General features: G+C 49.8%; 1 protein-coding gene across 1 annotated transcript; it reads left to right on the top strand.

The window, feature by feature from the left end:
- The first annotated feature begins 51,009 nt into the window (after positions 1 to 51,009).
- MAGEF1 (MAGE family member F1) lies at positions 51,010 to 52,592 on the top strand. Its single transcript, XM_034999740.1, has one exon. It carries the CDS (start codon positions 51,272 to 51,274, stop codon positions 52,244 to 52,246), a length of 975 nt encoding a protein of 324 aa, XP_034855631.1. The 5' UTR covers positions 51,010 to 51,271; the 3' UTR covers positions 52,247 to 52,592.
- Positions 52,593 to 71,534: the final 18,942 nt, after the last annotated feature.

Below are 71,534 nucleotides of genomic sequence, written 5' to 3'. Positions count from 1 at the left end.
ATGGCAAGTTTACCTTCTTTTCGATGGCTGAATAATATTCCTCTGTATGTGTGCATACCATATTTTATATATATAATCTCACATTTTATTTATTCATCCATTAATAAACATAGTTCCTTCCATGCCTTGGCTATAGTAAATAATGGTGCAATGAACATGAGAGTGCAGACATCTTTTTGAGCTATTTTTCTCATTTCCTTCAGGTAAATACTCAGAAGTGGAATTGCTGGTAGTTCTCTTTCTAATTTTTTGAGGAACCTCCCTACCGTTCTTAAGGTAGAGTTACTTTTAAAGATGGCAGCCTATCTCTGCTCTAGAGAACCAGCCCTAGAACCTGAAAGGAGTGATCTTGTGCTCTTGGGAGCCAGCACAGTGGTGACAACAAAAATCAGAGGCAAGGTTTTCTTCTCTCCCAAGAAAGATGGAGCTCAAGAGATCCAAGTTCAGGCCACGGTGTCAGCCACCGCTCCCAGCTGGAGTTCCTCCTTCCGGCATTCTTCTGGGTCACACTTTGGAGTGTGTTTCTGTGTGTTTCTTTTCACAGAGAAGACATTTCACTTAACATGCCTGTAAGAAAATAGGACCAAGACTAAACACTCAGAACTTCCCTTCTCCCACATGAGGGAGACGTCCCCGGAAAATGGGCTGGGATGTGTTGCTGGGACCTCCAGAACCCGTCGCCCTGTGGATGCTGGGTGCTATTTATTGTCTTGTCGTTCCCACACCAGCCGGTCGTGCTGCCAGGGGTCCTGCTGGGGAGGTGGGTGGGCTGGCCGGAGGGTCCCACAAGATAGGGTCTGTTTCCTGGCTGAACTAGGGAGAAATGTTTATCCCTCACCTCTGGGCCTCTAATCAATTCCAATTCAAGCCACACAGGCCTAGGAATCCATAGTTTTAATCATTTCAAAAACTAGCCCCACTCTGGGTAAAATCACAATGCGCAAGAAGCTCAATGGAGCTTAAAGGCCACAACCTCATTATCATTTCATTAGACTCACATTTCAGCAAGATGGAAAGAAATGTTCTCACACACCACCCCCTCCCACGGCTCTCCTCTCCTCCCCCAGCCCTGTGGAAGAACTCGGGAGGACAGAGATGGTTCACAACAGCTGTTGGCTCGGAGAGCCACTGGCCCACTCCCGTCATGCACTCTGCCCGAGGAGGAAGCACCGTGCAGCCGCTGGAGACCTCGGTGCAGATCAGCGCAAATGCCTCCCAAATCAAGTTTGCAATCCTTCGAAGTTCAGTAAAAACAACCCCGCTGTCGGTTTGGCTTCTCACAGCTGGAGGGGTCAAGTCATCAACACAGTATAAACCCAGGCCAGCAGAACCTTGTCCTGCCTGGGGCCCCAGACGCCCTCTGGGAAGCAAAGGGTTTGAAAGTGTCTTAAACTTCCCCAGTTTGTTTATTTTCCAATGTTTAATGATATTGTCCATGCAAGGAGCAGAACCCCAGCTCCTGCTAACAATTAAAGAGGTTTTCTAATTTAGGAGAAAATGTGATTTAAAAGGAGAGAGAGCAAGAGCTTGCACAGGAAGTAAGGCAAATAATTCACTTCGAGAACACACATGCAGAGAAGCCTTGAGCTGCAAGGACCCCGGTTGGACGGTGAGCACATGGCACGAGGGCTGTTCGGGGGCGCTGACCCGGCGGGGGCAATCTCACAGCATCCTGGCAAACATCGGCTTCTCTGCTGCACCTCTGGGAGTACCTTACCACCGCAACGTCACTCCCGGTGTCATGATTGTGGCTTGTGTCTGGGACCCACGTGTTTACAGGCCTTACCATCTCGTAAGTCCGGGGGCCGCTTGCCCCCGTCTGCCGTAGGCTCACCCTGTGATGTGCAGGACTCCTTGGGGGCGCCCCACATGTGCTTGTGAAAAGGACGCCATCAAGAGTGGATGCCACGTCTTACCAAATGTTCCCTGTCTCCCCCACCTTTGCTCTCTGACGCCATGCGGCCCATGGTCACTTTCTGCTGGCATGCCCTTCAGAAGGCCGCCTCCCATGCCTGGCATCTTGTCTCAAAGCTCCCCAAAAGGGTGGTGTTGCCCACCTGGTATCCTTGGTGCACTGGAACCTCAGGGGGTCCGGTGCCCTTCCCCTTCTGTCACACCCTGTCACCTGGACACCAAACAAGGCTGCCTTCTCTGAGTCTTACAGGAGCCCCTGTGAACCTCCCCCCTTGGCTGCTTCTGAGGTCTCTCTCTCCGCGGGGCTGAGATGCTGGGGTAGGTAGAGGCAGGGGTGTAGTGAAGTGTACCTCCCTCCATTTCCCTTTCCTTCCCCACACCGCTAATAAATGCCCGTGCCCCAGGCTTCCCCCAGTCCAGCAGACATATCTGAATCCCGCAGCTAGAAATGGTTTAGGCTGGAGTTGGATGTCCTCCTCCATGTTCTCAGACCAGTGGTCCTCAACCTTGGCTGCATATTAGAATCACCCGAGGAGCTTTTTCCAAATCCTATTGCCAAGGCCACACCCCACGCCAAGAAATCAGAATCTCTGCGCGCCTGTAATCTTTATGTCTCCCTAGGCAGTTTCAATGTGTAGCCCAGGTGGAGAACCACTGCCTTAGAGGAATGAAAGGAAGGAGAGGGAGGGAGGGAGGGCAAGGTCAAATCGGGAGTCCTTTTCCTGGGATGGAAGGGAACCAAAGCAAGCCAGACCTGGTGCCCCACCCCGGGACACACACCGAGAAAACCCAGTGAGTCTGTTGCCAAACCTGCCAGTGGCTTGTGCTGCTATTGTCAGTATATCTTTCAGCTGAGTCAGCGTATGGGGAAGTCAAAGGAGACAAGTGCCCGTCAGATCCAGTGGCATCCAAGGCGCCTGGAGGGAGGACGCCTTGTCTGTGGCTGCAGTGGACCCAGAAACCTGCAACTGACAGGGTATGGGGAGAGCTCTGATCTAGCCCCGTGTAAATTCCCAGCCATCCAGGACACCGGCCATCTGCCGGCCAGAGCGGTGTAACCAAGGACCGGCCTGCTTTAGCTAGGTGCACGGCGTTTGTTCGTTCGTCCGTTCATTCATTCATTCATTCATTCATTCATCCATCCATTCATCTGTTTGTTCATTTGTCCATTTGTCTATTCGCTCACTCACATCTGAGCACGTCAGAGCTCTGTGTAAGGACCTCAGATATCATATGCAGCCGAGTGGTTCCCAGGCTTTGTTTTTAGCTGAGGAATGCTGGTTTAAGTGAAACCGTATGGAAGCATAAACAAATACAAGGCGAGTTGTTCTGGTTAAAGCAGGACAAGAGGCCCTGGGCCTGGCCCACTCACCTCCCTTCTCCAGAGGGGGCTTCTCCAGATTCTCCTGATCAAGGAGCAACAGGGTTTGGAAACCTCTCATCTTATGGGAACATTGAGGCACAGAGCAGGATGGTGCCTTGCCCAGAGTCATACAGATTTCATGGAACAAATTTTACTCTGCTAGGTATGGGGGAATACAGAGCTGGATAAGACACAGTCCTTACAAAACGGAGAAGCTTACAGCATAAATTAATACTTCCATCTTGGACCAAATGCCCAGTTTCATCGGTAGACCCATATCCCTCTGTTTTTGGCAGAAAGCCCTTCCCGGGTTCTTCCTCAGTGTGTGGCACTCAACGGGGAGAGGCAGCCTTGTCCTCCAGCCGCTACCAGGTCTGATTCGGATTCAGCTGGGATACACACTGCCAGCACCCACTCCAGCTGTCCAGGTTGTGTTACTTGTTAAATATTTTGAATGTCATGCTTCGATTCCACCATCAAAGTTTCCAAAGAGGAAGAACCAGACAGTAACAGAAAACATCAGTAACTAGATTGAGCAAAACCTGCCTTCTCATGCGATATCTGACACCGGATCCACCCAAAGTCTTTCATAAAAACGGGAGACCTTTTTCTTCATGGGGTGATTTCCACTGGGAACTTTCTGGGCATGGCCTTCTGCAGATGCATCTTGGGCACAGGGTGGCCAGGCTGCCTTCTGAGATGAATTGAAAGGCACCCAGTGCCTCAAGACCAAGATAGTCCTGAGATCAGTCCCTAACCCTTCCACTGGCCAGCAGGGTTCTGTATGTGCCGGACAGGCACCTCTCAGGTCTGGAGGTGTATGTGCAGTGTGTGCTGTCCTCCTAGGAATTGCCCTCAGCTGAAAAGAGCTAACAGTCTTGCCTAATTGATGCCCCTTTCCAGGGGGTACAATGACCCAGCCCCATTACCTCGATGGGGACATCTTTGAAGGACCATCCAAGCTTTAGCATGCCCTATAGGTGTCCCATTACCTCGATGGGGACATCTTTGAAGGACCACCCAAACTTTAGCATGCCCTATAGGTGTCCCATTACCTCGATGGGGACATCTTTGAAGGACCACCCAAGCTTTAGCATGCCCTATGGGAGCAGCTGAGGCTTCTGGGCAGCCCCACTGCCATATAACCTCTTCCTCTGCCCAGTCCTGCTCTCATGACCCCCTTACAGAGGTTCTTCCATGAGCATTCCCCAAGTAATCTTCTGCATTCAGGTCTTCCTCTCAAAGCCTATTTCCAAAGGAACATGACTCTCAAATGACACATCCACAAAATGGGGGCAATAATCTCTACCTTGCAGCGCCATTGTAAGGGTTAAGTGAGCTCATGGTTCACCTGAAATTTCCTCTCTAACATAGTGCCTGGAATATAGTGAATGATCCATACACACTTACTCACTTCCTTCCTCTCTCTACTCTTTCTTCCTCCAAGTGTGTTTATACGTTTTATAATGAGTGTTCTCTCTCCTCTGAGGGAGACATCTGGCTCTATGTTCATTGGCAGAGCAGAAGTGATTGACACATTCCACACCCAGTAAATGTCCAGTCCCTTCTTTGTGTTCAAGTGTTCTGCATAGCTGTGCTCACCCTTCATACCAAAACATAAACACACACACACAAGATTGCAGAATTCTGCAATCTTTGAAGCTTTACAAACACCCAAGGCTTTGTACCATCACCACAACACACACAATCTAAGAATTGCTTATGTAGAGACCTATATAAACAAATGAGACATCCCAGAAAGGAAAGATCATTTCCGGGTGGTGGAATCAAGAGGTCCTCATAAAGGAAGTCACATTTGTCATAGGTTTTGAAGGATGAATAGAAATCCAGCAGGCAAAGAGGGTGGGAGCAGATTTCTAGGCCAAGAGAATGATGTGGCGGTCAACTGTGGAGTTGGGGAAACACAAAGCATGCCCAGGCAAGTCCTACAGTCTTGGCTGAAGACAGAGTTTTGAAGAGGAGGACAAAGGGGAGGATCCATGCCTGGGAAGATAGTTTGGGACCTGATTGGGTGGGGCCTTGAATGCCAAGCCGAGGCTGGAAGTAATGGGGTTCCACTATTTATGAGAGGTGAGAAGAGCTTTCGGAAAACCAGTCGTGGAGAGGACTGAGTGAGAATGACACCAGAGGACAGGAAATCAGTGCAGAGGCTGTGACAACAGACAGGGCTAGTGGGGACATCCCCCACCTGGCAGGGGCATTGGTGGGGCAAGAGGGCAGGAGTCCCAGGGTAGGAGCGCTGACCTCTTTTTTAGATCACCACTACTATTAAAACCTTCAGGGGCGACTGTGCAAATAACTCCTGATCTTTGAATAGGCAACAAGTGAGCTCGCTCCCCAACAATTGTTTGGGGAAGTGAAAGAGGAAACTGACCTCAATATAATGGTGCCTGACTCACTGTTTCTGAGTGACCTTGTGCAGAACTCTCCGAACCTGCTGCCAATTACCTCCTGCATCCACACCTTACCTCATAGGAATGTAGACACCAAAAAGGGAGTCCCATGCATGAAACACCTAGAGAAACTTCCAGAAATAGGACAGACCCAGCCTTATTCCTCATTCCCTTGTTGTAAGGCCTTGGGCAAATGACTTAACACCTTTCTGGGCCTCAGTTTCCTCGTCTATAAAATGATGATAATAACTATCACCACCTATTTGTGGGACTTTTATGAGATCAAATAGCCTAATAAACCTGAAGGTACTTAAAGCTCTTTGGAAGCAGATGCTAAAGACACACAAGGATGTAATTGACGATGCTGTTATGTAATTGCCCCCAGCCCTGTAGCCCTATCTCTCTTTTCCCTGAAGAGTCCAAATGCTGCTCATGGCGTTCTGCTTTTCATGAATAATTCTCAAATGCCTCCTCTTTTTTCGATGTGGGCCTTACACCAAAAGGCTCCACAGATATTGCCTGCCTGAAAGGGACCTTGAGTCAGATCCTGCGAAAGCCAGGAGGAGGGCCTGGCTGAGAGTACTTTGGGGAGGTGGCAAAAGGGAGATGAGTCACCACCACTCAGCAGGGAAGCTGCTGGTGTCTTGGTCAGGGTCAGGGAAAAGCAGGTGACTCAAGGTGGGACTTTCTGGGCACAGAGAAACTATGATCACTCATCCCTCAAACTCCTCCGTCTCTTTGAGTGCATCGACCCAGAGTCCACCCCCGAGTCCATGAAATCTAACGGTGTAGCCAATGTGACTCAGCAACCATGTGACCTAATTTTCCTCATTTGTAAAATGGGTCTGATCATCTCTGAGCTATCTCCCTTACAGGGCTGATGTGAAGAGGGTCCCCTGGGATGAGGATGCAAGGATGCTTGGGGACCATAACGTGTTGTAACAAAGTAAAGGGCAATTTAAGGGGATTTTTCAAGGCTATGTTATAAGATGATTTGTTGCCTCATGGGGGGATGATGGCTAGAGACTATGAGAGAAGCTGTGGGGATCCCAGAATGTCAGTTCCCTCCAGACCCATAGTTCCAAAGTTGGGTAGAAAGTGTCTCTTGAATATGGGTGTCCAAGAGAATCTCTCTTGGTATCCTGATAGAAAGCAATTCCTCAAAAAAAATCCCCAAAACCCCAAACCACAAGACCAGGACAGTATGGGAGTCACCCCATGGGTTGGATGGACTCTCTGGACAGAGGCATGGGGCTGGCCAGGGACAGTGACACCCACTCATCCAGACCACAAAGGAGCATGACTGGGAGATGGCAGTCTCCATCTAATTAGGGAGAGGTCAGAGCTGAGCTACCACGAGGCTGCAAGTCCCCTTCCCAGGGGGGTCTGCCTCAATGGAGAAAGGGAGGTGTCCCCAGCAGCAAAGTGCCCAGTCCTCCCAGGGCAGCAAGCGTCCAGCAGGAATAAGGGCATGACCAGAGGCAGGGCCTGCTTGCTGTCTCTGGCTTGGATCCCCTCCTCACAGGTGGGCTGGGGAGGGAGAGGAAATAGGTTAGTGTTCTCCAGGAGAAGTAGCCTAAAAGGAACCTTTTGGGGCTTCCTCATGGGGGGTAGGACAGGGTTAATGGAGTGGTGACCCCCAAAGTCCCCGAAGCAAAGACAAATTCTCCAATGCACAGAGAAAGTTTGGACCATCAGAGACTCTGTCCCTGCCTCTGACTGTGAAGTGTTCCCCAGCCTCAAGTGATTTCCTAACTCATCAGACTGGAGTTTAAGTATTTAGCTCGACAGCTCCTATCCCTCAGACCAGCTCCCATCACACTCCCAGACTGCCAGCCTGACCCTCTATGTTAAGGACCCTCCACAGCCATGATCTCCTTCCTTGGTGTGGTGGCCATGAGCATGAACTCGGGAATCAGACTGTCTGGGTTCAAATCCCAGGTCTATCACTAACCAGCTATGAGAACTTAGGCAGCTTATTTAACCTTTCTGGGCCTCCACTAACTCATCGGTATTTGGGGATAATAGTAGAACCCACCTCAAACCCTTGTTTTAAGAATTAAATGCATTAAAGGGCTCAGCACAGGGCTTGTCCCCCAGTAAGCACTCTGCGTTGGCTCCTTTTGAAAATTGCCCCCCAGTGCCCTTTCAAGACGGGGCTTCCGATCTAATTTTTGGAAGCCCCTCCTTGCTCTCTGTTCTGCGCCTTCCTCTACAGTGGCACTGTCCCTTGCCATGTTGGTTTCCTCCTGGCTTCGTGGTCACATAGTAGCTTATGTGAGCTCATGGGACAAGCTGGCCCCCATTCATTCTCCTTGGGAACCCTCCATTCTCCACCTGCCTGGGCTTGAGATCCTTCTCTATGAATCTGTGCTCCTCTCATCTTTCAAAACTCTGCTCAAAACTCATGACCTTCCTGAAACATGGCACAGTGTTTTGGAGCATAAGCTCTGGGCTCAACAGACCCGTTCAGCCTATACCAGCCGTATGACCTTGGGCAAGGCACCTAACCTCTCTTTTTTTTTTTTTTTTTTAAAGATTTTATTTATTTATTTGACAGAGAGTTAGCGAGAGCGGGAACACAAGCGGGGAGAGTGGGAAAGGGAGAAACAGGCCTCCCGCAGAGCAGGGAGCCCGACGCGGGGCTCAATCCCAGGACCCTGGGATCACGACCCGAGCCGAAGGCAGACGCTTAACGACTGAGCCACCCAGGCGCCCCGGCACCTAACCTCTCTTAGTCTCAATTTCCTGATCTGTCAGATGGTAGGGGCAACTCCGTCACAGGGTGCAGGAGAGGATAAAGTGAAACAGCCACCCCCCGATGCCTGGTGCAGTGCTGGGGGGCAGTGCTGATACACAGTGGGTGCCTAATACACGTTTGCCTTCTGTCCTCTCCACCCCGCTCTGAGAGTACCTTCTCTTCTCTGTCCTCCAGCCCTCAGCGATTAGCTCACTCTGTGTCTGTTCTCTAGATCACAGCCTATGGAGGGACTAACACCAATTTCAGCAGTCAAGGGCCTTAAATCTAACTTGGCAAGCATTGACTGAGCCCAGGCTGTGTACCAGGCACGGTGCTGGGCACCGGGGATTCAGCATGAAGAAGACAGGGTCTCTATCCTCAAGGAGGGTCGGGTCCAGTGGGGGAGACAGACAAGAAGATGTAAGGATTACACCATATGGAAAGTGCCTGTGTGCCCAGGGTGTTGTTATGTAAGAGGGGGACAGCTAAGTTATGCGGCAAAGAAGACTTCCTAGAGGAGGTGGCATCTAAGTCTTGAAGGACAAGTAGGAATTGGCTAAACTAAGGACAGACGGAAGGTTCATCCAGATGGAGAGAAACAGCCTGTGCAAAGTCCAGGAGGAGTGAGGCCGGGTAGAGGGTTCAGGGACCTCCAAAGGGTTCTGTAATGCTGGATGCAAATGCATGAGGCTCTGAGCTTCTAGCAAGCTCTTCTCTGTTCTCTTTCTCCCCGCAACATCCTATCTCTGGTCAGACCCTTCAGCCCCAGGTCCATCTCCCCCTTTTCCCAGAGGCTTCATGCAACCTAGGCTCTTCCTAAGAGCCTGGGAAGCTGCCAAAGGGAAAACGGAGCGGGGGCGACCCTTCGTGGGTGCTCAGGCTGAGCTGGAAAGGGATCAAGGTCCCCACCCCCTGCTCCCTATGCAAGGACACTGACAAATGGCCAGGGTCAGCCTTGGGTTGTGGTTAGTCCATGGTAACAGCTGCTAGATAGCAAGAAAGAACCTGCTTCCTTAGTCGAAGCCTCTGCACCCCCAGCCCCTCTGCCTCCCCGCTCTGTATTTGGTCCCTTCAGGCCCCTGCTCCTGACAAATCAGTTCCTGCTTATGTGGTCAAAGTGAATGTCCCCTCACTTGCCTGGGTCTTACTACACAGCCAGCAGGCCACAGAAGCTCCCAGCACACCTCACACCTGCTGAGGGACACGCACTCACAGTTACTGCCCGCACACCCTCACACACTCACACACAGACTCTCCCAGCACCTACCACGCATCTGCTCATAGACACACACACTCACACTCAAACACGAGAAGGGCACGGCTCGCCTCCCTCCTTGGGGAGGACTAGTCCCTCAAAAGGTTTTGGGCCTCCAGCCTGGGGATGGACTTCATACCCTGCCCCAGGGAACCCCAGGATCTCTCACTGAGAAGGTACCAAAGGGTTAAGAAAGAACATTTCCAGGGAGTTTGCCTCTTAATCAACACAGTTAATTCTTTTCCTTTTACAAACATAAATTCTTGGCAGTCAGTAACCAAGAAAGAAAGGGGTAAGAAAAAAACCTTAACCCAACATTAGTCAAATCTTTGCCTCTTCCTTTTTTTTTTTTTTCAAGTTAAAACCCAGGGGAATTCAAAGCAATGAGAGAAATCCCAGCCCAGATGGAATGTTTTTGCTAATATACGTCTGCAAGTTATTTAAATGTATGTTTAAGTGTGCATGCGTAGGGGGGGCGGGGAGGGAATATGCTAGCTAGTATGGCGGGGCGGGGGGGTGCGGGTCTATGCATGAGCACGTGTGACTGCAGCAAGCAGCAGAGCAGGGCAGTCTCCAGAGTCTCTGCCTGAACCCTGGCTGTCCCCCCGCCCCAGGAGCACCTGTCTAGACCTGAAGCAGGACAAGACCATCACCCAGGACTGTCCTTGTCCTTCCACCTAGGATCTCCTGGGACAGTAGCCCCCGGATGGCCTGGGGGACACATTCTGCTCGTAATAACCCACCCACCATACCCTTTCTTGCCCTCTTAGCCAGAAGAGCTGGGGCTGGAGTTTCTAATCCCGGAGGAAAGGGACATTTGAGAGGACCAGGCACCCACCACAGAGTTGCCCCCACAATGGCCCTGCTTGGAATGGAAATTGGACTTGGGCTCCATTCCTGGCCTCTTGCTACCCCCTCTCCGAGCTCGCTCATGATCTTCGGAACCCCAGAGTAGTCCCCATCTACTCTGACCCTCACCCTCTCGGAATCCCACCTGGACGACAGGCCTGACTCTCACTCGGACACTCTACCCCAGCAAGGCTCCCCACCTCCTCCCCAAAAGCCCTCCTAGCTGGGTTCAGGGTGTGGGGCGGGGGGCTTCGTAGACCACCCCCTCCGCCCCCACCTGCCCCAGGCTCCCTCTCTTCTACTCCCCTCTGAGCTGACTTTAATTCTGTTCATCTTTTTTCTGAAATTGCTCCTCTGGCCCCCTAATCAGCTGTGTGGGTTCCAACTTCCTGATTTCCAGGGGAAGATTAAGCAGCTTTCTCCATCTAAAGGCTCTTTGGATGCCTGGGCCACCCCACATCCTGGCTAGACCCCCTCGGAGAGGGGCCTGCTCTCACTCTTCTGAGCCCCGGCCCACCCTGAGTCCTGGGCCTTCTACAAGGAACTTCCCATGCCCCTACCCTGCCCTGGCCCCCCAGAGACTCCAGCCCTCCCATCATTCCCCCTCTATGCAGAGGCCTCTCAGCTCCTCCTGCCTGGGCCTAAGGCCTGCAGCCCACCACCTCCTCTCACCAGCTCTTGGGAAAGGAGTGGGGTTGGGGTGGGGGTGGGGGGTGGGACAGTGCTCAGAGGCTGGGATCTGCAGAGAGAAACCTCACTTCGGTAGCCCCCTCCTCCACCAGTTTCTCCTCTGGCTTCTCTGCTCTTCCCACCCACTCTTGACCTCAGAGGCCCTTTCTCTGAGAATGTGGCCATCCACGGTCTCCCTTGGCTGATGAGGGGACAAGACGTACCAGCTTTCAACTCTGCAAATGCGTCACCTACTCTGCTCATCTTCCGGAGCCACCTCAGAATCTGGTGCTCAGCTGAGCCCTGGCAAAATGGAGTCAGGGTCACAGACTGAGTGAGAAGGGGGTCATTGGGAGGGGGGAGAGAGAGAGAGAGTCCAGTGGGAAGTAGAAATGAGTTTTGGATTATGTGTCATTTGAGCTTCTCTGATATGTAACTAGGGGATAGTATAGCTTAGGTCTGACTTTTGACATGGAAGAAATAGTTGCCCAGAAGGGAATCTCTGAGACAGAAAGAGGAAGAGAAGATATTCTGTGGGAAGTGTCCAAGAATGCCACCTTGTCAGGGCTATCTATACCTTCCCTCCGAAATGAGTGGGGTCCTGGGACTTCCACCCATGGACACTGGCTCCGTAAGGCCTGAAGATGCCAGGAGGACGCTTCCGTCAGTCTTCAGAGAGTGCATGAATCCCTTGACACTATGCAAAATCTTGGGAATATGGACATTATTATAAGAAGCACCTCCAGGGATGCCTGGGTGGCTCAGTTGGTTAAGCATCCGCCTTCGGCTTGGGTCATGATCCCGGGGTCCCGGGATAGAGCTCTGCATCTGGGCTCCCTGCTCAGCGGGGAGTCTGCTTCTCCCTCTCCCACTCCCCGTGCTTGTGTTTGTGTTCCCTCTCTCGCTGTGTCTTTCTCTGTCAAATAACATAAAATCTTAAAAAAAAAAAAAAACCCTCCATGGCTTTACTAAGATTCTCAAAACGATCTCTCACCCCACGAGGTGAAAAACCAACGAACTAGAGATTAACATGAAGGTGACACTTGACGCTGGCTAGGGTGACCCAAAGGACTGGGCCAGAGTGGAGCTGGATGTTCCGTGGCTGAACCAGGTGGACTGGATCAGGCTCAGGCAGTGAGTTCGAGGAGCTGACCTTCACTTCTGTGTGAATGTGGAGGGATGGGGGGTGGGGGGGTTCCCAGAGATGTGCTGGGTGCTGGGAGACCCCATCTGAAAGCTGATCTCTGCAGGTGAAATCCAGGGGTGCACGTGACACACTTTTACTGAGCTGAGCTGTCTGTTGGCTTTGCTGTGGGACCAGCAAGTACAGCTGGTACTAAACTGAGCCTTATGTCTTCCTGGGGCTTCGGTGAGAAGTGCACCCAGAACTTTCACAACGCGTACAAAGTTCATCTGTCTCCGAGTAAAAGTAGCGTCCACTCTTCAGGGGGCTGTGAGCGTGTCCAGCACTGATGTGGGCGAGTCAGAGGAATTACAGAAAAAGAGGGGAAGGTCACCAATGCCAGGGGGACAATTTGGAGGGCAAGACAGCTGCTTAGCAAAATCAGCCTCGCCTACCTCTGCGCCGACCAAGCTGTTGGACCTTTCTGGGTCAGAGTTCCCTCTCCCAGGAAAAGACGATGTGGGGCTGCTGGGTCCCTGAGGACACCTTCAGGGCTGCCCCCTTGGAAACTGAAGATGTACCGCCTCCTGTCTCCATCCTGGAGCTCTTGGGTGGGGAGTGGAGTGGAGTGGAGATTGGTCAAGAGCCACAGGGCGCTTTCCCAGCCTTCTCCACCGGGCTTCAAGACCACCCACCCAGGGCCTACACACAGCCCTCGGTTGCCACCCAGCCAATTTCCCGCCAAACAGGCTGCGGGAACAAGACGGTCTCCTCTTTCCTTTTTGACTTGTCCACTTGCTCGCTTGCTTTCATGCTCAGATGGAGCGCATTCAAAGGACAGAGCCGGGCAGCCGGGCCCAGACAGGCACGGAGGGAGCATTCTGGCACCGGGGGGTGCTGGGGGCTACACAGGGCGGCTGGGAGGTGGGGGGGTGCGAACTCTCCTCCAGGCCCTCCGAGAAGGAGAGAACCTTCCTCTGTTCTAGGACTGCACACTGCTGTCCGAGATAACCTCCCAGACTCGCTTCTAGAGCCTGACGTGGCTCTCGAGTGCGTTCTCCTGGCCCATGTGTGCCCGTGTGGTTTATATCCGTCTGTGTCTATAGCTCCATGTGTATAAGTAGAGATGGACGGATGCAAATCAAGGGCTTACGAGGTGGCAGCGAAGCTTTCTGCCTGCTTCTAAGAGGGCGGCTCCCGGGTCTCTCCCTGCAGGTCTCTCCTGCCCCTTCCGCCCGGGACTCCTTTCCCCAGCTCCCCACATCAAGCCATCACGGCCACGTCACCATCTCCTCCCTGGCTTCTCCTCCCCCCAGCCAGGCTGCTGCTATCTCCTCACTTCTTCCTCCACAGCAACTCCGAAATCTGTTCCTTTCTTGGCGTCCGCCCCCCCATTGGCATCCCCCTCCTCGTGTCCCACCTCTTCTGTCTCTTGCCTCTGCTTCTCTTGGCTTTTCACCCTCTCCGACCCCGTGCTTTCTCTGTGCGCTCTTTGTCCATCTGTCTGTCCCTCTCTGCGCTTGCTTTAGGCGCAGCTCTGTCTCTGGGCCACTCCAAATCCCTGTCTGCCTCTCTCTGTTTTGTGTGCTCATCCCTCCATCTCCTGTCTCGTCTCTTAACGAGGAGCTCAGCCAAGAACTCCTCAGGGAAGCGGGGTTTCTAGCCTCCTCCTCCTAACCTCGCTGTCAAGCTGCCTCCTCATCTGGCCGGGGCTGTGAGCAGAACAGAGGCTGCACGGTGGGGGGATGGACCTCCTCGGCCCGTGCGAACCAGTGGGCCATGGGAAGAACAGCCGGCTGGAACCAGTGATGCGGGCAGGCCTGCCTGTTACTAAAACAAGTGGCAGCCCTGGCTCATTTGCATGACGGGTCTCTTTTACATAAATCTGCACGTCAAGCTGGAGGCCCTGGAGCCAGGTAATGCAAAATGATGCAAAATAAATTAATCAGTGTGCCCTGCTGCAGATGTAAGCCAGCCCTGTCTTCCAACTGCCAGAGCAAATCCCGCTGGGCTGGTTTCCTTACAGGGTAGTGGGGTGGAGAGCAGGGCATCGGCAGGATGCTGGCCTACGGTGGGCAGGCAGGGGTCCCCGGGGCTGCGGAGGGCCCAAGGGGCAGCCTGCTGTCCAGCCTGGCTCCAGAGTGGCCCCGAGAGACGCTGATGGCCAGAGAGGGTGGTGAAGCCAGCCAGCGTGGACCACAGCATCATCCAGGCCCTGGATACTCAGACTCCAGAGTCTCATCCAGGGGGGAAAATGGAGGTGCAGGGAGCAGGGGAGGGAGTCTTCCACGGTTACGCAGCTCCTTATGATGGGGTCCAGATCGAAAGCCTGCACTTCAAGCTCTCAGCAAGTAGCCTCCCTGCTCCTTAGCACTGGCTAGAAGTGGGTGAATTTCATCACCTCATTTGAGGGCCTCCAGGGACTTTGAGGGATCAGGGATGAGGTCCGACCTTCTCCACCCAGGCCTGTGGGGGCACTGCCCGGCTCTACCCACCTTGGGGGGCCCTTCAGGCTTCCCTGACCCAGACACGGAGCCCTGCTCCCCTTTAGGAAGAGGCAGCATGTGACAGAGGTGGTGGCCGTTCTCCCTCTATGTTCCCCAGCCTCTGGGAAGTGTGACTTCTTGGCTCCCCTCTGGATTGGGAAATAGTTCCCGAAGCTCCATGGCTTCTGAGAGTCCCCTTCATACGAAAGGGGGATGAAGGGCAGAGTCATGAGCACCAGAGTCGGCCCCATTCCCGGCTCCATTTCTCCCCTGAAGGCAAAGGCGAACTAGCCTGGGGAGCCCAAACACTCCCAAAGACCCCACACCCTCTCCAGACACAACCCGCAGTTGCGTTACAGAAGATCCACGGCAGGTTGCATTTGCACCCACGATGACTGCTTGAGTTCTCCTGTGCCGCAGAAGCTGGCCAGGAGGCCTCCATCCTGCCATCGGCGAGTGCAGACCGACGGCAGGGGCCAGGGCATCCGTAGTTAGAAGCCAGAGCTTTGGAATGAGCCGCATCTCTGCCTCTGTCCTGCTGCTATAATTACCAGCCGTGTGACCCAGGCCAAGGCACCTGGCCTCTCTGAGCCTAGTTTTCTCATCGGTAACATATGGGTGGTATGACTTCCTACCTCCTCGGGTTATTATGAGGATTAAATGAGACAAAGCAAGCAGAGCACCCCACACAGCACCTGGCACAGGGGAAGCATCTCTCTGTAGATGGTAGCCGTTATTACCACTCTTGCAAATACAGCTATGACAACCAGTCCAGCCTGGGGCAGACGAAGAGGGGTGGGAAGCAGAAATAAGTCCACCTGGAGCCTTTCTCCCACTGCCCTTCCTCCTGGGCTCCCCCCCATCTGCTTTCCCTGGGCCCCCACTTCAATCTAGTCTGCACATTTGCACCAGTTTCTAAGACACAAATGTCATGCCACTTCCTGGCTTTAAACCCTTCCTGACTCCCTACCGCTGTTAGGATAAAGCCCAAGCTCCCTGACACGGTTTTACAAGACTCCTGCTTCTCTCTCGAGGCTCGCCTCTCACCCTCTTGTAACCCAAGCTTCAGGCCCATGGTTACACACACACACACACACACACACACACATTTGTGTTCACCTTCAGGCCTCTGCACGGCCGGTCCTGACCCCAGCCACTCACCTCTTCTCCTCTTAGCTTAGAAGTTGCTTCCTCTTGAACACTCCCACTCTCGTGGCTGAGGATGCAAAGAAAAGAGTGTTAAGGGGCTCCTGATCCCCAAAGAATTCGCCTGAGAGGTCCAAACAGTAGGGTTGTCCGAAATCATCTAGTCTGACTTTGTTCTTTGGCAGAGAAGAAACCTGGAATCCCAAGGGAGGGGGCTTCCTCCGGGTCCACACCCCTCCCCCGCCCTTCTCCACACTAGGGCAAATCAGTGACCCCTCCAATCAGTGACTCCTCCTCTGACACCAAGGGCCTCTCATGCTAATTCATTTGCATTTAATCATTTAATCACTTCTCCCAGGGAGAATGAATAAACAGAAAAGACTTGGGGACCCAAAGGAATGAATTCCAGGCCCTGGGAGAGACCAGGAGGGATTACATATTTGGGGCCCAGAGCTATTTAATAGCAACCTGGAGCATCGCCATAGGGGGGCCATCTCCTTCTACCTTTCCATGTGATTCTGGTCTGTCTCATCTGCAAGTGAGCAGGGTCTGCGACCAGGTGAGAACCAGCCAAGGCCACCAGGGCAGCAGCAGCGTGGAAAGCACCCGGGATCTAGACTCACAAGACTTGAGTTCAAGTCCCACCTGCGAGCTGGGCCAATGGGCAAATCACTTAACCCCTGCACCTCAGTCTCCTCAACTGTAAAATGGGGTCATAATAGCTCTCACCAGGCTGTCAGGAGGCTCAGGTGAGGGAGGTGAAAATGCCTCCCCAGCAGTTTGACATTCAACGGGCTTTCTTAATGAGACGGGACAAGCCCAGGAGGTTTCTGATCAGGAACTAGGCATTGATGCCCACGGTAGATTGCTAACTCACCCTCTGCTCCTGTTCACAGTCTGTGCCTAATCTGTTAGGGACTGAAAGGTGTTGGGCTTATAAATATTTGTTCCTTATGGCCAGACTTTCCTGGTTTTATCAGCCTGGCTGATAAGATAATCCTGCCCTGTGGGGTGAGCCCTGGCACCTGGCGTTCTGCATTGCAGGTGACCTCCCAGACCTAACTTTTTAATACCTAGCAAGTCACTACATGGGCTCTCAAATTACAGGCTGGGGCGGGGGGAGGGGCTGTCTAAGGGGGCCTCTGAAATTAATTCTCTTTGTTTCTGAATCTGATGTCTAGAGTTGACCAGAGACTCCAAGTTAACGTCTCTCATGCCAGATGGCGACTGGGTCTCCACTGGCTCCACAAGGCTCAGAACCAAAACGGTGTTGAAAAGACTTGAAGTGAGCACCCTTCGCCTTTAATTCAGCGCGAAATCTCCGTATCTGTTTCAGCCTTTGAAAAGTGAAATCCAGGAAGGCAGCTTCCCCAGGCAGAGAGGAGAGGTGTGCAGAATTAATATTCCATCTCGATTTTTCCTGTGTAATTTAATAAGTTGACTAAGCTTATCAGGGGGACCTGGGCTGCATTCAGCCACTGGGCGAGCCAGACTCCTGCCGCCTCACTTTCCCAGCCAACAAAGCTCACATTAGAGCGGTTGACCTGTCAGGCGAGGTGAGGCAGGGTTAGGGTGAAGAACTGGGACCCGGCTCACCTTGCTCGGTCACATGTTACCATTTGGCAACACGTCCCTCCTCCCTCAAACAGGCTAGCTGGATCCTCGCAGATCCTGAACCTCGCAGATCCTGAACCTCGCAGATCCTGAACCACACCTACCCTCCCAGGCTCTGAGCCTTGCGTCTCAGATGGGCCCACTGCCTTCCACCTCCCCCAGCCTCAGGTGGGATGGACCTGTGCAAGGTATCGACTGGCTAGGTATTAAAAAACAAACAAAAAAAGAACCCCAGACCTCCAGCGGGCCCTCCTCCCCATCTTCCCTCCCACACCCTTTCTCTCCCTCTTCTGCTGGCCTGGAGGGCAACCCCAGAGCTGTTTCTCTCTGGAGCTTCTCTCTCCCTCAAGGAATCTGATTCACAAAAGCAAAATTCTCACGGAAAACTCCAGAATCCCTAGAAAGAAACCCTTGGAACCCAGTGTAGGAAACATTATTTGGGTGTCCACCTCTTTTGGAACATCTACTGAGCTGCTTACCTCCGCAAGAGGTACCTGGGAGGGGGGAGGGTACCAATATAGAATCCCCCCCCCCCCGTAATAACAGAACACTAGAGCAGAGCGAGAAGCGATTTCAGAGATCAACTAATCCAACCCCTCTTTTTTTTACAGAAGGCGAGTCTGAGGTTCGAGGAGGAAAACTGGTCTGTCCAATGAGATCTAACAACTAAGGCAGGGCCCATGGGCTTTCGCTCAGGACTCCCTACCAGGTGCATCTATCGCGTTCCAGTGGTTCAAAGCAGGGGCTCTGGACTCAGATGGACCTGAGTTCACATTTTGGCTCTACGGTGAGATTCAGCAAGTATTTACAGCTTCTTTTTGCCTCCGTTTCATCATTTATAGAAGGGGGATAGGGTAGTAACCACCTTGCAGGGTCGATAAATGAGATGATGTCTGTTAGTGCCTGCCATGTATTACATTAGCACCTAAGCTCCCTGAAGGCAAGGGCTTGATTTCACTTATTGCTGTAACCTCAGAACCTAGAACATGCCCGGCGCAGAGTAGCAGCCCATAAATACGTACGGAGTGGACAAATGCATCATATGCTTCTCACATTATTGCCCAGAGCATTTTCTGGTCCAGCTTCCATCCCTTTTTCTTTTCTTATCCTGGACGCCTTTCTCTGCTCCCTCCTTGTAGCAGTGTGCTCAGGGGCACACCTGCACCCCCCACACACACACCCCTGTGTCCCTCCACCTCCCCACCCCTCCCTACACCGCTCTACTGCTGTCTCGCCTGTGTCTCTTCTCACCTGCAGGGGGAGAAGGGGAACCGTGAGGCTGAATCCAGCCCTTGCTTTCCTACCCAACCCCCATCCCATTCAGTGATCACATTGCTGTCCCTTTATATACCTGAAATCCCGGCCCCCTTCCGTAACATACTTTGTGTGGCCTAACAAGCCAGGGGTGGTTAAAAAAAAAAATTCACCACTATTTTTTTCCTTTCCAAGGAGGGTTGTCACTTATTTTTTGTGTCGTCTGATTCAAAACTGACTGATGCAATCCCCTTCTGCTCTGACAAATAGGGACCCTCAGCAAAGAAGGAAACAGAGCCAGAGCGGGAAGGGAACGGGTCAGAGGCTTTCTGGAGACTTCTGGGGCTCCCGTTGGAGCACGGGCAGCTGGACAGTTCTCATCTATGTTCAGACCTCGAGTTTCAGGAAAACACAAAGACTCAGAGACGCGCCTTCATTTGAGTCACTTGGGTGGGGTTGGTGTTTTTATCTGTGTTATCTTCCCGTTTCTCTCTGCTTCTGAGCTGGAGTGAGCCGAGAGTGGGAATGCCCACTTGCTCCTACCGCTGGGGTCTAGGACGCTGAGGCAAAACACAGAGAAGCCTACAGTTCTTCTCAAATCCAATTCTGTCCCCTCTCCCCCCACCCCTGCCTTTAGGAATTTAATTCATTTTGAATTAGTGATCATCTTGAGGAGGAAAGTGTAAGAAATTGATAGGCTAGATTATAATACAATGTAAATAACTCAACCCTGCAAATTAACATAGGCCCACAAGCCTGGATCTGAAAGAAGCAGACCACAGGCAAGTAAGAATGTGCCTAATAATAGCAAATAATCATGGGGCGCCTGGGTGGCTCAGTTGGTTGGGCGACTGCCTTCGGCTCAGGTCATGATCCCAGGGTCCTGGGATCGAGCCCCGCATCGGGCTCCCTGCTCTGCGGGGAGCCTGCTTCTCCCTCTCCCACTCCCCCTGCTTGTGTTCCCTCTCTCACTGTGTCTCTCTCTGTCAAATAAATAAATAAAATCTTTAAAAAAAAAATAGCAAATAATCATAATGACAAATAAGGCCTCTGGTCTGACAGAGACCAGACTGGTGTGACAGAAAGGCACGTTGTAAAGTGAAATACTCCATCCAGGCAAACTGTAGGGTTTTTTTTTTGTTTGTGGGCCCCCTCCATGTGTATGACCAAAGGACACATGCCATTTACTTTCATCCTCTTTTTAATGACTTAACTGAACAAAAGTCTCAGTTTACTAAGTTAATGGAAATGTTGGCTCTGTGCAGATAAGTAGTCTCCATCCTTTTGAGGATGGCCTCCCTGTTTGTCTGAGCTCAGATCTTATTGGGCACAGTGCCTGATGCCAGGAAGTGTCCACCCCCCCAGCCCCCCCCCCACTCAACCCCCACCCCCACCGCTGCTATTCCCCGGGCCAAGCAGAGAGGCCAGGCAGGGTGGGCCACCTAGTGGGGCTCCAGTGAGCCGAGGCAGGAACTTCTCTTACCACAATTATGAGCCCTTTGAGAGGAAGGGATGTACCTACCCAGTTGAGAATGGACCAAGCACGTCAAGTTCAGCAAATTGACCAAGAGGTCTATTATGGACTAAATTCAGTATGCCTGGGTGGCTCAGTTGGTGAAGCATCTGCCTTCAGCTCAGGTCATGATCCCAGGGTCCTGGGATCAAGCCCCGCGTTGGGTTCCCTGCTCAGTGGAGAGTCTGCCTCTCCCTCCCCCTCTGCCCTTATCCACACCCCGCCCTACCCCTGCTCATGCTCTCTCTCTCTCTCTCTCTCTCTTTTTCTCAAGTAAAGAAATAAAATCTATTATGGACTAAATTCTATGTGCACCCCACCCCCCATTCAGAGGTTGAAATCTAATCCCCAGTGTGATGGTATCAGGAGGTGGGGCCTTTGGAAGGTGACTGAGTCATGAAGATGGAGCCCTCATGAATGGGATTAGTACCCTTAGTAAAGGGGCCCTGGAGAGCTCTCTTGACCCCTTCTACCATATGAAGTCACAGAGAGAAGACAGCCATCTTGGACAAGGAAACAAGATCTCACCAGACACTGAATCAGCTGGGGCTTTGATTTTGGATTTCCCAGCCTCCAGAACTACGAGAAATCACTGTTGCTTAAGCCACCCAGTTTTTGGTATTTTTGTTATAGCAGCTCAAACAGACTAAGACAGAGTCTCAGTGCATTATGGGAGCAAGAAAGAGTGTGAGGTGGGTATGAGGGCTGGAGTGTATAACAGGGAGTCACGGAGCTAGGGAGGTTCTCCCCTTGCCTGGGCCTTGACCCCAAGAAGCTTGCCTCTGCCTGGGCCACAGGAGCCCCATAAAAGCCCTGCCCGCTCATCAGTTCTTCAGTGTCCGCAGCTCTGTTCTGCCCCAGCCATTGGCTCCCACTTGGTCCCATGCTCTCTCCTAGTTCAGCCTTCTAGCCTTGTCCTACCTGGACTTGGCAGCCTGGCTCCACTTCTGCTTCATGACTGTCTTGGAAATCCCATAACCTCAGCCACCAACAATTATCCCCTCAGCACCAAAATCTACCTCAGTCCCTATATCCAACTTAGGTGTCTGGGACACCACAGCGTGCCAGACTCCTGGTGGGGGTGGGGAGGGGGCCTGTGGGGAAGAAAGGGTGGGAGTTAGAGAATAAAAAGACTGGGTCAAAATGGGCAAGGAGGAGAACAGTTTGGGTGACTGTTAGGAAGAGAGTTAAAAATACACTCCTCCGGTGCGTAGTGTGAGTGGGCTGGGTTCTTTAAAGGGCTCCTGGCAGCGAGATTGAAACATTAAATTGATTTCCAACACCCTTTGGCATAAGCAGAGAGCCCCCGCTGTGAACCCCAATGATGTGGCCTCAGTCTGATTCTTTTGGCTTTTAGGTGTGACCTCTAAGGAATGACAGAAGGGAATGGTTTTTTGAGCTGAGAAAAATGTATTCAAAGTCCATGCAGCATTGCTAAAGCTCTTTTTTTGTTAGCTCTGTCTCTGCTCCAAGAAGGTCTTCTTTTTTACTTCTGGAGGTCTTAACACTCACAGCAATCACCTGGCTTTTCCTGGTCTGGGAGTTGTGTCCGTCTCCTTACAAAGGGCCTTGCTTCCACTTCATACACCCTCCATTTCAACTCTCAGTCCTTGTCAGCAGAGGATAGACATGTAGGAAACAATCAGATCTATGAACCAAGCTATCAGTATTTGCCTTCCTGCCTCGTCATGGCTCACAGGCTCTGACGCAGAAGTGATGCTGTACGAGTCTTTACCTGGTTACCCCGCTCACCTCCCCAGAAAGTGCACAGTGCTGGTCACTCATGTTGATCCAAACAGAAAACATCCCTTTGACGTCACTCCAGCTTTGCCTCATCTTTCTCCACCCAACCTTGGAAAATCTTTTATTCGGCTTTAAAAAAATTGGTGATAACCTGAATAGGGACACAGATAGCATATTTATCAGATGTTCAGATGATACAAAATGGAATCACTAAATAGGGTAAAAGAGTAAGGTTCCACGTCCACCTTCGTAGCTTGAAACAAGGAACTGAGTTCAACACGATGACATGTACCAGCGGTCAACGTAAAGACCCACTCTTGGGTTCAAGAAAACAAGACGGCTGTAGAATTTCAGAATTTGGAAGTTGGAGCTAACAGAGCTCCACATGCATTGCAAGCTCAATAGGAGTCAAGGGTGTAATGTGACTCTCAAAAAACCTAAAGCAAGTTCAGGCTGCATCCCTGGAAATGTAAAGCACAAAAGAAGGAGGTGATGATGCTGTTCTCCTTGGCTCTGCTGGACCACCCCTGATGTGTTGTGTTTCCTTCTAACACCACTCTAGGATGAACGCTGACAAACTCTTGTGCATCAGAGGAGTAGAAACAGGAAGATAAAGAATCTAGAAATTGTAACAAACAAGGACTATGAAAGAACTAAGGAAGTGTAACCCCAAAGAGGGAAAAGATTTAAGGGGTTATGAAAGCTGTTTTCAAGGACTTTAAGGACCAATCTGTACACAAGAGATAAAGTTTCTCTGCCCCTAACTCTAGAAGACAAAAGTAGGTCCATGAGAATAAGTTCCAGGGAGCTAAATTCTGGTCCAGCCCGAGGAAGAACTTTCTCTCCTAACCATGAGAATCGTCCAAAGCTAGAATAGTGTGCCGGATGAATGAATGATTCCCCATGACTAGAGGTATTCCGTCAGAAGCTGGAGGATCACAGATGAGGGATGCTGCAGAGAGAATTGTTGTATTCGCCAGGGGAGTAGATCAGATCCTTTCAATTCACAGCTACTCTGGTTCTGGGGGTTGCTATTATAATTTATACTATCCCCTACAGGAAAATGGTGAATTCCCTCTGTTAACACAATAAAGCTGATGAATTTTGGAAACATCTCCCAGTTCTTTTCAGACTCAGTTTTAAAATTTCAGATAAAGAGCACAGACTCTGGAGACAACTGCCTCTGGGTTCAAACCTGGCTCTGTTACTTACTAGCTGTGTGACCTTGGGCACGACACTTAACTTCTCTGGGCCTCAATTTCCTCATTCATGAAATAGGGATACCTGCCTCATAGGAACATCATGAGGAGTAAATAAAGCCGTATTTGAGAGGCACTCAGAACACTGCCTGCATATAGTAAGTACTGTAAGTGTGTCTTTTTAAAAAAAAGTAATACAAAATGGCTGAAAACAAAAAACAGGAGTGGTCTCAAATTTAACAAATGGTTCAAGGATGTCCTCCTCCTTTACGGACTCATCATGAGCAGCTCCAGCTATAAAATAGCCAAGAGCCCAGAGGTGGCAAAAAAAAAAAAAGAATACAAAAATCACAGTCTCCCTAAGCTCTCAGGGGGGAAGAAAAGCTTCCTGCTATTGGCTTACGGTAACCTCTGAAAAGGCCTGTGTGTTTAATGACGCCAGCTTATCCCTACCTCCCCCCACTCCTCTCCCCTGGAGTTGCTAGGAGGCCAGGGGTGTGCTGCATTGTAATAAAGCAGTGCCTGGGGACAGTGGGGGCCAGGGCACATCAGATATACAGGGTCTGTCCGCGGGAGCTTAATATCCTCTTACTGGAATAACTATTGTCCCAGCTTCTCGACAAATACCAACCATCATTAATAAAAGGACTAATAAAAGCATTTATTGCGCTCAAGCAATGGCCTTGCTTCTTCTAGCTCCAGGGCCTTGGCAGAGGCTGCTGTTGAGGATGAGGGCTGGAAGAGCGAGACTCCCACTGCAGCCAGGGGATCAGCCCCTGCCCCCGGCCGCCACCCAGCCCTGACCCCGCACCCTTTCCACGGGGTGGGCGGCCAGAGCAGGGAGAGACCGGAACAGGAAGAGCATGCCTCACGGAGGCATCGGACTCCTGGGTCCTTTTTGATGGCAAATACGGGGTGGCGATGCTTAAAGAAAAGATTCTGACCATGACATTCTTTCAAGAAGCTTAAAGCACATCGTCTCGAGAGATTATTAACCCCATTGTACGGAGAGGAAAACAAAGGCACAGAGGGAGTTAGGGGCTCGCACAGCCGTATGATGTTTGGGCCTCCTTGCCAGAACTAAGGCTAGAATCCAATAGTCCTGACTCCCAAATCCAGGGGCATTCTGAAATTTCAAAAGGATGAGGCTCTCTGTGTGTGCGTCCAGCCTCTGAAGGGGGATCTGTGAATGCTGTGAGCATCATCACTGCTTCTCTAAATTATTATTGTTGTTATTATAATAAGTAGTGGGTAGAGTTGAGTGGGCGGTGGATACCAGATAATTACTAAGACCCCAAAATTAAAGTGTTGAGTCTTTACTTTTCCACGGCTGCTCAAAGATGAAAATGAAAGCTGGCCTCCAGGGATCCCTGGGAAGAGCCCTAACCTTGAGATAGAGTGAGTCCAGGAGGGGAAGGCCATGGAGAAAGGCCAGGCCCAAAGGTCTAGGAAGCCAGCCTTGGAGACCCTGGGATTATTGACTGTGGATGCACAGCCGCACAGGAGGCCGAGAAGGCACAGTCAGACCAACCTGGGTTCAAATCCTGACTCTGCCACTCTTTTGCTGCGTGACCACGGGAGAGTTACCTAACCTCTCTGAACTTCAGGTACCTCATCCTTAAAATGGGGATAATAAGCATCTCTACTCCCTAGGGATGTTATAAGTAAGGGTTAGAGGATAGACTGCAGAACTAAAAGCAGGGGGAGGTTCTTTCCCCCTCCGAGCCCAGAGCTTTGCCCGTGCAGAGGACCACTAACTGTGGGCCCATGCAGGACTCTCCTGACATCAGGAGAGTCTTTTTCTCAGGACTACCCAGGTTCAGTGGAGAATAACTCTGGCTTCAGTTTCCCCCTGTTTGAGACAGGGCCACAAAATCTCTGCCCTCAGCTCCTCCCTGCCCCTGAGGGTTGTCAGATGGATGGAGGAGATACCACCCTGGGAGGAGAGGTGGGAGTTAATAACAGCACCCTGGGTCTCTGTTATGATTGTCATTATTCGGGCTCTGTCCAGTAAGCAGCGGGGACCCAGGTGACTCACTGTCTGCATGCCACAGCCCTGGGCTGCCTGTTGGGACTTGCCTGCCTGCCAGGATGCCTCCACCTAAGAGGCCTCCACCTCTTTCCCAGCTCCTGATGGCAGCTCAGGGTCCTCCATCTCGGGATGGGAAGGCAGCGTGGGGGGAACCTTCGGGAATAGAGTGCCCAGCTCAGAGGGGCAGGGACTCCTGCGCCATTGGCTGCAGCCCTGCCTGCCATCAGCAGTCACAGAATGAGCCTAGGGTATGGACGGGTGGTAGGAACAGGGGCCCCTAAAGGTGGCAAGGTTCAAACCCACCGCTCCTAGAGAGATCTCCTGATCCCTTTGCAGTAGCCCCAGGGATGGCAGGGACCAGGGAGAGAGGGGTTCAAGAGAGAGAGCGTTCAGGCCTGGGTCTGACCCTGTGACAGCCCTCCTGGGAGGGGTGGGGACGTGATAGGAGGAGGGGCAAGTCCCTGTCCACCTCCAGGGGACCTGCTCAGAACAACAGAGATCTGGCTGAAGGAGCTGTCTAGGAGCTAGGAGTCATCAGAGGAAGGTTCTTAAAAGCTGTAACCCAAGTACTTGGGTCCTAAAATCTCAACAATTGCTGGGGTAGGGAAAGGGAACTGGGGTGCTTCTGACAGCCACAAAGCAACCCCCCCCCCCCGGCAAGCACTCTATAAATGTGAACTGAACATCTGTGACTCGCCCGCACACACCCCTGCAGTTTCATGGTGAAGATGCAGCTAATCATAGCTGGTGTTTTGGGGAGAAAGAGGGAGTTTGCCACAAGCTCCATGCCAGACTATCTCCCTCCCGCTCCAGAATATTAAAGAAGGTATGACTGGCCAGGAGTTGGGACAAGGAGCAGTTTCTGTCTCCCGGAGGATTGGCACTGCCTGTGGGAAGAGCAGACCCCCCAGAAGTCCATGAAGGTCAGGGTTGATCCCCTGGTTTCTGATCAGAGATCACACCAGGAAGACCAGAGCTGGAGCCCCTAAGTTCTATTGGTGATGTTGGCTTTGGTTTTGGTTTGGTTTTAAAGCTGGAAGGGACCCAATTATAGGACATCTAGTTATATCCCTCACTTTTTTTTTTTTTTTAATTTTCATTATTTGAGAGAGAGAGCACGGGCGTATACACACACAAGCAGGGAGAGGAGCAGAGGGGAAGGGAGAAAGAATCTCAAGCAGACTCCCCGCTGAGCATGGAGCCCGACTTAGAACTCAGTCCCATGACCCTGAGATCATGACCTGCGAAATCAAGAGTTGGACATTCAACCAACTGAGCCACCCAGGCACCCCTAGTTAGATTTCTTACTCTTTATATGAGAAAACTGAAATCTTGAAAGGCTGAAATGACTTGTCCAAAGTATCTGGGGTCTTAGAGGCAGAGCTTAGAGGTAGCCCTGACTCCAGAGTCAGTATTTTTTCTCTGGACTCACCTAGGTCCATTTTGAGTCCCTGAGAAACAACAACAGCTACCATTCGCTAAGCATCCAATATATGCCAGTTACTAGATTAGGTGGTTTGTGTACCTTACATCAGGCTAGGAATACAGGTGAAGGCTTTAAACATCAGATATATGGTTCACTTGGATCAACTGTAGATTTTCTTCCAGGTCTGAGGCACAATGATTCTGTGGCACATGTTTTCAAATTCATAGCTTTCAGGCTGCACTGCTTTATCAACTGATTTGAGTATCTTCTAAATGCCATCGCTCCCCTGGGTCCTCGGAATCCAGGGATAAAATTGGACAGGGTCTCTGACAGTACACTAGACTCAATGATTTACTAAAGTTATAGACAAAGGGTCAGGAACACAGACAAAAGTTATCCTGGGAAGATGGAGGAGGCTTCCGGGTACATTTAGGCAGGGTTTTGAAGGGTGAGTAGGAGTTTGCTAGGTAGGGCTGTGGATGGAAGAGATGATGTGCATGTAGAGAAAATAGTGTGTGGAAGAGCTATAGAGTAAAAGTGCTATGTGTGTTTGGAAAAAACCAATAGTTTGAGACAGAAAGAGGAGGATGGGAAATGATACTACAGAGGTGAGTTGAGGCCAGCCTGAGGAAAGCCTTAATGCCTGGCTAAGGAGGGCACCACTCAAGAGTTTTAGCTTTGGATGTCTGCTTTGGAAAGACTCTGGGAATTCTCATTCCTAACTTATGTATATATATTTTACCTCTGATTTGACCTGTTTCCCCCTCCCCCCCCACATTGGCCTGGGCACCTGTGAATATGTTTGTCATTATTCGGGCTCTGCACATGGAGTGCTAATTAGACCCTCCGGGGAGTCCGACACCAACCCCCAGCTGTGGTCACAACCCCCGGCTCTTCACCTCTGCACAGGAACTTTCTCGGTATTGCTCTGGTGTTCCCCCCGGTTACTGGATGTTAGTAGAGTCTTTATCCCTTGGCATTCTGCTTGGTCAGGCTTGGTCAGATGGCCCATTCAGTGGGGCATGTGTGGAATCCCCAGCTGGCCCACGGAACCACAAATACCCCTTTTCTGTCCCTGTTCTGGTCCCAGCTCTTGGCCTACCTCAAACCAAGCTCTGCCCCCATCAAAACTACCCACCCCACCTCCCACCCCAGGGTGTTTTCAATCTTCCTTTTAGAGCAACGTGCCTTCCTGGCTTTCTTCCTGGTTGGCTTTTCAATGCACCCTACCCTGGGTGCCTGGACACCATGGCAGGCTTAGTTCTTCCGAAGTCGAGAGGAGACCCTCACCCCCACATACATTTTCATTTTAAATTCAGATAATCATCCCAAAGGAAGCTTCCTGAAAGAGAGGACAGAGGATTCATTTTGAACACTGGCTGTGTGACCTTTGACAAATCATTTCACTTCTCTGAGCTCCTGTTTCCTCATCTGTAAAATGGGGACATCAGCCCTCACTGCACAGGGATTAAAAGAGATAACATGCAAGGTGCCAATCAAGGAAGGGCTAAGTTCAGCTGAGAGACCCAAGCAGGAAGGGACACATTCCTTTGCTTCCTTTTAGAACGGTACCTTTAGCTTCTAGGACTGGGGGCGGGGAACAAACAAACCTAAACAAAAGGGAATGCATTCAATCAGGGCTTTAAGCTGTTGCAAATGACTCAGTAGTGAAATGGGATGGAGCCCACCCTTTGAAAGGCTCCCCGGGCCTCTGCCAACCAGAGGAAGATGGGTCCTTCCTGTTCCAAAGGGAAGGAAGAACCCAAGCCAAAGCCATCCTCCAAAGCTAGGCAGACAGGTGGCTCTCGGGCTGACCTTTGCCAGGCCCGGTAAGCAAGATAGTTTCATTGTTCCGCCCGGCTGCAGAGCTGGTTGGTGGAGTTGGCTTAGAGAAGGATATTTTGTATTTGGCTTTTGGAATGACTAATGAATGAGCTGTCTCCACTGCTGGAGAATTATGCCACTTAAGCAAAACCCAGCCCGGCTGGTCGGCTCAGAGATAGCTAATAGGAAATGCCTGTCAGAACACTGACGTTTCAAAGCCAAATATATTCTCACTGTGTTCTCTGTTTGCTAAGTTTACTTTATGCAAAATATAACTCAGCTGAAAATATGTAGATGGCAGAAAGCTTGCTCCTTCCCTCTGGAAGAAATGGTGTCGACAAAGAGGAGAGCAACTCCTGGATAACCCTACTGGTCCTGTCAGGCTGAAGAACTGGCCAGGCTCTTGGCTTGCCCAAAGAGCCCAGACCTCTACTTGATGGAAAGTCTGCGCCACTAATGGGCCCATAGCAACTGTAGTCCTCAAAATAGAGGCAAGTGTCCTCCCACTGGGCTTCCAGACCATGGGAATGGAGGGAGTGTGAGCCACATGGGCGCCAACTGCCATCTTGTGAGGTTGCGAAGGCCAACAAGGACCCACGGGGCACCTTTGAATTTTTGCCCTGAAGTGCTCTTACCCGCCAATGCCCGCTCCCAGAGGTGAGGTGCCGAGTCCTCCAACCAAGAAGCAACTGAGAAAAATCAGCAAACTCCAGAACCCCAAACTGGGTGGCAGTGCCTTGGGAACAGAGTTGGTGCTGAGGCAACCGGATCTATGGGCAGAGCACGGGATGGGGAGTCAAGGTATTTCTGCCTCTTCTCCCTGTGTGACCCTGTAGGACACGCTTCCTCTCTCCTGGCCTTGGCTTCACCATGTATACATGGAGAAATGGGACCAGCTCAGCAATTCCTAGGGTGACATTGACCTCACACTGTCTATTATACATGATAGAATAGAGGCAGGAGTGTGGGAACAGGACCCACTTCTCAGTTCCCCGACCCTCTCCCTCTCTCAAGATTGTCATGGGTTGCCATGAGGAGTTGGGTATAAAGACAGGATTATCTTTATAAATAGAGACACCTAAGATTTCTCAATACCTAAAGTGGGAAAGAGTCCTTGAGGCCATGATCAGGGACATTAGTGTGTGGAGAGACCTCACTGAGGAGGAGCAAAGAGGTACGGACTCCTACGGCCTCTAACCTGGGAACACTCTACTCCATAGGGCCACAGCCGCCAAGCCACTTGGTGGCAGCTCAGCCCCTCTTCCCAAACAGCCTCCCCAGATAAGGGGTCTGGCCTGCCTCGGGGAAGGCATTTGTATTGACTCCTTTGGGATCAAAGCGAGAGCTGCGCCTGAAGAACCTTGGCCTTCCCAGAAGGACCCAGAGAACAGGGAGCACGGAGCACCTGCCGTGTGTTAGGCAGGGTGAGGATGCAGATAGGAATCAGACACAGCTTTGCTTTCCAAGAGCTCTTTCATTGCAAGATGGGCCTCTCTAGGGGAAACAAGGAATGCCGTAGGGTTAATCCCATGACTCGGACTTGAAGAACATCAGAGAGGCTCAGCTTGGGCAAGCTGCTGAGAGGCTCTGAGCCTGGGTCCTCATCTGTAGTGATGACCTACCCGAGCTGACCAGAGGCAATATAAATGCCCACCGTACCCCCTGCCACATTCGAATCACTCCATAAAAAGGAGTTACTATTTTTTTTGCCATGGCTTAGAGGAGAGCTTCTCAGGAGAATGGGTTCCAGGTGAGCAGAGACTCATCCATCCCTGTAGCCCCGGGAGCCAAGCCTGAGGTGTCTGGACCTCCCAGCTAGTTCTTCCTAGGCTGTCAGCAGTTCCTCCATTTACCCCAGTTTGCCACACAAACAGTACCCTTTTCTTGGTGTGCAAAGAACCCTGGAAAGCCCTGCCTTACATCCTCAGAGCAGGCTTCAGAGCCTAGGAGGCCTTTGGTGAGGTGGGGAGAGGGGAGGGGGATCTGCTGTGGTGCAATCTCGTAGAACAGCAAAAACCAGGCACAAACGGCAGCGGGTGTGGGAGGAGGAGGCAGCTGGGAGGTCTCAGTGCCCCATACCACGTCTTGCACGTGGGCCCAAAGCACAGATTGTTCGCTGAGTGGGTGATTCTTCTCTAGGTGGGGCAGAGTCCAAGTTGGCAGATGTTGAGGAAAAAAAGGCTGGATGATATCCCACCAGGTGAGGCAAGAGAGGTGGCCGGACAAGGGTCGGGAGGCAGGACCCGGGCTTGTGGGGACATGCTGAGATTTAGGGCCCTCCTTTGGGGAGGCTGAGGGAGGCAGGGTGCAGGAGTCAATGCAGGGGGACTCAGGCAGGCATTGAATGGCAGATGGGGCAGAATCAGCATTCAGCCGGTCACCAGGGAGCCGGGAGCCCCCAAGAAAGCCCTGAGCCAGGCTCCGCTGAGGACAGGGACTGGCCCCAGAATGTGGGGTCCCAGAGCAACAGGGAAGGCTTGTCAGTGGTGGATAGAAGCGGGGAGCTCCACGATGCCCAGGAAGCCAAGCAGAAGAGTTTGGACTCAGTCAAACCACCCTGGAAAGCCATGAGGTGTCGGAGCAGCTTCTCCTAGCCCGTCGAGGTGGCGGGTGGTGAGAATCACACAGGGATCACTGCACACAGGCAAGGGCAGAGTTTGGGCTGTGGAGGAAGCAAGGCCAAAGGAATTGGCTTGCCTGCCAGGTTGGCCAGCGGAGCCAAGCGCAGCGGCCAGAGGGCCAAGCCAACGTGCCGTGGTCCAGGTTGAGCTGGAAGGCTGGTCCGTTAGGCAGGTGGGATAGGCAGCAGGAGCCCAGAGGCTGAAAGGCAGGGGCAACCTGGTTTTGGGCAGCGGGGCCTCAGCTAGAAGTGGGGTGCAGCGAGGAGAGGAAAGCACCATCCGCCAGCTTTTGCAAGAGTAGTAAAGAGCAGGAGCTTTGGACTCCAACAGCCCTGGTTTGCATCCCCGCTCCCTCACCTGCGTGGACATGCAACATGGGAGGCAGCACTTACCGTCTCTCTGTTTCCTTTCAAGCGCTTCATAGGGCTGAAGATTAAATAAGGTCCTTTGTGGGGCTTGTGGCATATACAGATGCCCACAAAATTGTACCTGTTCTAACTATGATTGTTAGCTCCTGAGCTTGTCGGCTTCCCAGAAAATGGAGAGGGATTTAGAGGCTTGATGGGTAGAATGCCCCAGAAGCCCTGCCCGCCCCAGGAGGAAGGGCAATGAAGGAAAATCACAAAGGTTCCAACCTCAGATAAGCCCCTGCTCAGAGGCCCGTCTACCTCTGCCTATCTGTGAATCCCCTAGCAAGTGATGCAATCTCTTCAAAACTGAGTTTCCTCAGGCATAACATGGAGTTGCTAGTATCTATCTTTTGAGGTTTTTATGACAATTAAAGGAGATTATGTGAAGTGTCCGACCCAGTAGGTGCTTAATAAATGGCTACTCTAGGGCGCCTGGGTGGCTCAGTTGGTTAAGCGACTGCCTTCAGCTCAGGTCATGATCCTGGAGTCCCGGGATCGAGTCCCGCATTGGGCTCCCTGCTCAGCGGGGGGTCTGCTTCTCCGTCTGACCCTCTTCCCTCTCGTGCTCTCTGTCTCTCATCCTCTCTCTCAAATAAATAAATAAAATCTTAAATAAATAAATAAATAAATAAATGGCTACTCTATAGACAAGGCTGATATGTGAGGGAGGTAAGGAAGGATGGGATCCGGGGGCATATCGGGGCCCAGGACTCACCCCCTGTACCCCAGATCTTGGGTCTATCACGGCAGAAAACCTTCCCCCCCCCGCAGACTTAGAAGCGTCCAGAGCTGTGGGAGCTCCACAAGAACGGCCCTGCTAAGGCGCCCGCATGCTCTGATAGGCTCCCAGCCGCCCGGACAGGATTGGCTCAGGAACCAGGTAAGCCACGTCCGACGGTGGAGGGTAGCAGCAGCTCCAGCTGGGCAGGACCCAAAAACAGAAAATAAGGGAAGGGCTGGTGGAAGAAAGAGGCCTTTTCTATTGACTCAGAAAGTAAGTAAGTATATTGCTTACTTTCTATGGACTAAGTTCCATAGACACCGCGGCGAACAAAACAGCTGTGGTCTCTGTACCCACGAAACTGAGCCCAGTAGGGGAGCAATGAAAGGAGCCCGAGGAAGACCTTGCAGAGGCTCCATGCTGGCTGGGATGGAGCACGGAGGAAATGAGGTGTGGGGCCTGCGCAGAGAGCTAGCCCTGATCTGTGGGAAGGGAGGAAAGCCGGGGTGGTGGCCCAGGATACAGGCTATGCCGTGGTGGAATGGACACGGGTGTGCATCAGACAGACAGACGCCGCCCGACCGCTTAGCAGCTAAGGTGCTCCAGACAAATTAGCATTCTGGGTCTTCAGTTCCCTTCTCTGTAAGATGAGAATAATAGTACCTGCCTCGCAGGGTTTGGGGTGACCATTAAATTAGGTGACACGTCGAAATCCTGGCTCTCAGTAAGTGTTCAATAATTGGGGCTGTTGTTAATAAGAGCATTAATAACACGGTGAACCTAGGAGAGACTTTGCAGGAATAAATGACAAGCCTTGGTGACTGAGTGCGGGGAAAGAGTTCAGCTAACATTTGGACAACTGCCACGTGATTGAGTATCTTCTGGGGTTGGAACTGAAATTCCCTGCTGGGAAAGAAGGCTTGGACTGAGGTGGAGTGGGGAGTCCAGTCCCAGCAAAGGAAATGCTGAAGTCGCCTCAAGTCAGGATATACAGTGCAGTTCAGGAGAAAAACACTTGAGTTCTGTCTCTGGGTTAAACGTTTCCACCTTCATTTTCTCCTAGATTCCCTCAGACAGCAGTTGGGAGGGATCCCCTGTAGGACCCCAGAGCCAGGGCCAGCGTTGGACTCCACGTGGTCCTTGGGCCAGGTGAAACTCTGGGAGAAAGGTCCTGGACCCAAAGGGGAGAACAGAGCAAAACCGGCTGCTCAGTGAACGTCTTTCCGTTCACAGACGGAACAAAAACCTCAGTAAACACGTTACCTTTTTTTTTCCTTTTTAAGCTGAGGTCCCATTGTAAGACAAGGGCTTACAGGACAGGGCCCCAGACAGGAACAAAAGAAACACTCCCACCAACTCTCCTGCCAGGAATGGGCTGAAATTCCTGGAGAAGTCTTTGAGCCAAAACTCTCAGGGAGAAGACCCAGAAGACTGCCCATCAGGTGAGAAAATGTAGGCAAAATATAACGGGCAAAATCCTGAACCAGAAAATCCTCTGGCAAGCCTGCATCCAGCTGTGTCTTAATGAGGCAAACTCCCAAGAAGTTTTTCCTTTAATCTGGCATTTGAAACGAAATGCCCCCACCTCACCCACCCCACCCTTCTGTGTTGCCATGACTACGGGAGTTCTCAAAACACGAAAGAACTACCTCAGCACTTCCCTCTAAAACAAAAGAAAATTATTCCAGGTTCCTGGGCAGAGAACTCCAAGGAATGGGACCTGTTACCGCGGAGCAGGTTCCTCGGAGTTGCTGGCCAGGAACGAGGAACCTCTGGGGACAGGGCCTTCAGAAGAGCAGGGAAGGAAACTAGGGTTGACGGCCCCAGTGCTCGCCTCAGCTCCCCCGAGGGGTACTCTGCCCGCAGTGCTGCTCCCTCCCCTCAGCTGGACCTCATTTGCCCCTGCAATGAAGCACATTAAAAGAAAACACATCCTCTCTCCAGATGGGAAGGGCAGGAGTTTGGAGGGGAGCAGGTCCCGGCTCAGGAGACCCCACGGTGGCAGCAGAGGGGGTCTTCTTCTGCTCTCTGCGCCGGTTTGCTCCCGGAACAGGTGAAGTGAGGCCAACCTGTGGCGTGACGAGGGAGCCCCTGCAAATCTCCCGTGAAAGCAAAGGTCCTGCTAATGAGGGCCCATCTAAACCTTCTCCTGAATCCAGAAAGGAAAGCCCACGAGGTGACAGCTGGACAGCCAGACTGCTCCCTCCCCTGCCTGAGCTCCAGGGGGAAAAAACAGGGCACTGCCCTGACACCTCCCTCTTTCTCAACCACCACATCCAATTCTTCATCACCTCTTGAGCCTACTTCCTACAAGTTTCTCAGAATCCATCCACCTCTTTTTCTCTCCCCTGCCACTGTCTTGGTTCAGGCCTCGCCGTCTCTAGTCCAAAGTGATGCCTCTAGATCAGCTGCACGCCAGGGGCTGAGTGGCCATTTTAAAACCCCAATCTAATCACATCACCTCCTGCCTAAACTCTTTAGCGAGCCCCTTGCCTTTGGGTTAAATTTCCAAATTGCTCAGAAGGCCATAGAAGGCCTTTCCTGACGGACAACTCTCACAGCCCTCCTTGGCCGTGCCAGAGCTTTAAAGAATGCATTTCCCCAACTCGTAGCCTCTCCCCCACCTCTGGGACTTCACAAACAGTTCTCTGCTAGGGGATGCCTTCCCCAAGCCAGGGTGTGCAATGTCTTCTGCTTGCCTCTCAGATGCACTCCCTGCCCGGCTCCATGCCCCAGAGACTGCCCTGTCGGATCACATCCACAAACCCCAGTGCTCTCGGGCTTCTGGTTAGGTTTGGCCAATAGGGAGCACCAGCAGAGAGTCAAGGATAGGAAAGAGTGAGGATAGGGTATGTGATCCCTCCCTGTGAGGTTGTATCAGGCTGGCTGGTCCCAGATGGGAGGTCACTCCTATCGAGGTGGCCTGTACTTACACCACTTTCCTCCCAGAGTCCAGAAGCATCCCCCCCCCCCCCCCCCCCCCCCCCCCCCCCCCCGCCCCCTGCCGCTGGCTACCCACACCTTTGCAAATAACCCCTCTGTACACAAACCTTCCTCACATTATCCCAACTTGTGTCTTCCTTCCCTGTTGGGATCCTAATATGTTTTGTCTTTGCTAAATCATAACCTTCCCTTGGGACTAAGCACAGTCGACACCCCCCCCCCCAGGTAGGCTTCCCTTTTCTCCCCAGTCTGGGTCGGACCTGGGTTCCCAGAGCCTCCATATATTCCTTTGTCACCACTCTTTCTGCACTTTGCTGCGAAAGTCAGTCCTCTGTCCTAAATCTGAGTTTCTGGAGGGTGGGGACCATGTGTTGTGGCTCATTCCTGCACCCCAGTATCTGGCACAAAGCAAGAGCTCAGAAAATATTTGCTGAATGAAGGAAAGAACCAGCAGCTCCGAGTGAGACCCTGCCAAAGATGCATAAGAAACACAGAGCAGCATCCCTTTTCAGGTTGCCTAATCTAGGAGCTGGTATCTCGGGGCCAGAGTCAGATTCCAGACCAAAGGGCCTAAAGAAAGGCTGTTATTTACAAAACACCCACCTCCAGGGCCTGGAACCCATGTCAGTGAGTATGGGGAAGGATTGAGAAACATGTGCTGGTTCCTATTTCAACAGCTGTGCTTCCTCGGGGGGGAAAAAAAAAGAGTGGCCAGCCTCCCACAGCCCCCGGGGAGACAATGGAAGTGTCCATCCTTGAGCTGGGAACCCTCTGATCCTAGTGTCAACCCCTGGAAAGCTCACATCAATTTACTGAAATAAATTATTAAAAGCCCAGTGGCTGTTCTGAAGGACCCAGCTCCACTCTCCCTAGAACACAACCGAATCACTCAGTCCTTCATTCACTCCACAGAGTTTATTAGTGGTCTGCTCGGTGCCAGACACTTCCCTTGGATTTACTCTGCTGAGCTTCTACCCAAAGGAGAAAAGTCATTTTTTTCTTCCAGTCTGAGTCCCTGCTGAGCCCTGTAAGAGGCCTGGCAAGGCCAGAGAATGGGCTTCCAGGTAGAAAGGCCCTGGGCACCTGGACAGATCAAGGGAGATGGGGCCGATCTAGTGGGTGGAAGGCAGAAGAGTGACCTGGTATCGTGAGAGGGTTCTAGGCTCTCTGGCCTGGCCTCCCCACTTTTCCAGATAGGTGACCTGCAGCAACTTACCTCATGTCTCTGTGACTCAGTTTCCTCCTATGCAAAATGGTGGCCATTGTAGGAACAGAGCTATTCACAGAGCTATTGTGAAAATTAGATAAAACAAAACACCCTCCAGGAGGCTGCCTAGAGTGGCGAGGCCCAATCCCAGCACACCCGATACTCCCTGCTTACCGTGAATATTTTACAGCAAACGAGGCCACCTTTACTGTTCTGAAATGAAAGTTAGAGATAATAGAACCCACCTACACACATAATTTTTAAAAGAATCAATATACTACTATAACTATAGGATACAGAACTAAAGGGAAATAATTTAGACTAAAATAATACATTTTAATCTGTAAATGTTTGAGTGTAACTACACTAGAAGATGGAAGACAATTATACCCACTTATCATGAATGCATTTGAATTTAAGAGAAGTAAAAAATATTGACTGGAACATTATGGGTACTCCTTTAGATTTGATGTTCTGAAACAAGACTAAGTAAGTACTATATATTCATACAGATCTGTATGAACGCAGATGAACAGAGGTGTGCTCTTTTGGCAACTCAAATACCATGAGCATTTTGCTGTTGGTATTGTGCTTTCCTGAAAGGGCGAACAACTCCCGGTAAACCTAAAACACAGTATTCTCTGATTTATATGACGTTCGCATTTTGAAAAAGTCAGTGTATATTAAAACTGCAAAAAGTAATTTGTGTTTACATGCAAAATGGAATTACACTCTAGGCTCAGACCAATGGAAGGAGATTTTCTACCTACATGAATGTCTGGTGGAGCATTCAAGGGTCATCTGAAGTGCAGGACAAATCTTCACTGTACAAAACGGGCCCACCTAAGGCAAGAAGCTTGATTCCCTCTGCCCTCCCCGAGTAGTACACTGTCAACAAATCCAACAGAAATACAGCATGCATTTCTAAAATGCCTCTAGGGGGCCGCGCTGACTCCACGGAGGATCACTGGGCCAGAGTTTATAGGGTTATCGGACTGATAAGGAACAAAGAATGATAGCCATACAACCTCCAGGAACACAAACCAGACAGACAGCATTAGGTAAGTGGGTGAGCACATCGCACTCTGGCCCCAGTCTTTTGTTGTGTCCTGTTTGTTTGGCTGGGGTTGTAGGCTAAGGTCATTCCCCAGTGCATGGGGGACAAGGTCTCTCTTGGGTGTAAAGAAGAAATCAGCACCCAAATAGGCAGATCTATGTCACCCGGACTTCCAGGTAGAGGAAAAGTCTCAGCAAACTGCCAGACACTTGTATTTTCCTCCCTCTAGACAACTATTGGACCTCTTCGGAAAGTGTATCATCAGCACTCTATAAACAACCACTGGTTTGCTCACCTATGGCTCCATGGTGAATCAACACTACAGAGTATTTCCCAGTGTTGGGACATTATGCTTCTCGACTGCACGTACCTTAGGGAAGAAAAAAAGCCACACTTGTAGCAGTCAAGGCAGTTAGGTGAGAGGCCATGTGTCCACTCCATTCCTTCCTGCATAGTCTTGATGGTCCAGAAGGCCTTACCGGAATCCAAGGTCCCATTTCTCACAAAAAAGATGCAATCATGTCAACCCTCCCAGGAAGAGGCAGCTCCCCAGACAGGAAACTAAATTCAGATGGTGGCACCAGGCAGAAGGGGAACTCTCATCTGCTTCTTGGCTTCCTTCTTTTGGTGGATCCATGTGAACATTCAAAGGGGCAGCTGTCCAGGCTTCTGCCCCGAGGCCAGGGCTGCTGTGGTGGGCCTCACCACGCGGAGGCAGCCCCCTCAAGAGGAGGAGGCAGGCCCTGCGCTCTCATGACCAAGTCCTATCTTGTCAGTGAGATTATATGAAGTCATGTTACTCTCTGTTTATTTCTCTTTTGTTATCGCCAACTTGCAATAAAGGCTGGTCTGAAGGATCCAGCCTGGTCTATGGCTGCCCTGTGTGTGTATGTGTATATTAGAGGTGGGGACACAACTAGTTGTCAGTGAGGAGTGAGAAACCCCAAGGGAAAATTCCAGGCACCTCTCTCCACAGAGATTCTCCTTCACTGCTAAGCTCGGAGGAGTTGATTTTAATTCATTAGGAAAGGCAGTGACTCCTTCCCACTGGGTCTGGTGGAACCAGGGAGAGACCTAGAAGGAGACTCAAGCCCATGGGCTAAGCCCACAGTAAGGTTTTCAAAACTGGAGCATGAGAGGAGATGAAGGCTGATCTCATAGCAAAGAGACTCGATGTTAAGGCATCCCATGGGCCGTATCGAGCACACTTGTATCTGTTTCACCAGGTAACAGAGTAGGTCCACCAGCAGTTGGTGGGGGTGAGCCTGCCTTTGGGAGAGGGTGGCTCCAGCCCTGGATACAATGGATCCACTGAAGCTGGGAATCAATCCGGCTTGACATGTGTCACCCACATGTGTTTTGGGGGACAGAGAAGGGCCCAAGAGAAAAAAGGAACAGGTAAGCAAATAAACAAAATAGAAATCAACCTCAAGGTATCTTCTCAAGATTCGTTTCTCATCGCCTCCTACTCTCCTCAGGAGTCAAAACCATGGTGGTCCCAGGAAGCCCCTAGAGGCGGGAGGCATCAGGGAGGAGACTGGGACGGCTCTGTTTTTTTGAAGAGAAATTGCCAACATCATTTCCAAACGTGCAGAGGAACGTGACTTTCCGGGCGACGGAGTCGTGAGAATTGGAGCTGCTCTCTTCAGCAGGCAGCAGCCTCCAGAACATCCCTAACATCTCCACAAGCTGGCCTTTTCTGCTCCATAGCAAACCCCACCCCCCCTCAACTTGAGGCACATTTTGGGAAAGAGCCAGAATGGGAGACCACTAGGTGTGAATACAGATCTCACAAAGCCAGTGCACTCAGCCAGGGGTTCTCAACCCCACTTGCAAGTGAGGATCACCTGCAGAGCTTTTAAACACACCCAGGCCTGGGCCCCACCACCCGAGATGCTGATTTAATTGGTCTGGGGTAGGACCCAGGCGTGGCTATGCTTTAAAAGCTCTCCAGGTGATTTGAATGTGCTGTCAGACTTGGGAACCACTACATTATACAACAGGAGAGGCCCTCAGGCCCTCACTCGGATCCCAGTTACTCTTAATTTATATACACTTCTGACAATCCAGTTGTCTGGTTTCCTAGCTGGTAGAAAATGAAAAGCAGCATATTTAGAAGGGGAGAGAAAGGCTGCTAATGAAACAACACTAAAAGCAGCAAGACATAACAAATGAGAGTCTGATCACAAGTGTAAAGATAGAAAGCCTATAAAAAGCAAACATAGCACTCAACCCCTTCCCTCTCCAGCATATCCTATTTACAGTAAGGGCCTCAGGGGATCATGGGATGGCGGGGGCTGGGAAAGACAAGTGATGTGCGTCGACTGTGACATGTTGGCATATGTTGACAGTTGCTACACACATTACTTCATTGAATTCTCATCACAGCCCTAGGAGATAAGTATTATGACCCCATTTTACAGATGAAGAAATGGAGACTTGCTCAAAGTTGCCCAAGCATGGAGATGCAATGCTGGAATTTGAATGTCAAATGTTGGTCAGTTTAGCTCAAAAGCCCACATATGTTGGAAAGCGCAGTATGTGCCTGTTTAGTATGATAACTGATATTTCTAATGATGACCCAAAGCCTAGAGCTGGATTACCCTCAGTATCCAGCTGTTCAAGTTGTTCATTTTAGGAATAGTTATACACACACACACACACACACACACAAATATATGCTTTTTAACAGTGATGAAAGAACAGGGTATCCATTTGGGAAATAAATAAATAAAGAATACAAGTTATTTCCCAGCTCACACCATTCATCAAAATTAATACCAGATGGATAAAGATGGAAATGAAACCATAAAGATACTAGAAGAAAATAATAAGTGAATATTTTATAATCTTAAGATGAGGAAGAACTTTCTAAATATGTCAACAAGAGCAGAAACCATAGAGGAAAAGATTGATAGATTTGACTACATAAAAAATTAAAAACTTCTGTACATCAAAACCCACCATAAATTGAAAAAATATTCAACCTCACTAGCATTCAAAGAAAGCAAATTAAAACAACAATGAGAGAACTTTTTTCTCTTTTGCTGATCAGATTGGCAATGATTAAAAAGAATGATAATACTGAGAGTTGGCATGGGTGAGGGGAAATCAGCACTTATACATTGTTGGAGGGAGTGTAAATTGGTACAATCTTTCTAGAAGGCATTTTGGCAAGATGTATGAAAAAAGCCTAAGAAGGCACATACTTTTTGACCCAGTAATTCCATGTATAAAATTTATCCAAGGGAAAGAATTGATCCACTTAAACACAAAGGCATACATAAAATCTGTGCAAGGATTTTATTCACTGAGGCACTCCATGGAATTTGAAAAATTGGAAGCAACCTAGATGTTTAATAAAAATGAATTTGTCAAATAAAGTATTTTAGATACATAAGAAGCAATACCATGCAGCTACCAAAAAGGATGCTATATACACAAATAGGCCAATGGGACAGAAACATATATGAAAATTTGATATATGCTAAATATTAAATCAGTGAGGCAAAGACAGACTTTTTAATAAATGGTGTTTCGCTAACTGGAAAAAAGATAGAGACTGGGCCAGTTTTTTTACACAGTACCCCAGGATAAGCATCAGCTGGATCCAAGACTTAAATGCACAAAATAAAACCATAAAATTACCAGAAGATTGAATCACTATGTTGTACACCTGAAAATAATGTAACATTGTGTGTCACCTATACTCAAATTTTTAAAAATTATTTTTAAAAATTACTAGAATAATAGAACTCCTTTATAATCTTAGGGTGAAGGCTTTAAAAAATTTTTTTTTAAGATTTTATCCATTTATTTGACAGAGAGAGACACAGCGAGAGAGGGAACACAAGCAGGGGGAGTGGGAGAGGGAGAAGCAGGCTTCCTGCAGAGCAGGGAGCCCGATGCGGGGCTTGATCCCAGGACCCTGGGATCATGACTTGAGCCGCAGGCAGGCGCTTAACGACTGAGCCACCCAGGCGCCCCAAAGACCTTTTTAATTGATTAAAAATCCAGAAATCATGAAATAAAAGACTGATAAGTACAGCTGTATAAAAGTCTTAAAATTCCTGTATGATAAAAGCACCATAATTAAAAAAAAAAAAGTATATGACTAACTGGAGGAAAAGAAATCACAACTCATTTCACAAAGGGTCAATCACTATAATATATAATTTATTTCTGTAAATCAAGGAAACCAATAACCAAATAGAAAAAATACCTGTTTTCAGGGAAAAAAAAAACAAAAAAAAAACAGATGGCTTTTAAGCACATGAAAGAATGTTCAACTTCGTTAATAAGAAGAAAGTGTAAATTGTAGTGGCAATGATATACCCATTTTTCACCTATCAGATTTGTACATATCCAAAATACACCAACGGGAGGATGTTGTAGGGAAACACGCGTCCTCATACAATGCTGTAGGAATACAAAATGGTATACTCCTATGAAGTCCAATTTGACATTTTCTATTAATGCTATTTATATATTTACCCCTTGACTCATCAATTTCACCTTCAGAATTTTTCCTGCAAATATATTAGCACACATACAAAAATTACAATTTGCATGTATTATAGCATTGTTTGTAATACTGAAAGTTTGAAAATAACCACAATGCCCAACTATATGAAATTGGTTAGATATTATGGTCCATCTACACCATGTTATACCAGGAAACTCTCTATATAGTGATAAGAAAAAGTCTCCACTGTATACTATTAGGTTTTGGTTTTGGTTTTTTTTTAGGTGCCTAATAATGTATATAGTGTGCTAACTTCTGTGTAAGAAAGGATGGGGCATACATAATTGCATTTGCTTGTATTTTCAAAAAAGAACATTATAACTATTAAAAGCGGTGACCTGTGGGAGGGGAAATCAGAAAACCAGGTGAAATAGAGGATGGGGATTAAAGAGTGCACTTGTTAGTGGTGAGCACCAGGTAATGTATGGAATTGTTGAATCACTATATTGTACACCTGAAAGTAATAAAACCCTGTCTGTTTAAAAAAAAAGAAAGAAAGAAAACCAGGTGAAGCAGGACATGCATGGAAGCAAGAATTCTCAATGTCTACTTTTTTTTTTAAGATTTTATTTATTTATTTGACAGAGAGCACAAGCCGGGGCATCAGCAGGCAGAGGGAGAAGCAGACTTTCCACCTAGTGGGGAGCCTGACGAGGGGCTCCATCCCAGGACCCTGGGATCATGACCCAAGCTGAAGGCAGACACCCAACCGACTGAGCCACCCAGGCACCCCACAATATCTACTTTTTTATATTGTTTTGATTTTTGAACTATTTTTAAACTAAGGTATTGTCTATCTTATTTTTTATTAAAAAAAATTTTTCCGTTAAGTAATCTCTCTGCCCAACGTGGGCCCGAGATCATGCTCTAGCGACTGAACAAGGCAGGCAGCCCAAGTATTGTCTATTTTAAAAATAAACTTCATTTAATCTATGATGGTTCAGATTCATTTGTGTTGACATGAGAGATTTTCAAAACGGATTTAGTGCATAAAGTAGATCACAGAAATATATATAGAAGAATTTTGTCTTTTTAAAAAAATCATATCTATATGGCCATTTTCTTATATATATCGGGAAAAAGGAAAACCTAGAAAGATACATTCTAAAATATTAATAGTGGTTATCTCCAGTTAGGAGGATTTAGGGTTATTTAATTTTAATTATTTTTCTTTTTATCTATATTTTTTAACTTTTGTACAATGACCATGTTTTATTTCTATAATCACAAAATAAAGACTTGCCTTAAACAAGACTCAAGGGAAAATAAATAACCCAGGAAAAATGTGCAAAATGACCAAAAATTTAACATCCTGAATATTTAAAGAATTCTCTCAAAAAAATAAAAAAGAGTGCTGTGGAAAAAATTCAAATGAGGAACCACAGGACAAAGAAATGTTTGTATACTTATACAATGTATTATTAGAAAGCAATAAAGTAATACTGAACACTGCCAAATGACAAGGATAATCATTATATAGTAAGAAGGAAGGTTGGCAAACAGTGTTATTTTCATAAAAATATATTTATACTAGACTTACAGACTTTACTGGGTGCATGTATTTGGGTACAGATATAAATATGTGCATAGAATAAAATCTGTAAGGATAGGTTCTGAAAGGTAAATAGGTATGATGTCTGAATGGTAGGAAGACAGGTGCTTACTTTTTTTCTTAACTTCCATTTATCTGCAATGAAATGGTTATTTGTATAATATAAAATAAAAGGAAATACTATTTGTAATATTGCCTTGTGAAAGATTTAGCCACAAGTGAGTTCATCACGTTGTATGTAATAAAGAAAAACTTAAAACAACTTAAGTACGTAAAAATAGGCTTTAAAGGTAACAGGGAGGGGTGCCCGGGTGGCTCAGTCAGTTGAGCATCGGCCTTCAGCTCAGGTCATGCTCCAGGGGTCCTGGGATGGAGCCCCGCATCGGGCTCCCTGCTCAGTGGGGAGCCTGCTTCTCCTTCTCCCTCTGCCTCTCCCCCTGCTCATTCTCTCCTCTCTCAATCTCTACCTCTGTGTCTCAAATGAATAAATAAAATTTAAAAAAAAAGACAAATTCTAAACTATCTGAAAAATGTTACCCCTCCAAAAGGAGAGGGGCAGTTAAAGCTGCAAACCTGCCGGGCTGGGAGGTGGTTGGTGGGCAGTGTGGTGGGTGACGTGACCAGCGCACGAAGGTCATCTGCGAGGGGCCGCTCCTGGCCCAGGCCCTCCTTTGGCTGCTTCTGCTACCGCCTCCTAATCGCTGAGCCCCTCAAGAGGAAGGACAGGCTTGTGGGGGGAGGTGGGCTCTCTCGGATGGCCCCCCTCCAGAAAGGCCACGGCAGAGAGGCGGGCTCTGAGGCCCCGGGCAGCCCCCTGGGCCCTTCATGTCTCCTGAGAGTTAACCACAACATTCTCTTCACTGGACTCCTGCCCTCAGTCCCTGCCCTGTCCAATCTATCTTCCAAGCCCCTGCCACCCTTCTGAAAATATAGCTAATTATTTTATTCCTGGAACCAAAACATTTTATCCCAAGTCAGTAATTCTCAAACTTTCCCGCTGAAGTACACCAACAGCAGACAAAAGCAATGCCTTCAGCGCCCCCAGGGGACCGCGCAGCCCAAAGCCCCTGCCAGCACACCCAAGCGCTCTTTGAAGGCTTCTGTTTCCTCTTAAAAACTCATGAGAATGGCACATTCTATTCCATGATGTATCTGAATCTCCTTTAATATGAAGATGCTTAAAATTATTCACCTCAAGGAGAATTGGCCCTCCTGGAAGAGATACTGTGTTGTTTTTTGTTTTGTTTTGTTTTGTTTTAATTATTTATTTATTTGACGAGAGAGACACAGCGAGAGAGGGAACACAAGCAGGGGGAGTGGGAGAGGGAGAAGCAGACTCCCCGTCGAGCAGGGAGCCCGATGCGGGGCTCGATCCCAGGACCCTGGGATCATGACCTGAGCCGAAGGCAGACGCCCAACCGACTGAGCCACCCAGGCACCCCAAGAGATACTGTGTTTATCTGGAGGCTCAGGGGTCCTCCTTGGAGAAGTACCTGTAGCCTAAAATCCAGACTCCCGACAGGCAAGGCCCCTGACAATTCGGCCCTCGCCCGCCTTTCTGCCTCCTTCCCACTGCTCCGGCGCACGCTCCCCAGTCACTGGGCCACCTGCACTCCCGTCATCTCCCGATATTCCAGCTTCTTCCCGGCCTCTGTGCTCCTCAGACGCTTGCTTCCCGTGCACCCCACTCTGCGCGCTGACAGCACCCCCAAAGGCCTCAAGGGGACGCGAACACCACCTTCCACATTGAACTCTGACGGCCCTTGCCCGGTGTGCTCCTGACAGATACAACGGGGCAGATCACGCGATGCCCTGAAAACAGCCTGTGCTTTGGAACCTCCAGCTCTTGACACGAGACGAAGCACCTAATTCCTCTTCGATCTCATTTGTAAAATGGGGGAATAATCGCGCTTCTCTGGCAGGGCTGTTACAGGGATAAAATCCCATCCGGACAACAATGTAGGACCCAGCACATGCTCCCTTCCCCTCCTCCCAACTCCTCCAGCATGCTATTTGCATCACTCGTGGGAAGAACATACGTTTACGCAGTCATTCTTTTGTATAATGGTTTCTTCCCCCCCCCCCCCCCCAGATAGATCAATGGCTCCCAATGTCCCAAAGAAGCTTCTTGTATTACCCCCCTGATCTCACGGCTTGAAAGATTTGGGTTATGAAACCAAACACATTTATGGAATAGCAGCCGGCTTGTCTAAGTTCTCTATCCTATTAAGCTTTTTTGAATACAGAGAGCGGTCCCAGCCTTTCCTCTCCTGCCTAACTTTAGGGACCGGGACTTGGGAGCCACCCACGGAGACCATAAACACCTTGAGACTACGGCTCCGTCTTCACACTTCTCACGGCACCTTACTCAGCGCCTCGCACTTAGAACACACCTAGTAACTGCTTGTGGCATAAACAAGAAGTTTCACACAGATGACGGCGGGGTGTGGGTAGCCCTCGAAATTAGCCGGTTGGTGTGCAGAAAGGGGTCATTGTTATGGGAGGCAGAGCTGGAGGCGAGCCCTTCTCCCCCCGGCCCCCCAGAGCAGCACCCCCAATTATACCAGCTGGCCTCCAACTTCAGTGTGTGAGCCGATTAAAAAGCGCCCTCTCTTCAGTGTCTGGAAACTCCTGCAAGGAAAGTTTGCTGCCCAAAGTTGGCTTTTGACTAGAGTCTTAATAAGAGGCCTCAGCAGGCTACGGCTAGAGAGACAATGTCACTTAGAGGAGCAGCTTGCAGCGGCAGTTAGGAGAAGAGTTATTTTAATGAATACATTTCCTTTCAATTGTATGGGAATATCAAGATCCCATTAGAATAGGGAAGCAATTAGAACTAATAAAGATGAATGCACAGGGCTCCGTGCGTGCGGAATAACAAGCAGCCAACAAAGGGACTCCGGAGAGCCTCCTCTAATCCAAACGAACCGGCGGCCCGCCGAGGGGAAGCGGCTCTGTTCAGCTGCTCAAAGCCCGTGGGTCCCGCGCATTCTGATCACGGCCAGCGAATGGCGTGAGTTGGGCCTCGGGGCTGGGGGCTGAGGGCCCCCGCCTGGGTCCTGGCCTGGCCCCTCAGGGAGAGAGATGGGCTGTTGGCAGTCCCTTGGCGACGGCCATTCAGACCAGGGCCCTGGCTCGCAGCCAGCCTCACGCCTGCCCCTCGCACTGGGTCTCATTGTGTCCAGGTGGCAAATGCCTTCTCGCCAACTCTCCTTCGAGGTTTAGAGAGGGGGTGGGACGGTGGAGGAGGGAGAAGGGGGCCCTGTGCACGCCATCCCCCACCCCCCCACCCACCCCCTGCATCTCTCTCCTCCCCCCGCTGGCCAGGCTCTGCTCCTCCTCTGCGTTGGGTGTTAGGTTACAGATACTGGTGGGTCACAGGCAGCCTAACACAGAAGCACTGTTGCTTGCACAATTGCTCTTCAAACAGTAACAAACAATTTTCATTACCCAAGTCAGGTCGAATCATCCGCCCAGCCATCCTGCCTCAATCCCAGCCGCTCCTCCAGGACCCACGGCTTCACGCTCTGCCCGTTCCGCTGTAACAGAATTGAGCTCCTTTTTCCCCCACCCTGGCCCAGGAATACGGGACAAAGCTCTTCCTCTGATCCCTTCTTTGAGCCGGATCGGCTTGCATGGCTGTCAAAACTGTCGGCAGAAATAGCAAAGGCACAAGCACCTGTGCAGACTGGGACTCACTCAAATCTGGGGTGACATGTTACTCAGCATCTCTGTGAAGAAGGCACTCAAGAGTTTGGAGGCCTCTAGTGCCAAGTTGAGAAGGAATCCAACAAGATAACCCTGGCTCCCCACCAAAGCGTTCGCTGGCCTTAGAAGGAGTGTCAGGACTTGACATTTCTTTATTTAATCTTTTTTTGGCCAGACGGTTTTTTCAACCAGGAATGTGTAAACTCGTTCCAAAACGTCTGCATGAGAGACGAGTCACCCTCATTACTGAGATTTTTTCTACCACTTATCTTTTAAAAAAAAAAAAAAAAAGTCTGTAACATTTTATATTTCTTAATGTAGAGCACTTTAAAAGTACGTTTACATTTATAATCTTACTTAACCTCAAAATAATTCTGTGGGGACAGGCCAAGCAAGGAGGCCTACAGATGAGGAAACAGTAGCCCAAAGAGGTTGAGTGTCCTGGGCAAGGTCACCAAATGAGTGGGTGAGGAGGGACACCAGAGCTCAGGACTTCTGACCTAGTTCAGGGCTTTGTTCTGGGACACACCTCTTCTACACCCACAGAGTGCTGGACATTTCCAGGATAATTCATCGTGCAATTCTGCCTTTCCAGTGTAACTCCCTTAACCCTTTCTGCAGACTAAAAGGGGCTAAGCACTGTGGGCTTTCAAAGACTACTCTGGGCTATGAAAGATCCTCCCTCAGGAAGGTTTCAAGCAATAGTCATCAAAGTGTTTGTTTTGCTGCTTCGCTCCTCAGACAAAGAGGTATGCATTGCCTCCCTTCTAATAGCTTAAGTAAGGGTTGTTTCCAAAGTCTGCTGGTCCTGTATAAGGTAGGCAGGATCAGAACGGTAAAAATGATGGTCTAGGTCCCTTCCGGTAGACCACTGTAGCATCCAGGGATTGGCAAATCGTAAAAACAAAGCCATTCACCTTTTATGCCCCCCCCCCCCTTATACCCAAAGGCCTATTCATTTAGTATTTTAAAAATCTTTTAAAAATAATTTTGAGGTATAATTTATATATTGTGAGATGCATAGATATTAAGGGTACAGTTTGACATGTTTTGACGAATACCTACACCCAAATCAAGACACAGAACATTTCCAGCACTCCCAGAAAGTTCCTGCATACCCCTTTCCAGTCAACCCCACTCCAGACCGCCACTGTTCTAATTTCTATCACCACAGATTAGTTTAACCTGTCTTGAACATCCAATTAAATGGAATCCTATTGTATGTAATCTTCTGTATCTTTCTTCTTTCACTCAACATAATGTCCGCCAGACTCATCCATGTTGTATCAGTAGTTCCTTTTTTTTTGATGTGTAGTATTACATTATTCATTCAGTTTCTAAAATCCAGTCATATTACTGCAAATTTGTCCCTCAAAATTCTTTCCATTCAGTCTATCTCTTGTATGCTCATTCCCATGCATCTATCTCCTGCATATCTTCTTGACAATGCTTGGATTGAGAGAATACGTAAATGAATTCTTTTATCTCTAGCACGTCCTTCTAGGTAGGAGTGGTTCTCTCTACCTTCAGGAGAAACAGATAACCAGGCAGTCCAGCATGAGTATGTGAAGACAGTCATGAGTACAGTCTTCAGAAGAGAGAGCTCTAGGTTCTCGTCTCCAGTCCAGCTCTTAACAGATGATTGGTTTGAGGCAGGTGATTTCTGTGACTATTTCCCCATTGGTAAAATGAGGGTAAAAATACCTTAATAGGGATTTGTGAGGATGAAATTATATTGTACACAGGATGTTTGGCACTATGAAAACTAGTAACAGCCTCAAGCTAGACCGTAATAAACATCCTTCTGCTTCATTCACACACTTGCAGTTTTTCTAAGTCAGATACTTATGGGTATACATTTTCAGAGGTTTTTAAAGTGAAGAGCTCATGATTACATCTAGAAAAATCTGACTGTCGGATATTTACTTAAAATAAATGTTATTTCCTGTCGAAAAAAAAAAAGCCTTTCGTCATTTATTCAGTGACAATTATATACTGAGTGCTGACTCTGAGGGGTTCTTCAAGAGTTAAAGACATAGCCTTAGCTTTTAGGATGTTTGGTTTGGGAGGGTAATAAGATAAGCACAAAAATAATTATAATACAAAGCAGAGTATGGCCAATAATAATAATTAACATCTATTAATATCGTGGTTAAGAGCATGGTCTTTTGAGTCATACTAGAGGGTTCAAATCTCAGTCATGTGATGTTGAGGAAGTTACTTAACCTCTTTCTGTGTTACTTCACTTATAAAATGGGGATAATAATACCACTTATCTAGCAGGGCTGTTAGGACTAGATGAGTTAATGCATGTAAACACTTAGCACAGTATCAGCACATTAAAAATATACAATAAAGTAACAGCTAACATTTATTGAACACTCAATATGTGCTGAGCACTGCGTTAAATACTTTATATGCATTACTTCATAATCCCCATAATGTTGTTACTGCTATTATATCCATTTTACTGAAAAGGTAACTGAGGGGCAGGGAATTTAGGTAACTTGCCCAAGATTACATAGCTAGCAAATAGCAAATGCCATAGGAAAGACAGATCTATAAAATGGGGATGATGATAACAGTACCTCAGTGAGAATTAAACACACTAATATTTGAAAAGTGGTTAGAACAGAGCCTAGGATATAATAAGGGCTATATAAGTGGATGCTAAATAAATGTAAATTGCTATGGTGATTCAGAGATGGCAGTAAATAACTTCCATGCATGGAGATTAAGGAAGGCTTTGGAATAGTGACATTTAAGCTGAGCCCTGAAATAAAAGAGAGAAAGCGAGAGAGAGAGAAAGGGAGGGAGGGAGGGAGGAAGGAAGGGAAGAAGGGAGGGAGGGAGGAAAAAGGAGGGTGGTAGGGAAAGTGAGGAGAGAGGAAAGAACTGGGGGTATGCAAAAAGATAAAAAGTAATGGGAGTAGTTACGTTTGATTAGGTCAAAGAATCTCCCCTTTCCTCCAATCAGTCAATATTTCTGCCAGCTGTATTTTCCTCTCACCCCTGTAGAATCTGCTATCCTTGCCACCTCATCCTACATTTTACAGTATTTGTGGAGAGCCTGTAGGTGCCAGGCACTGTTCTAGGCGCTGGGGATACACCAATGAACAAGACAAACCAAGTCTCAGTTCCTATTCTGCACTATAAAAAGACTCCAAGCTGGATTCCTAGCTTTTGGTCGTCCCTACTTCCAAACCATCCTCCACATTGCCACCAGAGAGACTGTAAAGATAGAGATCTGGTCCGGACACTCCCTTGCTTAAACTCCCAGTAGTAGCTTCCCATCATGTTTAGAATAAATTTCAATCTCCCTAGTATCCTGTGCAAAGTTCTTCCCTGATTGGCCCTCACAGCCCTATCTCCCAGCCTTCACCTCCCTGCACTCTGCACTTGAGCCAGTAAAAACACTCAAAATCCCAGACGCACACACTTAAAATAAGCATTTGCTGAAAAGACGTGGCTAGAACGCCATCCCTATTTCAACCTTGTCCATGGAAACATTTTCCATTCTGCATGCCCTGGACGAGAAAGCCCTGATCACCTTCCCCCAGCTCTGAAGCCTAAAAGGCAGCGCTGAAGGCACACTTCCCACCGCCCCTGCGTGCAAACCCAAACCCGTAGGGAGCCGGAAGGGGCGGGGCTTCGCGCGGCCCCGGGGCCACCATCTTGGCTGAGCTGGCCGGAAGTGCTCCGGCGAACCGGCGCGCGGGCGCACACTGAGGCTGCGCCGGGGCGGCGCACAGGTCTGCGGCGCACAGGTCTTCGGCGCCGGCGGCGTTGCGGCAAGGGTCCCGAGTCTTCTGCAGTGCAGCCCGGCATCCCGAAAGCCCTCTCTGACCTCTCCCCTGGTCCTCCTCCCGCTGCCGCAGGCTCTGTCTCCCCCCTCCGCCGGGGTTTGCGCAGCGGCTTGCACACCCCTTGGCCCGTGTACGCGCTCTGCACCTGCCTGCCCGAAACATGTTGCTGAAACCCGAGAACGGGGCTCTCCCCATCCCTCGGGCCGAGGGGGAGAAGGATGGCGGCCGTGACGGTGAGACCCAGGCCCTGACCGCCTCTCAGAAAGAGGTCCCGAGCCCCCTCCTGCAAGAGACCCCCATGGAGGATCTTGGCGCCCGGAGGGAGGAGGGGGCTGCGGACTCAACCATCACCCCAAAAGGCGCAAGGACCTTGGCAGCCAAAGCCTTGGCCCGGCGCAGGGCCTACCGCCGTCTGGATCGGACGGTGGCCGAGCTGGTGCAGTTCCTACTGGTGAAGGACAAGAAGAAGAGTCCCATCACTCGCACCGAGATGGTGAAATACGTAATCGGAGACTTGAAGGATCTGTTCCCTGAGATCATCGCAAGGGCCGCAGAGCATCTGCGGTATGTCTTTGGTTTCGAGCTGAAACAGTTTGGCCGCAAGCACCACACTTACATCCTGATCAACAAACTAAAAGCTCTGGAGGAGGAGGAGGAGGAGGAGGAGGATCTGGGAGGAGATGGCCCCAGATTGGGTCTCTTAATAATGATCTTGGGCCTTATCTACATGAAAGGTAATAGTGCCAGGGAGACACAGGTCTGGGAGATGCTACGTCGTTTGGGGGTACGCCCCTCAAAGTATCACTTCCTCTTCGGGTACCCGAAGAGGCTGATTATGGAAGATTTTGTGCAGCAGCGATACCTCAATTACAGGCAGGTGCCTCACACCGATCCGCCGGAATGTGAATTCTCTTGGGGTCCCCGGAGCAACCTGGAAATCAGCAAGATGAAAGTCCTGGGGTTCGTGGCCAAACTCCATAAGAAAGAACCCCAGCACTGGCCAGTGCAGTACCGTGAGGCCCTGGCAGACGAGGCTGACAGGGCCAGAGCCAAGGCCAGAGCTGAGGCCAGTATGAGAGCTAGGGCTAGGGCCAGGGCCAGGGCCAGTGATAGGGCTGGTATCTGCCCGTGGTGAGGGCTGGTGGAAAGGTGGCCAGCGGGGTCCTCGTGGTTATGAAAAAGCTACTGTCGGAGTCATAAGCAGTATCGTTGGGGGTAGGTCGTTAATTAGAAGTTGTATTTGTGTAACTAGGATTTAGGTTTTGTATCTTGCTATGTTTTGTTATATTTTACATACTGTTAAATTGGTATTTATAAATGAGATTGGTCTACTTTTTCCTGTAGGATTTTGTTGTCGTTTGGCTGGTTTTGTAAAATGGATCGAAAACTTTACATTTTTGTTTTGTGATCTTGAACAAATGACGCAGCATTGTAATGCTGTACATTAATGGTTTCAAGGAACTCAGCAGTGTGATCATCTGGTACCACGAAAAAAAATAGCTGATTGGTGGCTAGCTTCCCAGTGCTTTTTGTCTATATTGTATAAAGAAAAAAGACTGACCTGTACCTCTACTTGTTAGCTATTATAGTATCTAGAGAAAAATGAAAATACAATAAATTAGAACTATACCCCAGTACACTTAATAAACATTTGCTGAGCATCTTCTTTTGTGTGGTGTTTGGGGCATTTGGGGATAGAATGCTGAACTAGATAAAAGTCCTACATTTTGGAATGGGAGATTAAGAAAATAAACCGGAAATTACAGAGCAGCGAGTTGAAGGCTGCAGAGGGACCCCTAACCCAGCTGGGCTGATTGGGTGAGGCTTGCCTGAAATTACCTTTAGTCAGACTTTGGGGATTGAGAGGGAAGCATGTGGAGGGGAGGGAAAGGGAAAGCAGAAGTTAGGAGTGGGAGATGGTATTGGGAATAACTGAAGGGCACAGGTGCCCCTCAATAACATGGGAAGAAGACTTGATTCATGGTGGAGCTGGAAAACACCCCACCTTTGCCAGGGCTCTTGTTCCAGAACAACTCATTCCAGTGCATAGTGATGACTGTTAGTGTTGTGGTCCCCTCCATCTCCGTTCTCTCAACAGCTTTCTATCAAAGCTGTCACAAACCAAATACTGTAACAATTCAGGAACGGTGTGTCCTGTGGGTGGAGGGTACATGTGATGTCCCCTACTATCGAGAAGTTCCACTTCAAGATTTCTCCCCTGGCACTAGGCAGCCTAGGGCCCTCATCCCTGTTTCTACGTGCTGCTTTCCACCTGCCACCTCCCATTTGGAGGAGACTAGTAAGGCATTGCTCTCATTCTTAACTAGCCATGAAGGGTCATCCACATGGCCGCTCAAGCCTCTGCAATGCCTGCCACTTTCACTCTGGGGATACATCCTATGGAAAAGATACAGAGAATAATAGGGAAAGTGGTAACCAAACCAGAGATGGGTGTAGAGGGGGCTGTGAAGCTACCCCACCTCCGCAGCTGCCATATACAGAAGAGCCGCTTTTCTGCACTTTACTGGCAGTTTTTTCCTGCTTTCAGCTGTGTTCAAATAACATTTCTGACTATGTTAAGGCTGGTGTGGAATACAAATAAATACTTTGGGACACAGGCTCAGGGATCCAGCAAACCAGACTGAGATCGAAACTATAAGCTTATGGGCAAAAAAGTTTACTAATGAATGAAAAGATGACTTCTGGGCAGTTTATAATTCATTAAACAAACAAACACTGAGTGTTCACTATATGCCAAGGACTTCGCTGGGTTCCAGAGATTAACGTGGGAAGACTGGCTTTACCTGCAAAGAACAATAACAGTGATATTTTCTCGCATTTGTATTTTCTCACCAGCAGTGTGTGCACCTGAGGGTCAGATTACTTGGTGATTTGCCTAAGGTCACAAGTCCCTGGCCCCCCAGTCTAGTGTGTTTCATTTTAGCACATTGTTCCCCATTCCTGGCTTCCAGTATGTTGTGTGTGATTTTAGTTCTCACAATTCCAAAACACAAGCAGGGCCTGTAGAATTATCTTCAGTTCCCATTGCAGTCCTTATGGCAGTGAAATAGCATAGAAATACGCCGCCCCCCCCCCCCCCCCGCGTTTTACCTGTACCAGATGTGACTCTGCTGAAATTTGGATGTGTTAACACCTAGCAAAGACAAGACTAATAACAGTACCATTTATTAAACATCTACTATAGGCCAAAGGCATTTCCCCCCGCTTTTCACAACCACATTGCAAAGGAGGTAGTACTAAACACCTCCATTTTGTAGAGGTTCAAGACAGTAATTCTTGCCATTTATTTAATACCTAAGGGAAGCCAGCTTTTTTATGCTTTACATATCTTTTGATGATTTTTATTACAATTTTACAGGGTACATATCTGTTCCATTTTGCACTAAGCAAAGAGTCAGAAAAGCCAGAAAAGTCTCACAGATAGTGTATAATAAGGATTAGAACTAAAGTCTGAGTCAAAAACTTGACTTTCACTATTTTACATTTCCTTTTTTGCGGGAGTCCTTCCAGACTTGGGTCATCTGTCTCTGGACTCACGTTCTTTCTTTAAACACTGCCGTCTCTCTGGAGATACAAACAACTATTGCGTAGCCAGGCTAATTATGACAAGACGCTGGCCTGCAGGAGGGTAAAAAGGAAGCTAAAATAAAGTTGAAGAATTATCTGCGAACGGATTCCAGCTCTGCTTACTCTCTCCCCAGTGTGCTCAGAGTGCTGACTACGTGTAGAATGTGTCTCTTTGCTCAAACTCAGCATGTTTTGCCCTTTAGAGGCCATGTTGCCTCAGTCTACTTTAGTCTGTTCTCTCCGCTAAGTCTCAAATTAAGACTGCCATGCCATGGAACAATCAAATAACATTTGCGGGCCTGCGAATATGATTCCCAGCGTTGTTTGCACATGGCTCAAAGGGCTGCCAGAACTCGTACCCTTGCCTCAGCATGAAAGACCTCCCATGTCACAAATGTCATCATCGGCTTCTCAGAAGTACTAAAAGTTTGGCCTCTGGGCCCATGTGTAGAGCAGACATTGGCCATGGCGAGGGCAAGAGATGACAAACGCCTCCTGTTGCTTATGGTCATTCACACGAGGGAGAAAAACGGCCCGGATCCCCTCTCTAGCCCTCCTTCAGGCATAAGCAGAACTAGTGTGTGTCGGGTGAAACACCGGGTGAGGAGAGCAGGGCATTGCTGTTCGGAGAGTGGGGGCAGATGGATGACCTCAAACCGTACTTATTATTATTATATGACAACTGGGAAGCAACGCCAGGAAAGGAAATTCCCTTGAAAACGGCCAGTGGGAAGTTCTCAGTTCAGCCACAGCTTCCGCAGAGATCCTGACACTTACAAGGGTGAGGACTTTGGACCCACCGGAACTTGGAGAATGCATGTTTGGAAACAGGCTCAGGTTGATTACAGCCCCAGCATGGAGCCCGCACATAATGCCCCTGAGGTGGCAGGCAGCTCATTTATAGCCCCTGTAAATCAGGCCACAATTCACAGGCTCAATCACAGTTCCCACTTGAGATAATTATGCTCCTTGCCTTGGTCATGATGGCAACTGATGCTTGTACAAATTATTCCTCAAACCATGCAGCCCGGCAGAGATGGTAACAATCACCTCCCAGCAGAAACAGTGTACTGCCTAGGGAGGTTAGGTATTCTGACAAGAGTCCTAATCAAGGCCTTTTAAAAGTCATGACTCTGTGACTTTGAACAAGGAATTCCAAACTCAGAAGTGTGAAACTCTAGGACAAAGTTTAATGGGTGATTGAAGTACGGTCAGCTATAATCCGCAGCCCACACCACATTCTACCGACTGAATGCAACGCAGACCCCACCCCGTTCCCAAGCCAGTCATGACCGGTAACAATAGCAGCCAGCATTTCCTAAGCCTTATGTGTCAGGCATGGTGCTAAGTATGACAACTGCACTGTCTCACGCATCTGCCCCACAGCCTCGTGAGGCAGGTCCTACACTGGCCAATATTACAATGCAATAGGGAAACCAGCAGGAAAGAAGAATTCCTTCCATTCTGTCAGTGCACACGTTAAATGACTTGCCCAAGCTCATGACATAGCTAGTGAGCGGCAGATATAGAACTCGAACTTAAATCTTCTGGGTTCCTATGGGCATTCCACCCTTCCGGTCTTCAGAAGGCTCTTAGGGGAGCGACCAACCTCCCTTTGGGACAATGAGGCCGAGAGAGAAGGAAAGAAAAGCTCTCATCCAGCTCATTTATACCATAACCTAGAGCACGCAGGCTAGAGAGTAGAGGCAGTGATGAGGGAGAGGGGCACGTTGGCTTCTCTGGTTGTAGGGTTATGGGTCTTTTGTCACAAGAAGGGAGAGGAGCCCATTTTTGAGCAAAGACACCTCTAAGCAGCAGCTCTGTGGTCCCAGCAGTGAGGGAATTCGTGCAAGGGAAGCAGCAGCCTCAGCCTGAGAATATTCAGGAGCCCTACTGGGTGTCGAACACGGTGAGGGACAGCCACATTACCTGAACCAGGGGGACAGAGGAGAGCTGAAAGGGAAAGCTCCTGGCCCCTGGAGCAGACAAACCTACATTCTAGTCCCACTCTCTGCCGCGTGATAGCATGCGGCTCCCGCGGAGCTACCCAACCTCTCTGAGCTTTGGTTTCCTCATCTTTAAAACAGAGAGAATGCTACCTACCTCAAAATCTGTGAAAACTGAATGAGGGGATTACAAGCGCCTACCCACAGTATCTGGTACGTGGTAACTATCAGTCTCATAAAATGTATTCACTCATTCCACAAATATTGTTTGAGCATCTTTTTTTTTTATTATGTTATGTTAGTCACCATACAGTACATCATTAGTTTTTGATGCAGTGTTCCATGATTCATCGTTTGTGTATAACACCCAGTGCTCCATTCAATACATGCCCTCTTTAATACCCATCACCAGGCCAACCCATCCCCCCACCCCCCTCCCCTCTGAAACCCTCAGTTTGTTTCTCAGAGTCCATCTTCTGTACATACTAGGTAGTGAAATTACAGCAGAGAACAAAAGAGACAACAATCCTTGCGCTCCCAGAGCTTACATACTAGTATAAGGGGACAGGTAATAAAGGATAAAAGTGTAACACATAACATGGCAGATGGAGATCTGTGTCATAGGAAGAGATGAAGCCAGACCAGGAAAAGGGTGCCAGCAGGATGTGCAATTTAAAGTTGCTTGGTTGGGGCCCCTGGGTGGCTCAGTGGGTTAAGCATCTGCCATCGGCTCAGGTCATGATCCCAGGGTCCTGGGATCGAGTCCCGCATCAGGCTCCCTGCTCAGCGAGGAGCCGCTTCTCCCTCTGCCTGCCGTTGCCCCTGCTTGTACCCTCTCTCTCTCTAATAAATAAATAAAACCTTTAAAAATAAATAAATAAAATAATAAAATTGCCTGGCTAGGGAAAGCCTCACTGAGAAGTGATATCCAAGTCAAAACTGAAGGTGATAAGCAGGGGGCCCACAAGCTGTCTGGGGGGACTGCAGAAGAGGGGGGGTGCCGGCAGACGGCACAGCAAGTGTGAGGGCCGAGCGGGTACTGAGAAGTAGCTCCCAAAAGCAGAGTGAGCCGAGCGGCAGGGGTCAAGGAGAAGGCCATGCGTTCCTTGCCCCGAAGGAGCGGGCTCAAGGTCCTAAAACAATGAATGGATGCGAGTCTGCACCCAAGAATCGCTGTGGGAGTCTAGCAGGGGAAGAAACCACAGCGGCCTTTGGCCTTAGGCCTGGCTGAGGCTGCCTTTGGGCCCAGAAGGGGAAGGAAAGAGAAAATATTCTTTCTTCATGGCTTTTGTTTTTTTAATTACAAATGCTTGTAGTGGGACATTTGGAAAGTTCTGTAAAAATATAAAGACGAATATGAACTCTCGGGGATACTGGCACCCAGAGGCAATCATGGTTAATGGTGCAGCATGGTTTTTATATCTATCGCTAGTGTATTTCGTTTTCACCTGCTGAGGGTATAAATGATTTGTTGCTACTTTAACAATGAGTTACAATGACAGTGAGCCCCATTCCTTGCAATATTTCCCTCAAATATTTCTGGGAGCTCCCAATGGGGCATCTCCAATGATGTCACAAATTCGTCTATCCACAGCAGTCACCATGCGGGGCGCACGGAAGCCCATGAAAGGAACCTCTGCTAGAGATGCTCCTTGTGGGGTACCCCCCACCCCGCCATATCCATGACTGCTACCTCTTGTGATGCCCCCAGGATTCTAGAGAGCTGCTGTGTCTTTGTAGGGGTGGACAGAGTATCTTGCTCCCCCACTCTGTGCCAAGGTATGTCCCCTGGGTCCCAAAGCAACAGTGCCAGACCCTCTCCAACCTCCTCTGGAAGCCTGCTTATCTATGCTTGCCATCTCCTGCGAGTAACTCTCCAAACTTGAGCTGAAAATAGTCAAGTCTCCTGTACAGGGACCAGTCCAGGCTTCCCCCTCCTCCGCAATTCCTCTCCTCAAACCTTAGGAGAAAAAGGAACGCAAAGGCTGTTCCAAGGGATGGCTACTTACGTTGCTGAACCAGAACAGTGAACATCTGCATTCAGGCTGACAGTGACTCCACGTTTTCAGGCTTATGTTGCTTTTCCCCAAAGAAAAGGCTACCCCAAACTTGAACTAAATGCTCTCCCTCTAGCAAACTGCTAGCAACTATAGTTCTCTCCTCCCCTCTTTTCCCACCTGCTCAGCCATGTTGTCTTTTTTCTTTTCTTTTTTTTTTAAGATTTTATTTATTTATTAGAGAGAGAGAGCATGAGCTGAGGGTGGGGGGTAGAGGAAGAGGAAGAGAGAAAAAGCAGTCTCCCGGCTGAGCAGGGAGCCCGACCCTCGGCTTGATCCCAGGACCCTGGGACCATGACCTGAGCCGAAGGCAGACGCTTACCGACTGAGCCACCCAGGTGCCCCTGCTCAGAATGCTTCCAAAACCAGGAGAGTTATGTAGTGTTAGGGATGGCTAGGATTTAGGTGAAATGTTGGAATGGGGAAAAGGATTGCAGGCAAGGGAAACGATTCCAGCAAAGGCAGGGTAGCAGGAGTGTGCACAGTGTCCAGGGACCGGAAGGTCGGAGCGGAGTCTGTGGAGGAGAGGAGAGGGCGCTGGGGCTGAAGGGAGCAGTGGGGGGGCAGTGGCGGAGGTGGGCACCGAACACATGGCGGTGCTCTAGGAAGGTGGACTGGCTGGTCAGGAGAGGGAAGCTGGGGGCAGGGAGGCCAAGGGGGAGACCAAATAGGAGCTGATGACAGTCTGACCAGCAGGAATGGGAGTGGCAAAGGCCTGGTTGGGGGACTAACTTGAAATGATTTGATAACCGATTAGCTGTGGGAAATGCAACAGAAAGACATATGAAGCATGACTCAGCAATTTCAAGCTGGAGTGATTGGAAGAAACTGGAGTTGTTCATCAGAACAGCTGAACGCCCAGAGGGAGCTGGCTTGGGATCAAGAGATGGATATGACTTCAGGCACATTGAGTCTCGACTCCTCAGCTGGACATCCTATGGACACTTAGACATGGAACAGAGGAGGGACACTGAGGCTGCAGGTAGATGCTCTGAGTCAGCCTCTTAGAGCACATGGCCCAAACCATGGACTTTCTGAGTGGGAAAGTGTCTAGAGGAGGGGAACAGGAACTCGACCCACCTCTCTCCTGGCCATGTGGGAGAAAGCAAGGATCTTTAAAGTCCCAACAGATTACAAAGAAATGCAGTCCTGCCCCCACAGTTGTCTTTTGGGTCCTGGTTCTGGATCCATCTTCTAGATTTACTTCTATGAATGATCTGGAGGGGGCTAAGAAGGTCTTGGCATGGCCAGGGGGTCACGAAACTGGGGAAAGAGAAGCTGCAGTTTGTTGCAGCTGGGTGTCAAGTAAGGGTTGGCCAAGATTCTCCGTGTGCATTAAAAACAGAACTTCAAACAAGAGTCACACTGCAGCTGGAAGGACTATGACAGACCCAAGCCAAGGCTTAAATGAGCCAATGCATGGGATTCCAGACTTAGTAACCTTTCTCTCCCTGCTTTCCAGCAGACCTTCTTGTTTAGAAAGGAACTTTCCAGGCAACACCACACCTTTAATCGGACCTGAGACATCTCCACAGCACAAGATATACTCCGAGGACCAGAGGTTCTTACTTGGGGAGAACCCACATGTTCAGACCTCACCCAGACACAAACATGAACTTGGCACACACACATAGATATATCTCCTCCGACTCCATGGAAGACATGAAGAAAAAATATCACTTGGCAACTATCATAGACCAGGCACTTTGCCTAGAGCTCTCCAGGTATTTTTGCCTTTAGTTTCACAACAACTGTCAGACAAAGACATTATTTTCCCATTTCATAGAAAACTAAGGCTCAGAAAAATTAAGTATTTGGCCCAGGATCATATGCTTGGAAAATGGCAGATGGTTCCTGACCCCGGTCTGCCTGTGTACTCATGTATTCTTCCTCATTTTTCACCTATGAATGTGCAACAGACACACACACAAGCCCATCCATCCCCTCTGGATGTACAAAATCCCCATAGAACGTAAGCTCCTTGAGGGCAGGGATCTTCATTTTGCTCACTGATGTATCCCAGGCATCTGGAACAATGTCTTGCACAGAGGACACACTCAGTAAATATTTTGTGGCCACTATTAAATGAATTGAAGGGATACACACGTATATAACACTAACCTATGCACACACACACACACACACACTCATTCACTCACCTTCACATGCACTTACAGACATATCAAATTCACCACCTGAAAGGCGATCCCAGGGGAGAGGGACCCAGCTCTCAGAGCTGCCCAGACCTCAGCCTCATGGGCCCACAGCTGCTCTCCCAGCCTCCTCCCTGCAGCGGGCAACTGGCTTCAGCACAGCCCACCTCCTTCTTTCCCAGCTCAGTCAAAACAAAGAATTCTTCTGAAAGATCTTTACTAAGAGAGAAAGCAGAGAAAAATAAATCAAGAAACTGCAAGCTCCTGAGTGGATGAGTTGACAGAGCCGGCTTCTTATCCTAAGCCATGCCCTCCAGTCTGGCCCCGGCCTGGCTCGGCCACTGAGGCACTCGGCTCACAGAGCCCGGGCCCTGCTTGGATGCTCTGCCAACAGCTCCGATGCTGGGCCTCAGGGAGGAGCCAGTTGGTGCAGCTGCTCAATCTGGAGGATTCTCTCTCTCTCTCTCTCTCCAGATACTGCTTCTTCTGCTTTCAGGGCATAGACCCTCCGCCACACTGGCCTTGAGCAAACTGCAATTTTACACCCTCCTTGCCATCTGCTGCGCCCTGGGTTTGTAAACCAGGCTGGCCCAACCCAAATTACTCAGTAGGACTTTGTCAGTCCCTTGATTAAAACCCCAACAACCCTAATTCCTTAGAGCCTCGAGGCTCTGCCTGGGGTGGCTCCTGCCTACCCCTTGGCCTCATCCCATTCTACCCCTTCACCCAGTCTCCAGTCACATTGACAGAGCTGTTCTGATGGATGTACCAGAGCCCAGGATTTCAAGGACCGACTAACCCAGATACCTCAGACGATTCCAGATCAGACCCCAGACTAGTGCATCAGCATCACCAGGGCCTCTGAATTAAAATGTAAATTCTGGGGGCCCGTGGGTGGCTCAATCGGTTGAGCATCTGACTCTTGATTTCGGCTAAGGTCCTGATCTCAGGGTCTTAAGATCAAGCCCCATGTCCGGCACCTAGCTCAGCAAGGAGTCTGCTTGAGATTCTCTCTCTCCCTTTCCCCTTCTCTTGCTCGTTCTCTCTCTCTCTCAAATAAATAAATAAATCTTAAAAAAAAAAAAAAAAAAAGTGAATTCTGAGCCTGCCCAAGCCCTGCTGAATCAGACTCTCTGCAGGTGAGGCCCAGAATCCAGCACTTTTAACAAGCTCCGGGGGCAATTCTCACACTCCAGAGTCCAAGAAGCACACCCCAAATGTACTAAATTCCACACTATCCCCATGCATGTATAATAACAACGAAAACATTTACTGAGCACTGACTATGTGCCAGGAGGCATTTGCATGTATCGGCCCGTTAACCCTCACACTGCTGTGAGGGACGAGTTCCCGCCTTCACACTAACGTGCCCGAGCGCACGCAGCTGTAGGTGGGGAAGACAGGACTCGAACCCACGCCCCGTGACGCCCAAGCCTGCGTGCCACCAGCGCACTCTTTCTGGGACACGCACGTGCGCCGCCACACTCCCCGCGGACTCCCACACGCGCCACACGTGGGACCCGCACCCCTCAGAGCTGCTGACGAGAGGAGACAGAGGCCAGGGTATTTTCGAAGGCTCCCGCTTCCTTTCCCGGCGCAAGGCTGGCACGCACAGAGCTGAGCCGAGGGAGCCAGCAGCCACAGGGGCCGGGCCGTTGGCGAACCGCGGCGGCAGGGCTCTGGCAGCGCCCACGGGCCCTGAGGCTCGGCCCTGCCTGCCGCAGTGCTCGTGCCCGCTCCCGGCCTCAACTGCCCGGCGCCCTGGGCCCTGCGCGCCCGCCGCCGCCGCCCGGCTCCCGAGCCCCGAGCCCCTGACGGGGGCCCTGCTGGAATGCTGCAGCTACGGAGCAGATGTGCTCGCCGCTCTCTCCAGAAACTAGTCTTCTTAGGAATCCTGCCACGGGGGAAAGGCGGGGGGCGGGCATTGGAAAAACAACCGAAATACCATAACGCAGAAAAGTGATCCAAATAAAAAGCAGCAACTGTGTATCTGGAAGGAATAAACTGAGAAGGAGAGGCGCAGAGTCGAGCAGCGTGGCCATGAGGCTGCCAACCTTGGCGGCCGGGGGGCGGGGGGGAGCGGGGGGGGGGGGGCTGGGGGCTGGGCGACAGCCGCCAACCGGCCACAGGGCTGCTCTGGCCAGGGGCCGGGGTGCGGGTGCGGGGAGAGCAGTCTGGGCTGACTCACGGGCATGAAGAGGGGGATCTCAAGCAGCAGCGTCCTCCTTCCCAGGGCTCCAGGCGCCGTGTTCTTCAGTTCCCAAAGCGCCAGCATTCGAGACCTATCTAGAGGGTCCTTTTCGCCGCTCTCTGCTTGGGGCCATGGAGAGAGCCAGACCAGCCTCACTGGTATTCTGCGCATGGGGAGAGAGGACTTTCTCAGGAGAGGGCTGGGATGCTCTGACAGTGGAGGAAAAGAGGTGGGAAGATGTAGTTTGAGGCCACAGAATGCAGAATCAAAACAGGCTCCCACCCGGGTCCCTCCTGATGAGCAGTGCAAATGTGGGCAACTCGCTTATCTGCACAGGGCCCAAACTGCCTCCCTGTAAAATAGGTGAATTCAAGCTTTCTCTGCACACCTCAGGGTCAAACGGGACCAATGGATGGACAAGTTATCAAGGCTTGGCTCCAGCACAGAAAGGGAGATGGTGGTATGTCACAATATCTGGAGGTGAAGAATCAGGTTTGAGACCTACTTACTAGCCAGGAGACCTTGGAGTAGACACCTAACCTCACTCTGCTTAAGAGAGACGAAGCCAAGATGAAAAGCTGTTGAAAAGCTTTTAGGGGCGCCTGGGTGGCTCAGTCGTTAAGCGTCTGCCTTCGGCTCAGGTCATGATCCCAGGGTCCTGGGATCGAGCCCCACATCGGGCTCCCTGCTCAGCGGGAAGCCTGCTTCTGCCTCTCCCACTCCCCCTGCTTGTGTTCCCTCTCTCTCTCTGTGTCTCTGTCAAATAAATAAAATCTTTAAAAAAAAAAAAAAAAAAGAAAGAAAGAAAGAAAAGAAAAGCTTTTATAAGCAGTAGCTGCTATCAACTCTCACTCCTAAGCCATGTACCAGGTACAGAACTGGTGTCCATATATTTCTGTGAGGTATTATTCCCATTCTACAGATGGGAAAACAAGGCTCAGGAAAGTTAAGGAACTTCTGAAAACCTGCGGTTGCAGGACTGGACCCAAGGCTGTCTGGCTGTTGCAATGCAGTGGGCAGGGATGGGCAGGTAAGCTGAGGGAGGAGAAGGAGTCCTGGCAGAAGAGACGGCTGGGGGTATTTGGCAGCGGGGGGGCGGGGGGAGAGGGGGCTGGGACGCTATTTGGGGTCGGCCACTGCAGGAGGCTTGGTGGAGTGAGGTGCTCAGACCTGGAGGAACTGAAGCCCCCAGTGCCCCATGACAAGCTGGATGTGAAGTGCCCAAGGGTTCAAAACCGAAATAATCCACCATGAGAGAGATAGCCAGGCAGGTCCTGGGGAACAAAGCAGGAAGTATGAGAGCTGCTAAGTAGGTCAGCAGAGCATCAAACTGTTGAGCGAGACAGGTGAGGAGCTGGGAACAAGCTGGATTGTTAACAGGGCAACCACAGATAAAAGGAGGCCCGCGTAGGTCCCTAGGATGGTGCAGGAATAAACTCCATGCCCATTGGTGAGGACTCATCCTACATCAAATGCTCTGGGAGACTACAAGGGCTTTTGGATGGATGCCTTATTAAGGCCTAGGCTCTAGCACAGACAGCGAGATGGTGGTATGTCACAAGATATGGAACCAAAGAATCAGGTTTGAGACCCACTTACTAGCTATGTGACCCTGGAGTAGACCCTTAACATCTCTGTGCTCAAGAGAACCAAAGCCTAGATAGGAGCAGAGCAAAGACCGTTTCCTTCCATGTCTGCTCACCAGCCTCTCCTCCAAGCCCTGCCCCTCACCCCTCTGTAGAGCCTGCCATTCTGACAGTGATGAGGCCCTCCCTTCCTTGTGCCCTGTAGCCCCTGCCCACGCCTCATTTGGGCCTTTCTGACAGTTTTGACCACCCTACTCTACGACCAGCATGCGTATCTGTCATCCCACCACGACTGGGTTTCTCAAGGGCAGCCCCTCATGGTGCCTGAGAGAGGGGCTGATAAGTGTTTGAGAAATGAAAGAGGGACTAAGTGAACAAAAATTCCTCAAGGGGGCTTCCTAAAGCAGGTAGCAGTCCATCTGGGTCTTGAAGGAGTGGGTATATTTGGATAGTACTTTTTCTTCAAAGAAATCAAAGCTCTTCTGAGTTAGCCATCCCAGTCCCCAAATGCTAGAAGAACTCTTTTAACAATGTTTATTTATTTGGTCCACACACATTTAATGAGCATATACTATATGCCAGATTGGAAAGCAAAAGCTAAGAAGATATGGGCCCTGTCCTCAGAAGCCTAACTATGAAGTGGCTGGGGCTGGGGTGCAGGAAAGAACATAGATAATTATACTCTATGACCATCTAGAGGATTCTATGGCAGCCCATTAAAAAGATAACCAATCCATCTAGGAGGGAACAAGGCAAGATAGGACTGTCCTGCGTGGCTGCGCAGGTTGTGCACTGTACAAGCCGGGGCGCTCCCTGGAGTTAAGCAATGCAGGGCCCCAGCCCTTCCAGGCCAGCAGCATCTGAAGCCCTTGTGCCACCTCACCCCGATCCCCAAAGGCCAGTCCATCAACCTGGTCCCAGTGAGGTTTTCTTTTCCTCTGACTCCCCTCCTCTCTGAGAATTCCTTTGTCCAGCCTTTCAGAGAAGGTTTCTTCAGGAAAACTCCCCCAGAAGCCCCTGCTATCCCCTTTCTCCTGTCAGCTCTATAAAGCAAGCTGGCTCCTCTCAGAGAATTACATTTTTGGGAAGTGTGATTCATGGGGAAAGAACTTTTTCCACAGCTTTCTAACCTTTGATGTGACCCCCAAAAACCTGTGGCTAATACAGAGCGATCTAACTCTCACAAAGCTCATAAACACAAGAGCCGCACTGCACTGGGCCGTGAAAAAGGCCTCTGGCTAGCCAGCTCCTGCCACCAGCTGGAGAAATTTTCCTCATTCCCACCCTTCACCAACAGCCCTCCCCGCAAACCCTCCACTCTCCTGGCAGCTCCAGCAGGGGCAGCGTCCCAGGACCCCAGTGGCTGGGAGGAGGGCTAGCCAAGGCCACCATGACCCACCAATCTGTAGCTGGACTCAGAACGTCCACACGCCCCCCCCTCCCAGTTCTGATAGGAAAGGCCTCGGTTGTTGAGCAAGGGAAAGACAGGCCAGAGAAACATCTAAAATACAGCCTCCTTGATGCAAAGAATCATCTGGAAACTGGAAAGATGCTTATGAATTGTAGATGACATGTCTGCAGAGGTCCTGCCCACTGTGGGCACCAGCAGCCTGGCTCAGACGGAGGTTTCTGAAAGTTTGCCGCAAAGCCAAACAATATAAATTTTTCCCTTGAAAATGATAGAGACTAATAGATGTATAGACAAATCCATCAGCAACAGACTTAACGAATGAGAAACGATATATCTGCTCTCTACACAGCATACCTCTGTCTAAAGCAGGGTATCGAACAAACGGGGCAAAGTGGTGACTAATGAGATGATAGAAATGACACGCCTCACACAGTGCCTGGCTTACGGTAGGTGATCAATAAATGATAACTGTTATTATAATGCCTTATTTTATGATTCGAGCAATCCCTGGGAGAGGCACGAAGCAGAGCTGGGAGCGGGGCCATAAAGTTTCCAGGAACCAGTGTGAGGCCCTGCCTGCCTGCCGTCCCCGGGAAGGGGCCCGGGGCCTCGGGGCTAGGGTTTCACGTTGGGAAGCTGGCCGGCTGCAGGGGACATTTGGGCCCCTGCTGTGCATGCCATAAATAGTCCCACCACACGACCCGGCCCCAGCCACAAAGGCAGAGGGACAGGCAGTGGCCAAAGTGAGTGACGGCTGGTTTGGGACACTTTGTCCAGGTGTTCCTTTCCTCCCCCAATTCCGCCCCCCGCCCCGGCACCCCACAGCAACGTGGAAGTCAAAGGCTCTTAAAGCCAGTGTTTGTCACTGGGTTTGGGCCTCACAGGTGGTGGGGGACCCCGGGACAGCACTGTCGCCGCAGCGCAGGCGGGCCGATGAGGACTGGCCATCTGCAAGCAGCTCTCGCCTGCTCTTAGCGAGTCTGCCCCCATCGCCTCCATCCTGGCAGGTAGATGACAGGGGCACTTGACCCAGGCGCGGGACAACTGGAAGAAGGGATTCCTTTCCTACCCCTCTGCGCCACTGTGGGGGGTCTTGCTCTCCGGAAAGCCTTTCCAGAGATGTCTCTGCCCCCAGGGCCAGCGGTGCACCAGAAAGGAGAACTTTGTTCTCTTCCAGGAATGTGGCCGCATGGTGGGGAGGCCTGGGTCATGTCCTGGTGGGGGCCACCTAACAGGGCCCGGGTGTGGGGCCAGCAAACCCCCCCATGCTTGAAGCGCCACCCACGGCAGGGAGGCATCTGCCTTCTCAGCTTATTCATTTCAAACCCAGCACCTGGGGAAAATCACCGCCCCTCCCCCTCTGTCTTCCCCACCTCCACGTAAATCAGATTCGCACTTTCTCTACTGAAGGGAGAACAGAAAGGACCTCCTTTGGGTGTGTGCAGGTCTCAAAACAAAGGGAGAGACCCCGAGAGACTTGGCATTGAACACCGCCCTCCACCCCATTTACCATGTTTACTTTCCAGGATTCTCGGTCAGGAGACATCACTTTATCACCTATCTAGCCTCATCATTGACTCTTTTTGAGCCTCAGCGGGCTCATTTGTGAAATGAAGATAACAATATCACCCCACAAGGTTGTTTGTGGAGAGGAGGAAACAGGATGAGGTATGACAAAGTGCTTTTGTAAACTACAGAGCACCACACAATAATGATAATTATGATGATTAGTATTACAGAACTGCAAGGGCTATAAAAACAGCCACTATCCCTCAGAAGTCCCCCCACAAAGCCTGCATATGTTTCTAGACTGGAGTCTCTGTCTCTTGCTGCCTGATCCTGCAGTGGGGGGTGGCCAGGGTGGGCCTGGGGGTGGTCAGGATGGGGCAGGGTGAGGGCAGCCCTGGTACCATTATCATCCAACCTCCAGCAAGAGGACAGGGATGATAACCCCTAAAGAAGAGTGAGGTGCTCTCCCTCAGGGACTACCTCACTCCTCCAGAGCCAAGTGGACATACAGAAAGGGAGAAAAGGAGGGGTAGGTAGCCAACCTGGAGTCACGTGACTTCCTCAAAGCCAGCCCCACAGGCAGGGCCCTAAGAGCAAAGCACCAAAAGGGGCCAACCCCAAGGTCCTCCCCAAACCCCAGGAGCCCAGTGCGGGAGGGCCCAGGGTGACAGAAACCCCAACGACAGCTGTTGCTGGTAAAGCCTGTGTTAGTTGCCTTCTGTCCATTTTTTCTCATTTGACCCGAATCATAGCCCCACCAGACAGGGCGCCATTTGTCACTTTCCTGAGATTGCTCATTTAGTTCGTGGCAAAACCGGTCAAGATTTGAACAAGGTCTGACTGGGCCCAAAGCCCAGAACCACTTTACCCACTGCTGCTTCTCTGTGGGCTGGCCCAAACATGGCAGGGTGGGCTGGGCTAGCTTTGGGGTGGGGTCCCCAGGCACCCCATGGAGAGAGAGAACCTAAGAGGAAAGGAAGATGGTTTGTTCTCAGGAACTGCTCCTCCGGACACTAGCGCACCCTGCACATACCAGGCTCAGCCCTGCCCTTGTGCCTGCCTGCGACAAATGTCCGGGGTGACTTGTCCCCAAATGTTGCAGAGGCACTGGGGAGTTCCGGAAGGAGGACTTCCCACATCCCTTCCTGCAGAACAACAGAAATCGGATTATGGAGGCCAAAGGACCCTGCTCTAGAAGAGGAGGACACAGCCCTTCAGGCTTCCACTCCCAGACTGGCTGTGGAAAAAGGTGTCCAAGTCCTCATGCCAGGGAAGGGGCTGGCCAGCTCGCCAGGGTGGCCTGCTGCGCATCCCCAGCTCTGTTGGCGTCATCCCCCAGGAAGGAGTAGGGATGAGGTGGCCTGGACTGAGGGAGAGGATGAAGCAGTGCAGATCAGACTTATGGTTTGTGTTGGGATGGGTCACCCCAAAAGGAATTTTTCCTTCCATTTATTATAAAAGCCATACAGACGTATTGCAGAAAATTTGGCACATAGAAGAAAAAGACTTATCTGTAATTTCACCACCACAACACAACCCCTGGTAACATTCTCGCGTAGTCCCTTCCCTGATCTCCCACCTCTTTTTTATTTTTAAAGCTTTTAATAATTGTAATTATGCCATTTCCAGAATGTGCATCTGGATTTTCCCACCACTTGTCATGATACTATAATTTTCTTCCCATGTCACCTGCAGTTGGCCTGTCCTCTGCACGGCTGCATGTGAGTCTGCCGTGTGAGTGAAGGCAAAGGCTTTCACCGTCTGACTTAAGCATGCTTGTATTTGAAGTCTTACGAAAGTAGAAAGCTTGAATCACATTTAGCCAAGCCTTTCATAAACCACCTATTTTGAAAAGAATAAAATTATATGGACTCAGAGGTGGTCCAGAAAATCCAGGCAGCCCTTGGTTGTGGCAGACTGGGGAGGGGTCCTTTTAGCAGGGGTGGTACCGTGGGGGGTGGGACTGGGTCACCTGCCAGCAACCCAGGAAGCACAAAAATCAGGCCCCTGGGCCTGCTGTCCTTTCCAGAGCCTTCCTGCACTTGTTAGGGGCCTGCCTGGGAAGGTACCCCCCAAACGCCATGGCCCACTGCTTAGAGTACAGCACAGACCCCAATCATCCCCACTTTGGGGCCCAGCCCAGCAGTCTGCTCAGGGCTGCTCTCCAACAGACACCCTGAGGTTTATTCAGTACTTATCAAGGGGTGCTGAATGAATCATTAAGTACTGTTGCAAGCAGGAAGAAACCATCCCTGCGCCCGGAAGTTTATATTCTCGTTACTGAAGAATTTAAAATGAAGTCAGTGTAGGCAGGTGGTCAATGGCTCACAGTCTGGAGTCAGACTTAGCAGGGTTGAAGGCTTCCCCATGGCTCCCCTCCACTTATTGAACAAGTAAGTTACTCTAACCTTTCTAAGCCCCAGCTGCCTCATCTGCAGAATGGGGTTAATCTAATTTACCTTGCAGAGTTGTGGTAAGGATTAGAGACAATATACGGAAAGTGCCAGACATTTGGTAGGCTTTCAGAAATGTTGGTTATAATTAAAGTAGCACAAAACACATGTAAGATGCTACAGGGGTGCCACATAAAGCAAGGGGGTCAGAGCATTGAGGGGTGATGGAGTGAGTTCTTCCAGAGCAGAAGTTTCTCAACCCTGGCTATGCATAAGAATGATGGGGTGGGCGGGGGGGGGGGGGGGGGGGGGGGGGAAGGCTTTGAAATTATGTAAATGCCCAGGCTTCACTCAGGCCAATAAAGCCAGAATGAGGCCCAGGGCTGGGTATATTTTTAAAACGCTGCCCAGGAGAATCTGTGTGCATTCGGAGTTGAGAACCACTGTTCTAGGAGGTGTTTGAAATGAGATTTGGAAGGGAAAGGTAAGGAACCCAGCATGCATTGAGTTAACTTGGATATGCTAGGTGCTCGCACAATTCAGCTCATCCAGGTTCTCCCAAGAATCATCAGAAGGAGGTACATTGGATTCCATTTGAAGCAAAGGGAAGGAGAGGTTTAGAAAGGCCACTGAAATCTGCCTAGGCACTTTTTACGCATGATGCCCTAGAATAGCACTGTCCAACAGAGATATAAAGGGAGCCATGAATAGGGGCCATTTCAAATTTTCTAGTAGCCATGTTAAAAAAATTAAAAAGAAACAGGTGAAATTAATTTTAATAGTGTGTTTTATTTAACCCAATATATGCAAAATATTATTATTTCAACATGTAATCAAAAATAAAAATTATGAATGAGATATTTTACATGACTTTTTTCAGACTTAGTCTTCCAAATCGGGTATTTTACACCTTCCCGCACATCTCAGTTTGGACTGGTCACAAGGGCTCAACATGTGGCTAGTGGCTACAGTATTGGACTGGCTAAAGGGACAGTTGACCTGGAATCCCCCTGGGCAGATAGTAAGAGGCGATGGGAAAGACCTATGGGTGGGGGCGGGTTGAGGAGTTTCAGGATTAGCCAAGAGGTTCCTAAGCGAGAGAGTGACCTGTGACCCAGTGGCCAAGATGACCCTGATGGCTAGGGAGTTTGGAGATGACCCACCAGCCAGAAGAAGTCTGACTGGACAGCCACATGCAAAAGAATGATGTGGGACCCTTATGTTATGACACCATGCACAAAGATCAACTCAAAATGGATTAAAGACTTAGACATAAAACCTGAATCTGTAAAACTCCTAGAAGAAAACCTCCTTGACACTGGTCTTGGCAATTCATTTCTGGAGCTGACACCAAAATTACAGGCAACAAAAGCAAAAATAAACAAATGAGGACAACATCAAACTAAAAAGTTTCTGCACAGCAAAGGAAACAAGGAATAAAATGAAAGGGCAACCTATGGAATAGGACAAAATATTTGAAAGTCATATATCCAGAAAGGAGTCAATATCCAAAATATACATGGAACTCTCACAACTCAATAGCAAAAAAAAAAAGAGTAACCCAATTAAAAAATGGGCAAATGACCTAG

This window comes from Mirounga leonina, unplaced genomic scaffold (assembly GCF_011800145.1).
Source record: "Mirounga leonina isolate KUSES-001 unplaced genomic scaffold, KU_Mleo_1.0 Mir_115, whole genome shotgun sequence".
Lineage (NCBI taxonomy): Eukaryota > Metazoa > Chordata > Mammalia > Carnivora > Phocidae > Mirounga > Mirounga leonina.
Note: the sequence above shows the minus strand (reverse complement) of the source record. Positions and strands in the feature narration are given on the sequence as shown.

Excerpts from the sequence above, each read along its gene's own strand:
- MAGEF1 (XM_034999740.1), top strand. The coding sequence starts at position 51,272 with ATGTTGCTGAAACCCGAGAACGGGGCTCTCCCCATCCCTCGGGCCGAG.